Raw genomic sequence first — 52,399 nt, 5'->3', positions numbered from 1 at the left:
CTACATCTTGAACAGTCTAAAAGAATAAAAGGGATTTATTTTACAATCTATGAATTAAATTAAATTCTAAAGAAACTTTATTCACCTCATCAACAAAAACTTGCTTATAACAAGGATATGGATATCTTGTAGCTAAAGTTTCCTCATAAAACTCAAAAGCTTCATGCATATATCGAACAGAGTTCTTCAATAATGGCATTAGTTGTGGTAGACAAAAGTGGTCACTTCGTGCATATGGGGGTCCACATAAGTTTCAAAAGGTCTAGTATGAAAAAAAAAGCACAATTATTGATAAATAATACAATATTGATATATCTAGTCCATACCCAACAGCTAAAGCAATATTAGGAGCACAAGCAGGAGTATTTAAAACATAATGGTAAGTCTTCCTCCTCATATCAGGCGTCATAGTAATTTCTACAAGATCACCACAAGAGACAGCTGTCATTGCTGCGTCAACAGTAAACTCAAGACTCCAAGTACAAGGCTCTGCATAAGAATACACGCAAGAAACCAGAGTCTTGATGAGTTTTCATGTGCATAGGTGTACATATGAGCTGCCCTCCAAAAAAAACAATCATAAAAATACTGCCAGTTATATTGTGTGATTTCTTTCACAAACCTCTTCCATGGTGCCTTCAGTTTCAGGCACAACAAAATGCAAGCCACCTTGAGGTTGCTCTAAAGAAAATTCTATTCCAACTCTTAAACCTCTACCTTCACCAATGAGATGGCTTGCTTCATGGGCACATTGATAAATAATTCTCCTGCATTACAATCAGATCTATATTTTGAGCAGCCGCTAAGTGACACTTGGAAAATACCTCCAAAGACCTCCTGGTAATAGAAAGGATATTTATCAACAATCCTACTAGTAGAAATTGATAATTATGGGTAAAAACATAGAACAACTTACGTCTTTGAATCATTTTTGCAGATATCCAAAAAGGGATCAAAATATTGAAAAGTAGCCTCACAATCGCCTAATGTGACTCTATAAATTCTACATTGCTTAGCATTTAGTTTAATGCTTCTCAAATTGTCTTTCAAAGGTACTATTGTCAATTCCACGAAGCCCTATTATAAAAATGAGTACACAAATTTTTGTAGTTTGATAAAATAAAGTGAAAATTATTTGTATTTAATATTTACAATTATGCTCTTCCTCTCGAAGCTAATACCAGTCAAACTTAATATTTGATGAGCTGTAAAATAAATATTTTTAATGAATTTATATATCTAAACACCTGCAAATGAAAACTTGATAGACTACTTATAATTTAAACGGTCTGGAATTATCCACTGAACGTTCATTCTTCATTTTTGACTAAATTAAAACTTAAATATACAAATTTAATATTAAAAAATAAATTTATTAAACATTATTATTGCAAAGTTTGCTTTAAAGGTTACAAACGTCTGAATGTTGAACGTCAAAAGCCTTGTTGATGATATCAAAGCCTTCCAGTGATGCCAATTCTGTCATGTCATAACAATGAAAATCGTAATGTATACATGCTGCCAACACAAGAACAATATAACGAAAATTTGTAAATGAGGCAAATTTAAAATTAACAATCACAGTAAGAGACATTAAATAACATATTATTGCTAATAAAATCGATATATAATTTAACTAAAACTACTAGATGTAAGTAGCATTTTGCCTTGAGGCAAGTTGCATGAACTGATATCACTAAAAAATCTGCAATTAAATTAATATAATGCACAACCAAGTGCTTGTATGTCCTAAAAGCTTATGATCAATATATAAATGTGTACATCAATTTAAACAATACTAGAATAATCACAATAATTAGAGCAGGTTTACAGAAATAACCGTTTATAAATATTTCACTGGCTTTCACATGAGCACCCAAGTGTCTCTTCTCATATAGGTACTTTATATTTTTGAGCTTTATGGTTATTTAAAGTTTTTGATGCATGAAGAGATTTGCTACATGTTTCACATTGATAAGGAAATTCTCTAGAATTGATAAACTTGTGTGCATTTAAAGCATCAGATTGTGCTAATGATTTATTGCATATTCCACATTTCTGAAGAAAATTTCCAGAATGATTAGTCATATGTTTTTTTTAAACTATATACGGAACGAAATAGTTTGTTACATATTCCACAGTTATAAGGAAGATCTTCAGAATGAATAAGCATGTGTTTCTCTAATCGAATCAATCGTGTGAATGTTTTATCACATATTTTGCAGATATGTTGCTGTTTTCCAGTATGAGTGAACATATGTCGTTTCAAACCTTTTGGTGAGCGAAAGTTTCTGTTACATATATTGCATTTGCAAGCAAGTTCTCCAGAATGAATTGGCTGTTCTCTGTTATGAGCAATATGTTGTATGAGTGTACATATGTCGTTTCAAACCTTTTGATGAATGGAAGTCTCTGTTGCATATTTTGCACTTCAAAAGAAGTTCTCCGGCATGAATTGGCAGTTCTCTGTTATGAGCAATAATATGTCGATCTAAATGGTGTCTTAAAGCAAATGCATTATCACATATTGTGCATACGAAAGGGTTTATAGGAGCCTGCATTAATTCCTGTTTGATTTCTTCCTCTACAGTTATTTTAGAATTCATAAATCTTTCCAGACATGTTTCTCCATTCTCTGAACAAGATTCAGACTTAATATCCTCTTCATTTTGAGGATCTTCTGCTGAATATTCTAGTGGTTCAATTTTAATCGAGGTAGTTTTTTCTTCTGACATTATTAGATATATTAGATACCTGATTATAACAGAGAAAACAGTTGTGTACTAATTAATCATGTATTTTAATCAATGATATTAAATTTAACTAATTTAAGGTGATACTTGCAGCATAAGGTTAGGAATTTTTCCCGTCGTAACATTTTAGAAAGAAATGTTTTGATATGGTTTTGATAATCATCTTCAATCTTATCATCTCAACAGGAATATTTTTATAAATTACTTTTATTTTTATAAATTACTCCATTTATGTATAATGTCTATTTTAATGTAATGTAAATAATAGAAAGTTTATTTTGTACGTCAAAATAATCGTCAATGTTGGCCACATTGCCGCCATGTTAGAATTGTTCACACGCAAAGAATCCTCAAACTGTGATGGCCAAATTGGTATCTTTAAACAAACTTATACCTGCAATTATTTAAATTATTACATATTGTGTACGTCTCAAGAACGCCTAATACTTTATTCCAACCTTTAGTGAATTTCTAAAAATCATAGAACTTCTTGTCCTTTTCAGGAACGCCCTTTTTGTAAGACTTTTTGTCTTGTTCTAGTTTGCTCGTCAGTACAGTCCTTTTCTTTTTTTATGTTGTTATTAATTGTTATCGATTGTATTAATAATTCTATTATTTATACATATGAAATTAACAATAAAACGTTTATAACAATAAAACTAATGGAATACACGTGTAATGGAAATAATGCATTAGGTTTGGGCAACATGGCAAGCGAATTTAAATTAATTGTTCAACACAACTGATATATGTTCATCGGAAAAAAATTCGATATATTATTAATTATTTTATGACTATTGTATTGATTGTACTTCAAAGTTAAACTCAAACACAACAAATATTTAATAAAACAGTACAAACATATATATGCAAACCAGTATGTAAACATTTTTTTATCCAAAACAATCATTTTCTACTATTTTGCCCATTTTATTTTCTGCACCTGCCATGGGACCTGCTTCGCCTACTTCTGGAGCCTGATCTACGATGCCTTCCCCGTGATAGTCTTTTGCGCGCAAAACGGACGTTTTTAGATTTTGCTTTGCATTTACGTTTTCGACGACCTCTAAAATGGCATTCGATTGTAGAATAATACGAACATGTACAACATTGTTTAATAATTTACCCTTTGGCAAGAATGGCATTGCATTTAGGGCATCTTTCAGACTCGCGCCTTTTTGAAGGCTCCGCTTTTTTGGCCTTATTGATATAGGGCTGTTTATCGCTACAAGCCATACAATTCCAAGTCTAACAAATCAAAAACATTAATTCTGTTGTTATAAATTAATTGCCAGATTTTGGTGTCAATTTACAAATCCAAAACATCTACTTTGATATTATAAATAAAGAGCTCAACCTCAAAATATTTCAAATTATGTGCACTTTTAAGCAAGGAAACATATTTTTTATATTTATATTGTTTGCTTACAATTATAAATAGAGTTTTAATTAAATTTCCAATGCTTTTGAATTTTACAAAAATCTTTAAAATTTTTATTAAAAATACATCTCAATCAAAAAAGAGTTTAAAATAGTTTATTGGTTTAATTATTAAATATTAAAAAAAAATGTTTTTAAAAATTCAATTTTTTACTTAATAAAATTAAAAATTTCATATTTAAATATTTTAATATAAAATAACAGTTTATTTTTTATCAAATGAAAGTCCATAATCAATGATTACAAATAAAAATCACTTTTACTTAATAGAATAAAACAAATAAAATAAACTTTAGTAAAATCAAAAATCACTGTTTATATAAATTTTATAAAAATCTTAAATATTTTATTATTCTTATTCATAAATCGTCAGTAGAGTCCTATTTTCGTCATCAATCGTATTTTTTTATGCTTGAAATGATTTTTTTTAAATTTCTTTGCATCTATTTTGTTTGCTCGTCAGTAGAGTTCTATTTTTTATCATAAATTGTAAGAGTTTTTTTATCCTTGAAGTTATTTTTTTGAATCTTGGTTTCTATTTTGTTTGCTTGTCAGTAGAGTCCTTTCTTTATTTTCTAGTCTGATAATCAATTTGCTCGTCAGTAGAGTCCTTTTTAATATCTTAGGTCAATATTAAATTTGCTCGTCAGTAGAGTCCTTTTTTATATTTTGGGTCAATATTAAATTTACTCGTCAGTAGAGTCCTTTTTTTACCTTTTAGTCTGATATTTAATTTGCTCGTCAGTAGAGTCCTTTTTTATATTTCAGGCCAATACTGAATTTGATTTTTCTGTTAAAGTTGGGATTTTGTTTATTTGTGAATAAAGTCATTTTTAATTTTTTTTTTTGCAAAATTTGAGTTTGCTCATCAGTTCTTCTTCATTTTATACCCAAGCTTGCAGTTTTGTTTACTCGTCAGTAGAGTCCTATTTATTACTTTAGGTCAATTTTCAGTTTGCTCATCGAATCCTCTTTTGGTCTATTGTGTTTATATTTAATTTGCTCGATAGTAAAATCATCTATTTGTCTTTCAGGTCTATATTTAATTTGGTTGTTAGTAGTTAGTAGTTAGTCTTTTTTTAAAGTTAATTTTGTTCATCGGTAGAGTTTTCTTTTTCATATAGGTAGAAAATTTCTACCTAGAAATCTACTCTACCTAGAATTCTACCTCTACTAGAAATCTACTTTGCTCTATATAATAAAGTCTCATTTGCATTTCCTATGCTACTATTTTGTTTGTCAGTAGAGCCATTTCTTTATCGTCTAATCTGATATTTAATTTGCTCGTCAGTCTGGTAATCAATTTACTCGTCAGTAGTGTCCTTTTTTGATACTTTAGTCTGATATTTAATTTGCTTGTCAGTAGAGTCCTTTTTTATATTTCAGGTCACTACTAAAGGTCTTTAGTAAATTTTTTTCATGTTCTCAGCTGCTAATTCGTGTGCTCGTCAGTACAGTCCTTTTTCATATCTTGGGTCAATAATAAATTTGCTCGTCAGTAGAGTCGTATTTCACATTTCAAGATGAATTTCTGTTGGTTTCATTACAAGTTTCATCTTTTTTAAATTAATGAGATATTTAATTTGCTCTTCAGTATAGTTCTTTTTAATTTAAGTTATTGTAATGGGCCGAAAATTAAGAATATTTTTTTTTTGCATTTCTTCACGTTTCAGAGGTTTCTGAACATTTTGACATACCTCAGAAAAAATGGATGTGTGAGTTTATGTGGATACAATTTTTTCTGTCGACGTTTTCGGGCGCACCGATCAACCGATTCGAATGATTCATTTACCTTTCGATTCCTATTGATAGGGAGATGTGTTGATTAGTTTTTGGCAAAGGCAAGTCCAGCCGTTACAGAGATACGAAACAATTTTGAGAAAAAAACATTTTTTTAATTTATTTTTGTAATTTTCAAGAAATATTTTTAACTAAATTTTATTTTCGAATATTTCATTATGGTACGGAGTATATTTATATTTATATTTTAACTTATATTTATAATTTATATTTATATTTATATTTACATTTATATTTACATTTACATTTAACTTTGCCTTAAGGAACAATGCGATACACCACTAGTTCTGTTTTGTTTGATCGTTAGTAGAGTCCTTTTCTATTATCGGAGTATTTTTAATCCGGTTTCCCCTACAAAATATTGTTTTTATGAAAAGGGATTTTGTGAATGGATTATAAAATGAAATTGCGGACAATTTTCTATAAAAATGGGTTCAGTTTAGTTTTTAGTAGTTGACTCTGGTTTTGTCCTCGCGTGTTTTGGGCCTGATAAGATTTTATAGGGCACGAATAGTAATATATATATATATATATATATATATATATATATATATATATATATATATATATATACTAGCAAACCCGACAAACTCCGTTTCGCCACCAGATGGTTTCGTGAGAAAGATGAAGAAATTTTTTGTTTGTTTTATATTAAGGAAAAATTTGATCATTAAGGAAAACCGATAAAAGAAGAAGATAATCTATTTGAAATTATTTAAAACAATAATATATAATAATAAATAATGGTAAATTATAATTTATATATTTATAATAGCATTAAAAATATGTATAATATTTGAAAACAATAATGTAATTAAAGTCATACTTCAAATACGATATAATCGGTTTGTCATTGTAATTAGCATTTAGGACTTGAACCTTCATTAGAGAAATGAAGTAATTGCTGATTAATAAATTCCATAATATTTGTTCACACAGGGGATTATGTTAAACGACGCCTAAACAAATATTGCTTTCACAATATCACTCATCATCATATAATATTTGTGCTTCAAGAACTTCATGTTATTGAAATTAACATACATTCAGTGACTGATTGTATTTTTTTTACTTTTTCGCTGGCGATACAGTTTCATTCTTTGAACAGCTGTAATATCTGTCTTGTCTAAAAAATATTTTCCAATTCAATAACTCTAAAGATTTATAAAAACTACGAATAATATAAAAATAATTTCAAATGAATAAACTTACGTTTAGTACACGGCCCAAATTGTTTAATTTGTTTTATTATTTTCAAGGAACAGGGTAAAGTATTCTTCTGATTCAGGCATTTTTCATTAAATCAAGATTTGTACTACGATGTAACTATGAAATGTTTATTTATCTATGCCGATTTCGTTGTTGATATCGGTACGCATACAACGTTGATGTCGTTACGCATGCAACGACAGATCTCTATTCACATACACGACGACTAATCACAATCGACCCGTATAAAAGTGATATCATCGAGAGCGAATGACGAATCACTGGCACTCGACTCTTACCTTAACGACTCTTATCAGCCGTAACGCACTTCCGTTGCATTTGTACGGATTTACATCCTAGTCGCGCCTAATAAAGTTTGACTTCAAAAATATGTATCGATGACAAAATTTTCGTTTTCGCCGACGTTTTTGCAAAAACAGTGACGCTTATTTCAAAAATTTAAATCATTCGATGCAATTTTGATGAGGACTTGAGTTGAAAAGTTTTGAGCAACGATCAGCAAAGACGTTTTTTTTTTTTTATAATTAGCAGAAAACTGCAAAATATACGACAATAGATTTCATAGTTCAAGCTAGCTTATTAAAATATTATAGGCCTATAATAAGCATTAAAATTGTAAAAATTCACTAAAGTTTGCTTGGGCTAATAAGTTCTAATTGTCTAATTTTAGTTATTTATACCTTAAGGGAACATTTTCAATTAGAATAGCTAATTCTCTTTTTTTTTTTATTAAGTCGATTATTTGCTATTATTGCAACATTCAAGCAACTTGCCTTAAGGCCTCCCTATCAATTCTAAACCAAGTTCTAAAGCTATTGATAAGGAGATGTGCTGATTAGTTTTTGGCAAAGGCAGGTCTGGCTGTTACGGAGATACGGAGCAAAGAGTGCAGAAAATAGAAATCGAGGTTTTGAGAAAACGGAGCATCCGATTTGAATGATCCAAAAAACAATTGCTTTTGAGGAGAAAAAAATATTTTTTAACTTCCCGAAGGAGAAGTTTATGTTTTCATCAAAAAATCCGATTCTCTAATTTTATGTTTTCTCGACGTTTCAAGCCATTCTGAATAGAATGAGACCAAATTTGGAAAAAGTATGTGTGTGTGTGTGTGTGTGTGTGTGTGTGTGTGTGTATGTGTGTGTGAACAGATTTTTTGCCGTAAATCGACGTTTTCTCGAAAACGGCTGGGCCGATTTCAAAAATTTAAAAGCCATTCGATGCATCTCGACGAGGACTATCGTTTGTCCTATCGAGTTTTGTGGGACGATCGGCCGAGACGTTTCTTTATAAATAGCAGAAAAGTGAAAAAATTTTCGTGCACGTTTTAGCCCGCAATTCTGAACCGATTAAGAAAATTCAAAAACCGTTCGAAAGATATTGATTGGGAATCGTGCTGATTAGTTTTTGGTAGAGATCGGCCGGGCCGTTTACTTGTAATAAAGTTTTTAAAAAAAAAATTTCGACGATTTTCATGATTATTTTTTTGACGGTAGATACCATAGTCTTCTAGATCATACTAAAATATTACGGCCCTACGACAACTGGTTCAGCTTTAAAAATTCGTCAAAGTTTGCAAACATTGGTATTGTTTTTTTGGCATTTGTCAAAATTAGACTTTTGATCGACGTTTTCTCAAAAACGCTTGAACCGATTTTGAAAATTTAAAAGCCATTTGATGTATTTCGGTGAGGACTATTGTTTGTCAGTTTTGTGCGACGATCTGCCAAGCCGTTCCTTTGCAATTTGAAAAAAAGTGTTAAACTTTTCGTCCACATTTAAGCTCATCCTACCGAACCGATTTTAAAAAATCAAAAACCTTTCGAATGATATTAGTTGGACTAATGGTACTGATTAGTTTTAGGTGAAAATCTACCGAGCCGTTTTCTTGTAATTAACTGTTGAAAAAAAAATTAAGCCGATTTTTATGAAACTTTTTGTGGCGATATACATCATAGTCTTATAGAACTTACTGTAATACTACGGCCTTACGACAAGTAGTTTAATTTTAAAAATTCGTCAAACTTTGCTAAAATTATTATCGTTTTTTTTTAAAGTATGATTGATGAAGTATATTATTTACACATTTTTTTTTTTAATAAGTCGATTATTTACACATATCGGGAAGTTCATGTAACTTGCCTCAAGGCTAAATACCAAACCAACTAGTTTAATTTTTTTGTATATCGAAAATAATTCAGTTTTATTTTTAATTATTGCTAAAGTACTAAAGCTCATTTATATACTTTAAATAAATAATTTTAACTCTGCAATTCAGTTTATATAGTTCTTAGAAATATTAAAAAATGTTACAGTATTTATATTAATCTATTTGAAAAGATTTAATATTCCTCGAACATTTCGTTACGGTAAGGGAAGTTCCAGCAATTTGCCTTAAGGCACGATGCCATACACCACTAGTTACTATTTAAAAAATCGACTTCTAACAGTAGAGTCCCTTTTCAATCAATTGAAATGATTTACTTCTAGGTTGTTCGTCAGTAATGTCACTTTTAGTTGCAAAATGTTGATTTGAATGTAAGTTTATATTAATTAAATAAATCTTTTTTCGCCATATTTAGTGTTAGCTAAATTTATTATGGTGATATATTTTATAATGCTTATTCTCCAACGTGTTTTATGTTCATTGGAAATTCAAGATTCTATACAAATCCTTTTTTTCACAGTATGTTAAACGTTTATTTCCTTATATAAATATGTTTATAAAGGTTTCTATAATATTTCAAACATGTTTCTGTAGTTCATTCATGTTTATAACTTGTAGAGCAATTTCTCTATCCTGCAGAGCTCGTAAAAAATTGAAATAAATAATTTTGCTTAAGTAGTTGAGTAATTGTTGGACTAGTGTATAACTATTATTTTTTAACAATTACGCTATCCTTCTGCAACTGGACAAAAGTATTTGTGTATTCAAATTTCGCGCGGGTCTTATCTTTGTAATACCGAGTGAAGTATGCTATGACTATGCGATTAGGCTTATTTTGTTTATGTACGTCCTGTTCCATTTTGTACTTCAAGGAGACCACATCCAGCAAATAAATCTTATTATATTTTAAATTGTGTTTTGGTTAATGTTATTATTTATTTTATTTATTACCATAAAATTGGTCCATCTCACGGATAGTTAAAATCAGTGCATATTTAGTAGTACCATAACCAAAAAATACACATACAAGTTTTGTTTATGCTGTACACGTGGGTCAACAAACTGGAAATATACATTCTTGGATTCAAGTTAGGTGAATATTAAAAACACTGCTTAATTCATGATCGGGAACAGCATTTTCGTGTAATTGGAGTTGGATTTGGCAAGTTATTCCTTTACTATACAAGCTATACCACGCCGCCAAGCCATTTGACACATAACCTCTATCTGGAGTTACTACTACGCTGTATATCTCGGGATACATTGCTGAGGACAAATTAATTCAGGAACGATAAGTTTTACTGGAATTTTGGACCATACACAGGAATTTTTTTTGGACAATACACAGGAATTCTCTGGACAGCACACGAGGTAGAGCGAGGTATTCAAGTAACAACCTGTTGCTGAGTCTAAACTTTATATATTATATACTCATTTTTATATGTTCTTTCATATTTTGTACATTACTATTGTTCAAATTATTACCTTAAAATTTTGTTATCGTAAAGATATATTGTATAAATTGCTTTGAAGTGTACAATTCCACTTTTAAAGTCATTATATTAACCATTACTTAAAATTTTGTTATCGTAAAGATATATTGTATAAATTGCTTTGAAGTGTACAATTCCACTTTTAAAGTCATTATATTACCCATTACTTAAAATTTTGTTATCGTGAAGATATATTGTATAAATTGCTTTGAAGTGTACAATTCCACTTTTAAAGTCATTATATTACCCATTACTTAAAATTTTGTTATCGTAAGGATATATCGTATACATTTTATCAAAGTGTACAGTTCCACTTTGTAAAGTCATTATATTACCCATTATTTAAAATGACTGATATCAATAGAGTTTTATTACAATTTGCCATTGTTAAAAAGCATATTGAACGCATTCAAAAATTTATGACTGGTGCAAGTAATGTAACTAATGTTTCTGAATTTAGTGTAAGGAAAACAAAGTTAAATGAATGCATGGAGAAACTTGACCTATTATATGGTGTATTGGAAAGGCATAGTCCAGGAGAATTCACAATAGAATATGACAAATTTTATGATCTCAGCTTATCACTATTAGCTTCGTTGGAACAACATATAAGTAAGTTTGTTGTAAAAGTTGAACAGGGGCTAAAGAGTGAAGCAACGTTAGATGTAAAATTGCCAGTAATCTCTCTACCTAGATTTAACGGTGACACTAGTCAATGGCTTTCCTTTAAAGATATTTATGAATCACCAATACATAATAATGATAAATTAAGCCCGGTTCAGAAACTACATTATTTGAAAGGAGCGTTAACTCCACCAGCTTCTAATTTCATTTCTTCATTAAGTTTGACTAACGATAACCATAAGGTCGCTTATGATTTACCTTTTGAAACTTATAATAATAAATTTTTGATTATTAATAATCACTCAGGTGCTATAGATTCTATTCCTCATATAAATAAAAGTACACACGATTCATTGAAACAATTTTTAAATATTAATAGATTTCATTACCAATCACTCATTGCTATGTTCGAGGAAGCAAAGCATTGGGATTTAATTCTTTTATTGTTGTTAAACAAAAGGTTAGATTATAATATTAAAGTAGCATGGCATTTAGCTAAATCTACAAAAACATTACCTACAATATCTGAAATTTTTAAATTTATTGAACAACGAACAAATGTGTTAGAAAATGTTTGTGACAAAGTGCCTATGAAGACGGTTAACTTTAATAGCAATAATAAGTTTATTTTAAATAAGATACCAGCTTCAAAACGGAAAACCTTAAATTCATTTTTTATGGATGACAAAAATTTAATTAAAACTTTAGGCTTGATTTTAGATCTTATGAATGATAATTTTAAAATTTCTTCTCTGTCCAACTTATCAGAAACCAATATTACGAAAAGAGTAATGTTGGCCACAATTGCACAAATATTTGATCCATTAGGGTTAATAGCTCCTATTACAATTGTGGGGAAAATGTTAGTGCAGGAATTGTTACCAAGTTTAAAAAATATTTCTATACTGCGATGCATTTTGAAACATTTACCTATTTCTGAGATAGAATGCCACAGGTTTGCAAACGCATCTCTATCTGCATATGGCGTATGTATATATATTAAAATTTTTTACTCTAATAAAACTACTTCTATCAATTTATTATGCGCTAAATCTAGGGTAGCACCAGTTAAGAATATTACATTACCGCGTCTTGAACTGTTCGCTGCGCCTTTATTATCTAAATTATATAAATATGTATATACTAATGTCGATATCAAATTTAATAATTCGTTTTTATGGAGCGATTATACTATCGCGTTGGCTTGGATCAAAATTGACCCAAGTCAATTAAAAATGTTTGTAAGTAACCATGTAGCCGAAGTTATTGAAAACTCTCCAAAATGTATTTGGAGACATGTATCTAGCGAAGACAACCCGGCTGATATTGTCTCACGAGGTATATCAGCAAGTGAGTTGCAAAATTGTTTGTGGTGGAACGGACCAAGTTGGTTATCGCTGAATTCTAATTGTTGTTCAAATAAATTAATAGAAAATACTGAAAACATACCAGATATTAAAGTTTTTGCTATTTCTAACAAAAATGATTCTAGTTTATTTTACACGCGTTTTTCCAAATTTTCCACGCTAGTTAGAGTAGCTGCTTGTATTTTAAGATGGTTGCCAAAGTCCAAGTCTAATAGAGAATATTTAAAATATTTAACTATGAATGAAATTCATAATTCTTTAAAAAACATTATTTTACGCGTACAACAACAAGAGAGTTTCGGAAGTATTATGGATGACTTCGGAACTGATCAGAACTTATATTCTAAATTAAAACCTTTAAGTTCAGCCATTACACAATTAGTTTTTATTTGGCAATTTACACCTACCTATGCTCTACACTTTGGCGGTTTATGGGAGGGGTCGATAAAAATAATGAAATCATATTTGCATAGAGTGATTGGGTTGTTAAACTTACGAGGAATATGTTACATTACTTGCACAGGTCGAGGCAGTATTGAATTCACGTCCTTTATTAAGTATGTCGGATGACAGCACAGATGCGTCATATTTATCCCCCAGTCATTTTTTAATAGGTGATATAATGACTCCTGTACCAGAACTATACAATCCAAATTGGAGTGCAAATAAATTAAAATTTTATAAACAGATTACGATCATGCGTGATCAATTTTGGAAAACATGGTTAAATCAATATTTAGAATAAAAATATTTAACTAAAATTGTACCTCTTCCGATAGAATAAATATATGAAATTCTATCTTATAAATTGAATTTAAATAAAGTATTTTTTAGAATGTTAGAATAGATTTTACTCAATTATGATATATACTTTAAAATGAATTATTATTGATTACTATTATTATTTTTATACAGTCCACTCTTCGAAAATATGTGTATCAAATTGAGATTACGATCAAATTATTCATTTATGTTATGTATTTTAGGTTAAGTTACAATTTTGATAAATGTTAATGTAATATTCCTAATTAATGTTAATAATGTAAAATTTTGGATGCTTTGCATCGCCCGGGAATATGGACAAAAGTATTTGTGTATTCAAATTTCGCGCGGGTCTTATCTTTGTAATACCGAGTGAAGTATGCTATGACTATGCGATTAGGCTTATTTTGTTTATGTACGTCCTGTTCCATTTTGTACTTCAAGGAGACCACATCCAGCAAATAAATCTTATTATATTTTAAATTGTGTTTTGGTTAATGTTATTATTTATTTTATTTATTACCAGCAACGTATAATTAATTCTTTTCTATTCATTACCAGTTTGTGCCTTTCCATCGGCCATGATATCTGTAACAAGAAACAACATGTCTGTTTGTTATTTGTTTTATCCAAAGTGAATAGGAAAAAAAGAGACATGACAAACAAATGTTTTAAAAATGTCGCTCCATTTTTACGAATATCTTAATTTATTTTAATTTATTCCTACTGTAATCGGAATTTCATTACGCCATAATATTAGAGAAATAATTATCAACGTATGTTACTCGGTAATTGAGTACTTTAGTTGAGGACAAAAATGACAAAAAGAGACTCTACTGACGAACAATTTGAAAGTCATTTGGAGTAATAAATTAATAAAATATTACATTCAAATCATTATTATTACAAAAAAAGGGACTCTACTGGCAAGCACTTTTGCTCACAAGGTAAAAAATCAAATTTCAAGAAACAACTGCAAAATAATAATACGGAAATACATAACAATAAATTGCATTTATATGGACAAAATAAATCATAAATATTCCACTTGATGTCCTGATGAGCTCTTTAAAAATGCAACTATATAATCCAATTTAACATAAATTGTTTGTTGGAAAATTGAAACTTGCAAAAAATATATAAAAAAAATTATATTCAATAATTAAATTTTTAACTCTATCCTGAAAAAAAAAATCACATAAATATATATCTATAATTTAAATAAAACAAATCATTTAATTTTTTCATATAAACTCCTTCGAATTCAATTTTATTCATTCAAATTCAATTCATTTTTGTTTGTTTTTTTTTGGAAACTTTTTAATACAATTTTTTGTTTATAAATAAATTCGTTCGTGTTATAATCATACAATAATAAATTTAATATCGTAATTATTTATTTGTTTATTATTTAGTTTTTTTCAATAGAATAATATTAATAGAATAATAAAAATTAATATCTATGTACAGTCGTTTTTTGATTTAGGATAAATTATATAATACAAATTTACAAATATACAAATTATATGTGGATAAATTTATTTTTGTGACGTCATTGAACACTTAAAAAATTAATTAGTTTATATAGTATTAAATATTTATATTTAAATAATTATAAATATAAAGTATTAAACACTAATTTAATATTTATATTCAAATAATTACAAATATATATTTTTTAATAATAAAATATGTATACAAGCAAAAATATAATTGTTTTAAACATTTTACAAAATTTTTGTAATTTATTTTTTATACTTTTGCTTTTTGACCTGACCTTTAATAAGGGCTAATATTTTTTTGCAAATTATTTTCCAAAATTTGCAGAAAAAAATTAGTCCCTTGTTTCAACAAAATCGTTTTTTGCAAATTTGTGCAAAAAAGTACAAATCCAAATTTAAGCCCAAATAATTTTGATCTTTTCAAATTTTCTATAATATTTTTTTCGAAAATTTAATATTTAAAATATTAAATTTTTATTTTGCCAATTATTTATTTATAACTAATATTATAAATTTTAGACGTGACATCTTTTGTTTGCAAAAATTTGCAACTTTCATAATTTTTAGAAAATTTGCAAATTTTTATTAAAACAATTTTTATATTTTCAAAATTCTGCGTAAAACCAAAATGCATTTAAATTATTTTTGACGTAATAGTTTATTTATATAAATTACATTGCAAAATTAAAAATAATAAATTTAGCAAAAAAAATTTCCACGTCAAATAAATGCATTTTAGTCCATTTTTCCTTAAATTTCTTGGTTCAATGACGTCATTTTAAAAAAATTCTAAAATCTAAAAAGCGTACATTTTTGGAAACCTTTAAAATACTACAAGATCCCAAAGTGACCCCTAAAAAAAATTATATTTGTATTTCTTGAGGTCTTTAAGACCCTTGGTAATACTTTGAAGGGTACTTTATTTATAAAGTAATTGAAAAGAACCTTGAAAAGTGTAAAAATAATTTCTTGGGGTCTTTAAGATACTTAGGTAAAACCCTAAAGGGTCATTTTGTTTTATATTTTTCAAATCAATCAAAAGACCCCAAGAAAATGAAACATTTTCACATATTGGAGTCTCTATGACTTTTACAAGTAAATTTATAAAGAATTTCTTTCTGTTTTATTTTTCAAATAATGTAAAAATTAAAAAAAAACATCCATTGGGGTCTTTATGACCCTTAAAAATAATATTTTTAAAGTTTCATTTGTCTTTTATGTCTTAAATCATTTGAAAATCACAAAAAAAAAATGATTGGAGTCTTTGTGACCTTTACATTCAGTATTTGACTTTTATTTTTCAAATAATTTCAAAACCAAAAAATCCCCTTCTTTGGGGTCTTTATAACCCTTATAAGTAATATTCCAAAGGTTCCTCTTGTCTTTTATTTTTAAAATAAATATATAAATTTTGGAAATGCATCAATAAAAAAATAATAAATATTTCTATATATATATACGGTCTTATTTTGTGGTGACCCCAAAATTTCAATGTCAAAACCAAACAACAGATGGCACGTGTGTGCATCGTTTTGACCTCAAAATTCCAAGTGCACCAATTTGATATTAAACTAATATTAAAATAGTAACAATTATATTTTAATATTAAATTAATACTAAAATAGTTTATAAAAGTAATTACCGAAAAGATTAACATTTGGAATAATTTTACAATCTTAAAAATTAGTATAATTACATTGTTTATACAAATTACTAGTCTAGAGAGAAATTTTTGCAGGATAAAGGACATATAAGCCAAAATATTTTAGGGGATAAAGTTTTGACCAAATTCAATCAAGTTTTTACCAAATTTTTGGGTTTGAAGTATCAAAACCTAAGTTATATAACATTTTAAGCCTTATTGTAAGTCTAAACCTGGATCAATTTGATTTGAAACTAAAAAGGCCTAGAAATATAAGGTTGGTTGACTTTTGTAGAATCTAGATCTCGGATTAGTGTAAAATTTTAGGCTTGAATTTATCTTTCTAAATCCTGAAACCTATTACAAGATGTCTAAGTCATAAAATCTATGAAACTGGACAAACCTGATCAACTGATTCAAAACTGAACAAAAACCAGGAACAATTAGGCTTGTTGACTCCAAAATTTTGGGGCACGAAAAGATTTGGCCAGAAATTTTGGCTCTAAATCCTGAAAGCCTAAAACGAAACCTACAGACATAAAAATATTAAGGCTTCCTCGACAACCTATTTTACCAGTTTAAAACAAATTTAGGCTCAATCATCGTACCCATCAAATCCATCCATACTTCCCTTGGCAAAAATTTCCCTTTCCCTAATTTTTTATCCTTAATTCAGACCAGATAAGCCTGGACATGCCTAGAATTATCACCGCCCCTGCCCCTCTGACTGGCCTGTCTTAAACTATGATTAAAATTCTGATTCATAAAATTGGGCGACTGCCTATCCAAGAAATTATTAGGACTATTCGCCCTATTGGGCGTAAATTGACCCACCAAACTAGGGTCGATTTGCCCAAAATTAGGCGGAGGAACTTGTCCAAAATTCGGAGGCAGTTGACCAAAATTAGGAGGATGCTGACCGAAATTTGGATCGAAGTTATTTTGGCGTAGATTTCTTCGTTCTAAGGTGGAATAATCCGAGTCTATGCTGGAGTAGATGTGTTCAGTGGCATTTGAGGAATTTGGACGTTGCGTGTAAGGTTTTTCCTTTTCCTGGAACTTCCTCATGTTCTTTTTGGCAAATTTTGGAGAAGGCGTACAAGTCGTCGCAGACGAGTAATTGTTTTCCTCGTAGTTTTCAAAATCGTACATATCAGCCTTGGCGTTTACGTTGACACAATTCTGTTGCCTAATGGCACCTGTTGTCGTGTTATTCTCTAAAGTATGAGTAGTTGCTGTCAGATTTTGCAGCTGCTGCAAATTCTTACCAACTTTCGGTAAATTGTACAACAAGCGTTCTGTAAAGTTTTTATCATCAGTGGATTTCACATCTTTAGCAGTCTTCAAAAAGGGTTTGAAGTCTTCATCCAGGTCATGCATGTGTAGTTTCTGGTCCTTTAATACTACCAGACGTTTCTGGATTTTTAAATTTCTAATTCGGTTTAATCCACTCAGTTTGCAAAAAGTTGCGCGTTAAAATCAAAACTAGGCGTTTGGAGTTCTCAGAATTCTCTTGGACACTTGTACCTTGTCCATCACGATGCAACAAACAAATCTTAAACTTATCCTTCAAATTCACCAAAACATACTTCTGCAAATACTCCAAATCCTTTTCACTGTACAAAATCATTACATCGTACAACAAGTTATCGAATTCTGGTTGGTCGAATAAGGTGACACCAAATTTGGAGTGCAGACAGATTTTCAAACTTTTTCTAATAACAAAGCATAGTAGGTTTACATTGTTTTTTATATACTGAATGTTTAGAATATACTTAGGATGCTGAAGATTACTAGAAGGAATAGAATGAGTACAGTGGCTAGTAAGTAGATGTAGTCTTGTAAAATTTCACTGTTTTTGACGTAGAATTCTGAGCAAACGTTTTTGTCGGATTCGATGTTCAAACGTTGGATGACGCCATCTGAAACGCAGTGTAAATTGGATAAGTCTTGGATTTTTAGCAGGTTGTTTTGGACAAAACTAGCGATTTTTTGCAAGTTTTCGCAACGGCATGCATACTGGTTTAAACCTAGCCAAATTTTTTGCATGGTTTTCATGTTCAAGTCAACGAAGTTGACTAATTTGTTGCCATCCAGTCTTAAAACCTCCAGACTGGTCAAGCCCTTGAAAGTCGTGTTATCAATATGGGTTAACTGATTATTTTGTAAATATAGTTCTTTTAACGCGTCCAAGTTAACAAATTCAAAACCCTTAAACACTTGTAGTTTATTATTAGACAAGTCCAAAGTTTGCAAGTTGAGTAAACCAGCAAAAGTTTCATTACTAATCACCTCGACGTTGCTCGAGTTCAAATACAACTTTTGCAAGTTTTTGCGTCCAATAAAAACATGGTTGTCAAGTTTCTGGAAAATATTACCATCCAAATAAATTTCAGTTGCGTAAATGGGTATATTTTTTGGTATCTCTGTACTACTGGTGCCATTATTGGCAGAACTTCCACAATCTACAATATTGGTGGACCAGTTGAGATTGTTTAGACATTTGCAGTTTGATGGGCATATCATTTCACAATCGCAAGCAAAAAAGTCACAACAATGGCACAAGACGAAACAGTGGGACTTGTACTCGCACAAGAAGTTTGAGGATTTCATTGTTTTTAGTTGTAAAGTTTTGCTGGTTCTTACATTGTTTTCAACGTTGCACACAATGTTCTCCGAGTCCATGATTTTGGGATACCTGTGCGTTATCAAATCGTTGTTGGAAATATTATTTATATTCAGCAAAAAGTCCATGCTGCAATCACAACGGAAAGGGTTACCACTTAGGTAAATTTCTGTGTTGGTTTTGCCACCAGAGTTTTCCAAAACCTTAGGCAACTTCAAACTATTCAAATCCATTTGTTTGATTTCATTCGCGTACAAATCAATCCTGGTTAGGTACTTTTTATCGTAAAAACTGTTAGCGTGGATTTTCCTAATAAAATTATTATTTATAAACAATAATTCTACGCTATCAGGTATGTTCAGGTTAGAAATTTCCGTCAATATGTTATGACTAGCATCTAAAGTTTTTAGTTTCAACTTGTCCTGGATTTTGTAGTAGTTACCCAGAACTTCTATATAGTTGTTGTGGATATCCAACCACTTTAGGTTAAATGGTACAAAAGCGTAATCAAACCAAATCAAATTGTTCTCCGACAAATTCAACCACAGTAGGTTCAACAGACTTGAAAAAATACCATCAACGTCCATTAGAAAATTTTTATCCAGGCGTATAGCTTCTAAATTCTGGTTACCATCAAAAGTATCCCTATCAATTTGCTGGATTTTGTTTTTAGCCAAATTCAAAACCTGCAAGTTTGGTAAATTTTGGAACATTGGTTTGGACAAGTTGCCTATACGATTGTCTATTAACCTCAAACCTGTAAGTTGGTTTAAATTTTTGAAACTGTCGTTCTCAACATTTTCAATCAAGTTTTCGCCCAAGTCTAAACTTTTAAGCATCTGCAAATCCTGGATTGCTTTAGGAATCCTGGTGATTTGGTTAGAACTCAAATCGAGTTGTTTTAAATCCGAGCAATTTTTAAAAGCGTTGATGTCTATGGAGTTGATCAAGTTGTTATTTAAAGTCAGTTTGCTTAAAACAAATAAACCGTTGAACAAGTTGTTATCGATTTGGTGCAACCTGTTTTCAGCCAAGTTTAAGGTATGCAAGTTGTACAAAGGTAGGAAAGCGTTTTCGTCAACGTATCCGATGGAGTTGTTTTTTAAATCCAAAATTTGTAGAAAGAACAAATCTTTGAAGGTTTTGGAGTCTATACGTGTCAACGCGTTGTTGGATAAATTCAAAACAATAAGTCTGATCAAACCTGTAAAAATATTTTCATCAATATGATGGCTGGACAGTTGATTAGAACTCAAATCAAGCACCAAAAGTTGTTCCAAACGATAAAACAAACCTTTGGGTAACTCGAATAACAAATTGTTTTGCAAATGAATCTCCCTGATTTCTCTTGAATTGAATAACAACAAATTTGGTAAACTTTCAAGTTTGTTGAACGACAAATTTAGGATCCTTAGACTAGTCAAACCTATCAAACTTTCACTGGACACGTCTGTAATATTATTATGCTGCAAGTGCAGTTGTTGCAAACGCCTTAATTTCGAAATTTGACAAAAATCACCAATATTTGCCAACCTGTTGTAACTCAGATCCAAAGTCACCAATTCTTCGCCTCCAGAACAACGTTCTGCACCTGCAGAAAACCCTAACTCGTTTGCAGATTTGATACGATTATCAGTCAAATTTAAAGTCTGCAAAGATTTTAAAGGACACAAAGTATTCTGTTGCAACAAATTTATATTATTACCTGCCAGGTTTAGGCTTTGGAGTTCGTTCAAACCCTGGAACGACTCTTGGGATATGTTCAAGTTTTTATTAGCGCCCCAGAGTTGGTTATTAGATTTCACTGATAGTTTTTTAAGTTGGCTCAAACCGTTAAATGCAAATTTAGGTAAGAATAAAAACTTACAATTTTCTATATTCAACTCGTTTAAAGCCTGGAATATCAGGAACAAACCGTCCCCGATGTTGCTCTCGAAGAGCAACATCTCGTTACAAGATATGTTGAATTTGGTCAAAACTTCTAATTTTTGGCTGGTGACACCTAAATTTGAAAAGTTTTCGGAACTACGTTCCAACGTCCTGATTTTACACGACATTTGGGTTTTGGATAACACTTTGGTAGTCTCATCCTTTTCGTATTGACACAAAGAATGGACACCATGTACCACAAAAAATAATAGGATAAAAAATTTGGGCGTAGCCATTTTGTCTAAAATTTAACAAAACTTAAAGTAAAATATATACTTAATTAATCATACTATCTAGTATCCTGGTTAATCCTGGAGTCACTGTATCCAAAAAACAAGTCACCACACAACTTTTGTTCACCACATCACCACAAATTAAAAAAAAACTTTGGGAAAATAAAATAAAAACAAATCCAAAACTTTTTTGTTGATCATTTGTTGTTATTTGATTTTAACATTTTTTTTTGTTCATGTTTTATTTTAAGCACTAGTCACATAACTACAGCTTTTGGTTACCACTTTTGTCTAATTTTTGGACAAAACTTTTGGACACTTTATACATCTCGTCGAAAAAGAAAACTTTTTTTTGTTGACGAAAACCTGTTTTTTGTTGAACAAAAGAAAACATTTCACGCAGGTCGGAAAAAAACTGTTCCCAGGATCAGACAAAAAACTTTTTCAGGGTCCTGGAATATTTTTTGTGACCACAAGATTAATTGAACGTTGACACAACTTGAGAGAAAATGAAAAAATTGAAGCAAAAAGCACTTTTTTGTTGTTATTTTTGTATCACGAGCACTAGATGCAACTTTTGTACAACTAGCAATTTGTAGACACAAAAATAGTTCTTTAAGGTAAATTTTGTTGCAAAAAACAAATTTCTGGATACACACACTAATTTTTTTCACTTTCAATTAACTAGTACTAAAAAATAGTACTGTATACTAAATTTAGTCCTCTTGACACAAATTTTCGTACAAAATTCTAGACAAAAACACTAATTTTTATAGTTAGTCCAAGTTTTTTTTTGCATAACACACTAACGATACTGGATCTAATTGTTTTTCAACCACGAAGTACTAAAAAATTTAGTACTAATACTAAATTTAGTTATCAGGAACCCAAATTTAGTATCAAAACAGCATACACACACTGATTTTTAGTTTGCACCAAATTTGTGGCACAAACAATTAGTGAAGCAAGTTTAAGTCAATTTTTAACTACCAAGTACTAAAAAATTTAGTACTAATACTAAATTTAGTTAGCGAAAACTAAACTTTAGTATCACACACTAATTTTTGAATTTATATAAATTTTTTTGCACAAACTGTATAAGTTTGTACAAATTTTGGTAAAGCAGGTTTTAATGGCTTTTCAAGTACTAAAAAAACTAGTACTTTATACTAAATTTAGTTAGCAGGAACCAAAATTTAGTACCAAAACAGGATACACACTAATTTTTGAGTTTGTACAAATTTTGTTAGACACAACTATTTTAGTACAAATTTTGTATTTTTACTTGAGTAAGTTTTAGTTTTGTTTGTTTTGTTTGCTTGATATCAGGCTGTCTAAAACGTGTGTCGAATTTGGAACTTCGGACTGGAAATGATAATTTTTTGAATTAGCGCATGTATACAAAATTCTTGTAATTCTTATTTGAAATTTAGGTATTTTTTTACATCGGCTTGACATCAAACTGTCCAAGGCATGAATAAAGTTTAAAACTTGACTGGACATTTTCATAATTTTTAAATTATAATATTATGTATGTATATAAAACTCTCGTAATTTTTATTACATTAAATAAATAAATTAGTCTTAGTATTTGTTACTGCTGCTTGATACCAAGCTGTCGAGGCAGGAGTGAAATGTAAAAAAAAATCTGTGCATTTAAAACATTGTTATACCATACATTGTTATATTTGCAAAAACAATGTTGACTAATAAATTTTTGGAACTTGTACAATAATTAAATGTTAAATAATTTTCTTGCAAAAAAAAATACACAGCCTTGTTTTTGTACAAAATGGCGGCTGGACAAAAATTTACGGTTTTTGTCAAATTTTACGGACATTATGCAAAAAAAACGTATAAAACAATTCTTTACTTACACAATTTAAATATTTGAACAAATATACATAAGTAACTCATACAAAAATAAATGCGTTTTTTAAAAACGTGAAATACATAACCCTGTTCTCTTGACGTGCGTATAGTTAGCAGCACAAGTACCTAGAAGCAAAATAATCTCAAGGTCATTTGTTTAAAATTTAATTTTACTGTCTGAATTGTTAAAATATTGCTATAAAGTCAATTAAATCTTAATGTTTTAGGCTTTTCTAGTTTTTTTGACATAAATATCTTAAACATAATTATCTGACAGCATTATTTTCCATTGTTACCAACATCCCACAGTCGGTGCTGGCGATTCTGCTGTTGATAATGCAAATAAAATTACATATATTACACAAGTGCTCAATTATCAACTCAATAAATAAAATTGATGAGAATAATAAAAAATGTGAAGCAAAAATATAGTGTTTCGTGTTGATTTCAAGGAATTTACAACAAATTCTTTCGCTGTGTTTGAGAGGTTATTATGTCTGCTGCTAGAACTTTTTGATAGAAATAATCCATCAAATTTTACATTTTTGATACCAATGTTTCCTTATTAGCTCAATAAATATAAATGTGAAATAAGTAATACATAATGTAGATGCAATAAAATAAGTTTATAAAGATAAACGTAAATATATATGAAACACATGTTGTTTTAAACAACACACATTCACAATTGAGAACGAATGAATCATTTTGATTGAGATTGCATCCAGGGCATCACACAGGAGATTCTATTTTAGAGCAGCTTAAAATTGGCATGGTATCTCAGATGGCATTGGACTACATGCATCTCGTGTGTTTAGGTGTCACCAAAAGATTGTTAAGTCTGTGGGTGAAAGGTTCGAGAGATGTCCAATTAGATAACAAAGCGACTGAAAGGGTAAGTGAATTTTTGGTAAGTTATAAAAAATGTGTAACTACTGAGTTTTCTAGGTTACCAAGATCTCCTAAAGATGTTAACCATTGGAAGGCCAACGAGTTCAGGTTGGTTCTGCTATATTTTGGACCCATAGTTTTACAACCTGTACTGGAAAGGAATAAGTACATCAATTTCATACAACTTAGTTTGGAGATTAGAATTTTGTGCGACCCAGAGATGTGCATCGAGAAAAACGATACAGTAAACAGATTTCTCACTAATTTTGTGAATGAATATTCAAGGCTATATAGATCTGGCCCGATGACTTACAACACCCACAATTTGATACATCTTCCGGCTGATGTGATGAATTTCAAATGTAGCTTAGATCGGTTCAGCTGATTTCCTTTTGAAAGCTATTTCAAGAAGGTACAAGGTAAGCTGCAGAACTCGCCGAAACCTATCCACCAGCTGGTCAACAGAATGGCTGAAGAGGAGATGCTTGAAGCAATGTTTGCTAATGAACAGAGATATCCAAATATGCAGCATGGAAGAGATGGACAGATAAAAATAAAATATAAAGATTTTATTATTTGTAATAGCGCTCCAGACAATCTTTGTATGGGCACTGATATTTCTCTATTATTTTTTCAGCATATTCATGATTTAAATCAAATTGTATTATAAGCCATTGTTTGTGAGTGCATGTGATTATACGATTTTTCATATGTATTTATATCATTTAAATGACAACAATAGTAATGATGTTGTAATATCCGCACAGCAAATTAAAAAAAAGTGCCTTAATTTGCCATATGTTACTGGAAAATATTTTGTGTCAATACCAAAAATTCATTTGTGCGAATATTACAATTATTAAATAATTGAATTGTTTAATTTTAAATATAATATTGTATAGAATAATTGTATAAAAATAAATATAAAATAATATAATGTAATAAACAGTTTCATTGTTCACTATGTTTACAGTTTCATTGTTAACTTTGTATATATAACTTTAAACACTTTTTGCTTTACATTTATATTTATTGAGTTAATAAGGAAACATTAGTATCGTTAATGTAAAATTTGATGGATTATTTCTATCAAAAAGTTCTAGCAGCAGATTTAATAACCTCTCAAACACGGCGAAAGAATTTGTTGTAAATTTCTTGAAATCAACACGAAACACTATATTTTTCTTTGACATTTATATTTATTGAGTTAATAAGGAAACATTAGTATCATTAATGTAAAATTTGATGGATTATTTCTATCAAAAAGTTCTAGCAGCAGACATAATAACCTCTCAAACACAGCGAAAGAATTTGTTGTAAATTCCTTGAAATCAACACGAAACACTATATTTTTGCTTCACATTTTTTATTATTCTCATCAATTTTATTTATTGAGTTGATAATTGAGCACTTGTGTAATATATGTAATTTTATTTGCATTATCAACAGCAGAATCGCCAGCACCGACTGTGGGATGTTGGTAACAATGGAAAATAATGCTGTCAGATAATTATGTTTAAGATATTTATGTCAAAAAAACTAGAAAAGCCTAAAACATTAAGATTTAATTGACTTTATAGCAATATTTTAACAATTCAGACAGTAAAATTAAGTTTTAAACATAGGCCATATAGCCAAAGGACAAATGACCTTGAAATTATTTTGCTGCTAGGTACTTGTGCAGCTAACTATACGCACGTGTTCTCTTGCATGTGCGGCATGCACAAAGACAAAAACTTATCGTAAATATCAAAATTATTCGGACGTTACACACAAAGTTGTATTTCATTATTAATAAACAATACTTGTTAGTCTCCATTATATATTCATTAAACAATATTAGAAATAAATTCTTTTTCTACTTACCGATTAACGACACCGCCATACACGAGACCGATAGCAAAACTTTTCGCGTCCAAAAACACTATAAATATTCACCACCCGTGGCATCGACATTAATATTTATATTTATATTCTCCAACAGTTAATAAACACTTTGATATATATTTTAAATATTGTTGCAATGTATTTACTAAATTATTTAAAATATTATAACACAACGTAAGGAGCACATCCATCATCTGGCAACCATTTTGCAAAAGAACGAAACGAACATGCACGAACACGAGAACGACGAGCGACGAACAGATAAATCATTTCGATAAATAAATTGAGTAAAAGAATTATAAATAAATTTAATGATAATAGATACATATTTTGTTTATATAATATTGATATTTATTGATAATAGATAGTTTTTATGCGTTTTAAAGTGTAAATTAAGTCTTTAAGTTTGTAGTTTTGAATTTGCCGCCATTACGCAAGTATTGTGTACACTCAACGTCAAAAAATATTACGATTTTGTGCTTAGTTTATGGTTTAATTATCGTAATTTAAAAATTATTTCTACTTATTTGGTCTTTGATTGATTAAATAAACTAGTTGTAAGTGTTGTTTTGCCTTAAGGCAAGTTGCACAAAAATTCCGATACGTATAAATTGTTGAGCGCCGATTAGCTCCGCCACTTTAACCAGTTTTATATTGAGCAGTTTTTTTTTTTTTTTTTTTTAAATAACAATGAAACATGTGAAATAAATTTAGTGTACTGAACACAATCTAAGCTAAAAGATCTACTCGAATATTAAAATTGCATATTTTATAAGTCAATTTATTAACTTCCCGAAAGAGAAGTTTATGTTTTCATAAAAAAATCCGATTCTCTAATTTTATGTTTTCTCGAATATAAAAGCAGAAAATATAACTTTACTTTACTTACTCCATAGCGCTCAAATCCATATCAACTTTTTCTCCTGTACACAAAGGAATCTTTCTTTATATTGAATTACAGACTAAATTATTAATTACAGACTAAAAATGCAATAAAATGAAACGCCACTTTCATTTGATACAAATATTTTGTTTGTTTTTAAAAATATATATTGTAATATTGATTTTATGGGATATTATAAAAACAAAATTAATAATATTTAAATTATTTGTATTCTATGTTTGAATTGATAAAATGTTTCTGTCATCAATTGCCTTACACAAACTATATATCAAGAATATATTCTTGATTCAGCCGATCAATTCCACATTTAAGGAAAGTTCATGCAACTTGCCTTAAGGCAATATGACTAATTAATTTTTTATGTCTATGTTATTTACGCTTATGCAATACTTGATTTAGTTAAATATTTTATTATCAAAGTGTTAATATTTTGCTTCTATTAAATATCTTGTAAAATAATAGATAGATTTCTTATTGATTCAGCTGATTATTTTCAAGGAAAGTTAATGCAACTTTTCTTAAGGCAATATGACAACTAGTTATTTTTTATGTCAGAACATTTACACTTATACAACACTTGAATTAGTTATAAATTATGTTCAAATTGTTTCTATTTTGTATCATAACTAATGTAATTTTCTCCAAAGTATACATAATAATTATCAAATAACCTTAGCTTTCACCTAAAATATGTCCCTTCTTCATATGTTAATTCTTAATAAGTGAACCGTAAGAATAACAGAAAGGCAAAGCCAAAATAAGTTTAGGATTATGACTTAATATAAATTAACTTCAATATCCGACGTTTGCAATACAATGTGTACAAAAGAATTGTTTCTTTAGAAAAAGATGCAATGATACTCAAAATACTGTACACATCCACATTAAAGGCTGATCCAATTTAATGCTGCATTATTTCAACTAAATAATTATGTACTTTGATGAAAACGTTTTGAATCCATTTGTTGTATTTGTAACAGTATACTTTATAAATTGATTTAAATGTGAGAATCAATTTCACATAATCATCCCTAGATGCAATAAACAGCTTTGCATTTTTCAAAACCCTTATATAGGTAGTAGCATTATATATTAATATGTCATATTAAACTTAAATAGAAAATATACAAAAATACATTATATTTTTATTATTATAATTACCATAATAAAGAGAAGACTGCTCCTTGTACAATAAATATTCCTTCGTGTTCATGCCCATTTGTGTTTGAGATTTGTTCCATCAAAAGTTTCTTCTGAAAAATTAAACATAGTTTTAGTTATGTAAATCTCGTTTAAAAGAAATCAGCTTTATTGATAATCTACAATATTTTTTCTAAATGTGCTGGTATATGTATATATATATATATATATATATATATATATATATATATATATATATATATATATATTAGGGTGGTCCTTAAAATAGTCATTTTCGAATTTCCTTGCTCCCAAGGGCTCAAACGGTTCCAAATAGATATAAAACAATTCTCTGAAAGTTTTAGCTCTTAATATTGTCATTTAGATAGAGCGCAATTCAATCAAAGTTTTGTATGGAAATAGCATGGAAAAATTTTCAAAAATTTTAAAAATGGTTTTTAGATGTAATTTAGCGAACTAATGAATAAATAAAACTCATTCATTTGTCGCTAAGTTATACCTAAAACATTTTTTTTTATTTTCAAAATTTTCTCCATGCTCTTTCCATACAAACTTTGATTGAATTGCGCTCTATCTAAACGTTAATATTAAGAGCCAAAACTTTCAGAGAATTGTTTTTTATCGATTTGGAACCATTTGAGCCCCTGGGAGCAAAGAAATTCGAAAATGACCATTTTAAGGACCACCCTAATATATATATATATATATATATATATATATATATATATATATATAGTATAGATTTTTTTGTTCGATGTTGAAATTAGAGCATCTTCAACTGCTTAACACATTGTAGCAACTGTTTAACACATTGTAATGTCCTACAACAACAATGTGTACTTAAAAATTACTATTAAATTAATATATCGATTGCCTTAAAGCTTACATGCCACTCACACCTAGTTACAACTATTGTTCCCTCTCCCAGGCTCCTGATTCCTGCATGGGATGCATGCAACAATCATCAAATGTGAAACTCCAAAAACAGTATCACTTATCATCATCGAATGAGGAAATTGAAGCCAACAATGCTCAAGATGGAATTAGAAATCGCCGCAACGGCAAAAATGTTAACAATGAGACACCAAATGCTTGTGTGTCCTGTCTATGTGACCCCATGTGGTGCGATGAGTGCATGGCTCGATGGTTTGCTCATTGATAGGACCTCCAGCAAAGCAGTACGTGGCTACTGCAGAAATGCACTTGCCCGGTTTGCAGGGCTGTATTTTGCATTAAAGATGTCAGTTATGTTGTTAACAGCGAATAAAATTGTTATTTATGATATTACTTGTTTTATAAAAAATAATGAAATGGAAATATTCTCATTTTATAAAATTTATAAATAAAATATATTAATACGAAACCAATGGCATTTTACTTCCCAGCAAGGTTGCATTATCTCACAGTGGGGAATAAAAAGATTGTTATTTGTATAAAAATGTTGCAGATGTTATAAAAATGTTGTAAAATGCATGAAAGTATTTTCTATTGTCTCAAAATGTTCTAGGTTGTGTGGAAGTGTTGCAGATTGTGTTAAAATGTTGTAGAAGATATGAAAATGTTTTAGGTTGCTTGAAAGCATTGCTGTTTGTCTGAAGATGCTCTAATTGTCTGAAACTGTTGTAAATTGTATGAAAATGTCGACAGTTGTATGGATATGTTGTAATTTGTTTGAGAATGATGTAAATATTCTAAATATGTTTTAAATTTTATGAAAATATCGACAATTATCTGAAATTGTTGCAAATTGTATGAAAATGTCAACACTTGCCTGAAAATGTTGTAAATTATATTAACATGTTTTGAATTTCATGAAAATGTTGTCAGTTGTCTGAAGATGTTGTCAGTTGTCTATTAATATTTTTCTGTATATGCATATATATACGAATTACCAAAAAAGCCTATTGTTGATATATTTTTCTTAATGTTTACACCCACACAACACACATGCACACAGATTATATATGTATGTATATATATATATATATATATATATATATATATATATATTTTGATAGTTTTTTCGACGTTGAAACATATTTCAAAGTAACTAGCAGCCCATTCGTCGAAATAAAAAAGGTATAAAGTGTAAATACTTTTATTTATACGTTTCGACACAAGATGCGTGTCATCATTCAGCAACTACAACAATTTGAAAATTTTATTACTAATATAAACAACAATACAATACAATACAATTAATCTATATTGTTGTTTATATTAGTAATAAAATTTTCAAATTGTTGTAGTTGCTGAATGATGACACGCATCTTGTGTCGAAACGTATAAATAAAAGTATTTACACTTTATACCTTTTTATTTCGACGAATGGGCTGCTAGTTACTTTGAAATATATATATATATGAATAATTCAAATTATATAAATTACCTCATCACAAATATCTCAAAAAACGTCTTGTGAATTTGAACCAGGGCTTGACGTTGAGCTAACACTGCTTAGAGTTCCTGGTTATCCTGTTCGAGAACACTTGATAGATGTGTCTTTGTATGCTGTCCGCTGCCATCATGACTATGGTGCTTTTTAATAGATTGTCCTGAAGAGTCCTTTTTGCTGTGCTTGTGTTTATGCTTATGTTTGTGTTTCTTTTTATCCTTGTTCTTCTTTTTCATCTACAGTGGTAATAAAAATATTAGCATATCGAGAAGATTGATTTGAAGAGATTTTTACGGTTTTAAATGAGTATAACTTTCAACCTTGTGCAAGAATTTTGGAGCTGACTGGTGGTCAAATAGACTTTAATATGATGAACTTGATGACGAACATTGTATTTAATGTTTGAATGCTTTTTTTCAGCTCTTTTTTTTCAGAAGCGAAATTCGTGCAGCTACTATGATTATTATAAAATTACTATCCTTTTAATATTAACTATGAATAAGCTTGACAAGAGCCGGAAATAATATCTATTATTATTGATTACGGCTTACTTATGAATAAATAAATAAATAAATAAATAAATGGTTCAAAATGTCATAGATAGTCTAATAATATTATAAATAGTCTCCAAATGGCATAATTTGTTCAAATATGTTGCATATTGTTGTAGTATGTCTAAAAATATTGCAGATTGCCTGAAAATGTTGTAATTTGTTTGAAAATGTTATGGATACTGTTCAAATGTTGTAAATACTAACAAAATGTTATAAAATACGCAAACAAATTGCCTAAAATGTTGCAAATTTACTGAAAATGTAAATTGTTTAAAATGTTGTAGAATATATTCAAATGTTGTAAAATGCATAAAAAGTTTGCAAATTGTCTGAAAATTATGTTAGTTGTTTGAAAATGTCAAGATCCTATGAATTTTATGAACTCTTTGGAATTTCTCTTAATAGATGTGAAATTTAATCACAAAACAACATTTAAATGGTTTTCGATCAATAGGCAGCGCTACATTTTGCCTCATAGAATTCAATATTTTTATCACTTTCTAATTCACTCTATTAAACAAAAAATATATATGAAAGAACATGATCAATTAAATGCATAAAGATTATTATCAGAATCTATTATACCTTAAATTTTAACCTCGTGCATATCAGAATAATCAAGAATCTGTCTTCCAAGTTGGTCATCCATGTCCAAACATTCCCTCTTAACAGGCTTTTTATCGATTTCATCTCATTCGCTTTTAATGTTATGCAGACCACGAACATCTTGTTCGATTTCATCTCATTCGCTTTTAATGTTTCATACCACGAACATCTGACCACGAACATCTTGTGATTCTGGAGGAGGTCTCTTCAGATGCCCACTGGACATTGATATGTCCATGTCATGAGATGACATCAAGGGCGAGGATTGTAACTGGGTTTGGTTATTGTTGAAGTAGCCATGGAGGTGGTGAAATGGTGCTTTGACTAAAAAATAGAGAAAAATTAGTATTATTATGTAATTTTTGGGAAGGCTAGCGGTTTCTGGAGCAAATGATTGTTTTTAGGAAAGTAGGGTTCAGTGCTTTCAATATCTATAGGTTTTCAAAAAATATAAATAATAAAAAAATCAAAATATTCTAAAAGCTTTTAAAACTTTTAAATACTATATATGAAGTTCCAGCAATTTGCTTTAAGAGATAATGCTTATTTATTTTACCTCTCTCTCCAAAATGTGGACCTAACTAGGCCTAGAATTTGATACTCGTTGAGGTTTAACCAAGTTAGACATTTCATTGCTTTGAAGACATTGAGTCTTCTAGATCCATACAATGCAAAATATAAATCTACCAGATCACAACGTAATCTTGTATCATGAGACAACATGCCACTAAAAATATAAATAAACATTAACCGTTGCAGAGTTATGCATTATATACAAATCTAATCTTACTTGATATTATTCCAAATTCTTTCTACCAAATCCTTCGTATCCCACCTATGCCTGTTACAAAAGGCGGTTTATCAATTAGCATTCTAACGAGAGCATGTCTGACCCCTGGGTCTCTATCTGTCTCTACTACATCTGAAAGTTTGTTTCAAGTCATCTCGCCTGCCCCAAACAGGGTGATAGTATTGACCTAACTTGTCATGAATAAATTAAAAGTATAAATGAAGAAAAGTAATACGATATACGAAAAATGGTCACAATTTTACCAAAGCTCTAATTTGTACTTAAAAGCTCATAATTTTCAAATAACTTGAGATATTTTTTTGTTTAATCTTTTCCAGGACAGTTAGTCAATACTATCACCCCATTACGGCTTGATGATACATTTATGACAATCACAAATATTGTTTTGAAAACAATTTTGAATGTCATTCACCTGCCATTGCAACAGGTATAGTTTTTGAGGAAATAGTGTTGAAAATCAGTAAAATTATTCTGCCGAATGATGAGCAGCTGAAAAAGACCCAAACATTTTTCTGAAATAGCCAACATGGCTGGAGGCCCTGCCCAAGTGAAAACCATTGCATTGGCCACCTAAAACCATGTAATACATTTAATTCCATCTCGCACTAATATATTTGTTCTCACCTTTGTCAGCAGCTTTGCATCGAACTTTATAAAATGCTTGTTCATTCTCAATAGTGACAGTCAAAGCCATTCGCGAGGCAGGAGTTGGGTAGCGTACCAATGCATCAATCGCTTCCATCTGAGCAATAACATCGCGCTCATGTCTCAACTGACACTGCTGCCATTGGTAATCTGGCTGGTCGATTTGAGTTGATCTAAGTAAGAAGAGTCATCTCAGGATCCAGGCGAATCCAGAGAACTGGAGAATCACTGTAAAAGAAAAAATATATCAATATGGATATAAAAGCCAAAAATATAACTTTACTTTACTTACTCCATAGCGCTCAAATCCATATCAACTTCTTCTCCTCCTGTACACAAAGGAATCTTTTTCTTTTTATTTCTACGACTCTTGGAATGACAAGTAATGTCAGCTTTAACAACTGTATTTTCAATTTGTAAAGTATGTTTAAAAGTTCCATCAAGTTCTTGCAAAGTAACTAGCAATGGACCACAATTTTCTAATACCTCTTTGACTCTGCATCCTGTCCATTTCCAACTCTACAGTATTTCTAAAAGGAATTAAATTGAGAAAATTCATTTACTTTTTAATTAATGCAGAAACAGATGGCATGATTTCTGATTATTACCTTTTCCTATTAAAAACTGATGTCAGCGAAAATCTGGCATGTCCACCAGTCCTCACCCACTGATCAACAAAAACAGCCATATCTTTGCCGGTAACAGTAAATATAGCTTTTGTGAAGACATTTGTAGAAATTAGCATATGATGCCATAATCCACTGCCTTAAATATAAGAATATAAACAAAAATCATAATATGTAATAAGTTAATTAAATGTATTTTACCAATTTTCTGTGTAGAAGCATTCGTAGCCAAAGCTAATTGTTCGTTAAACACTTGCAGCAGTAATTCTTGACCAATCCGATGTTCCAACATTCTAATGACTAAATGAGCCTTTTTTCTCATTGCCTAAAAAATGCATTAATAAATGCATCCAACATTAATAAAATGTGTGTGATCATATACCTGTATATACTTTGGTGACATAGTATGCAGACTTCTGGTAGGGAAATGGTGTACATTCTGTCCATTATTTTGAGCCACTGTAGCATGGTGATTGCCTCCTCGTCCTTGGGGCCCTCCAGCACCTGTTACAGGAGATGTGCCAGAGGCAGCGGCAACAGGAAGAGGTGCAGGCGCTTGGCTGGGATCCAAAACTATACCACCATACTGTTCTTCATAAGCCACAACCTAAAAGCCAGAACAATGTAAAATTTTTTTTTGTTACAATTTATTTTTGTTAATCAAGACTTTAATGTCTTATTTACAAAAAAAAAAAAATACAAAAAAAAACAAAAAATGCAATACATTGAATATAAAATGAAAAAGTTGAAATAAAAATTAAATTAAAACAGTAATACAAAAATAATAACATAAATGAAAGATGACGTGATGATGTATGCCGCGTACTACGTCAGGACGCGTGCAGACATTGGGCTAGGTGTTTGGTAGATCGGAAGGCCATTTCTTGCTCAATCTTCTTATCGGTCTGTGAATCGCTTGAATTGTAGGATTTGTATGCTGGATTAATTTATTGTTGAAAGATGAACTTCTAATCTTGATCATTTCGTTGACTGTTGAGATTTCAAATCCTTATGTAGGCAAAATTCGAAATATACCAAGGCGCATTAATAAGGATACGCAGAATTTTATTCTGGCACCTTTGAATGATGTTTATGTTAGATTTGCATGAGCAACCCCATAGTTCGATTCCATAAGTCCAAATGGGCACTATGATTGTTTTATACAAAAAGTACCTTGTTATCGAGAGAGATTTCAGATTTCCTCCCAAAAAGCCAGTAAAAATCTTTTACTTTCAGTTGGATTTGTTTCTTTTTATATTCAATGTGCGTTCTCCATGTCAATTTCGAATCAATGTGCATGCCTAAATATTTAACAGAATTGCATAGTGGAATTATTGAATTGTTCATGATGATAGGTGGACTGTTGTGATGTTTTAGAGAAATAATTATGTGCTGTGATTTTTCGATATTGATTTTGATATTCCAATCTAAAAACCATTTTTCGAGACTAGATAAATAATTTTGTAACTGACAAGTTGCTGTTCTAATATCGGAATTGCATGAAAAAATTGCTATGTCATCGGCGTGTAGTGCATATGGTTAGAAGATCATCTGTGGGCATATCGTTTGTGAAAAGAAGATAAAGTACAGGGCTTCACACTGCCCTGTGGTACCCCGCATTCTATATTTCTGATGCTCGAAGTCACATCTTTAATTATGATTCTAATTTTCTATTAAGCAAATATGAGCTTAAGATATTGAAGTAGTTTGGAAAAGTTGTTTGATTTTATATAGGAGTCCTGAGTGCCAAACCTTATCAAAAGCCTGACTGACATCTAAGAATACGGCTACACTGTGTTCCTTTCTATTCATGGCTTCAAGAATACGAGACACCGTTCTGTTGCATTGTTGAATGTAGAGTGATTTTTTCTGAAGCCAAAGTGATGGTGAGGAATCCAACTATCATTCGGATGATCTTCTGACAATCTCTGCAACAAAAGTCTTTCTAAAATTTTCGATAATATCGATAAAAGATGATAGGACGTATGAATAGCTAGCTATTCTTTTGTTATTCTATGTCTAATATTTAGGATATTACGTACGACATGACCCTGTTTTAATAGTTCTAATTTAATTGCATCTGTGCTTGTTGAAAAGTGTACATTTCTAAGAACAACCCTATAAGCCTTCTCTTCTTTCAATTGATATGTACGATATACGGCATTAGTTTCTTTTAGATGTCTGGATAAAGTTCGAAAATGGTCGACAGAATTACATAGAATTTTAAATGTATTGTTAGCTAAACTTCTCAGGAAATATTGATCGTGCGGAATTATTTCATTTAATTGATTAGACATAACATTAATATCGTCAACTCCGTAAATAAATATTGGAGGGGGCTTACTGACTGGAGCCGGTTTAACTGAGATGTCATCATTAGCTGTTTCTATTGTTGAAAGGGCCGAAAATCTGTTTTGAATTTTGACATCTATTCCTAAGGGTTCAAATGAAGTTTTTCTTTTTTTGAAATTCACTACTTGCCATGAATTAGGAGGTTTCTTGACATCAGAATGTGGTTGAGTGAGGCTTGTAGATGCACTATTACTAGATGATATTACTTCCTGTCTTGAGTCAGAAACTGATGAAGTTGAACGCAGCGAGACCTTTTCCGATGTAAACATATTGGTCCGACCTTCTTCGCGAGGTATCTTGCTGTATTTGCTGGATCCAATAACGGTCTTTCGTAGTTTTGGGATTTCTGATGGTTTACTGTCCGATTCCATATTCGCTTCTATATCTTGATTGAAATGTAAGACATTTTTTGATTCCACAAACGCACATTAGAGTCTCGATTATGTATGGTTTTTTGTAAGCAATTATTTAATTATCTGTACACTTTTGTAAGCTTTTCATGCAATATTAATAAACCGTAAAATTCAATCTGACATGCACTTGTTTTTTTTTCATTACACCAACAATGTAAAATAATACATCAAAGTAATATGACAACATAATCTGTTACTTACATCCAACAATTCCTGTCTAACCCACTCTCTGTAATCATTATTTCCAAAACATTCTTCTTCGAGTACAACCCACATAGATATTCAGCAATTCCTTTATTGAGCCAGGTGTCAGACCAGCTCTGCATAGTAATGAAGCAGCCAAAGAATTGTTCAGCTATTGCTTGAGACATTGCTTTCCTGGTTATATAAGTTTGATCAATTATAGCTATGGAATGAAGTGTAGGCCGCTACATCTTGAACAGTCTAAAAGAATAAAAGGGGATTTATTTTACAATCTATGAATTAAATTAAATTCTAAAGAAACTTTATTCACCTCATCAACAAAAACTTGCTTATAACAAGGATATGGATATCTTGTAGCTAAAGTTTCCTCATAAAACTCAAAAGCTTCATGCATATATCGAACAGAGTTCTTCAATAATGGCATTAGTTGTGGTAGACAAAAGTGGGTCACTTCGTGCATATGGGGGTCCACATAAGTTTCAAAAGGTCTAGTATGAAAAAAAAAGCACAAAGTTATTGATAAATAATACAATATTGATATATCTAGTCCATACCCAACAGCTAAAGCAATATTAGGAGCACAAGCAGGAGTATTTAAAACATAATGGTAAGTCTTCCTCCTCATATCAGGCGTCATAGTAATTTCTACAAGATCACCACAAGAGACAGCTGTCATTGCTGCGTCAACAGTAAACTCAAGACTCCAAGTACAAGGCTCTGCATAAGAATACACGCAAGGAAACCAGAGTCTTGATGAGTTTTCATGTGCATAGGTGTACATATGAGCTGCCCTCCAAAAAAACAATCATAAAAATACTGCCAGTTATATTGTGATTTTCTTTCACAAACCTCTTCCATGGTGCCTTCAGTTTCAGGCACAACAAAATGCAAGCCACCTTGAGGTTGCTCTAAAGAAAATTCTATTCCAACTCTTAAACCTCTACCTTCACCAATGAGATGGCTTGCTTCATGGGACACATTGATAAATAATTCTCCTGCATTACAATCAGGATCTATATTTTGAGCAGCCGCTAAGTGACACTTGGAAAATACCTCCAAAGACCTCCTGGTAATAGAAAGGATATTTATCAACAATCCTACTAGTAGAAATTGATAATTATGGGTAAAAACATAGAACAACTTACGTCTTTGAATCATTTTTGCAGATATCCAAAAAGGGATCAAAATATTGAAAAGTAGCCTCACAATCGCCTAATGTGACTCTATAAATTCTACATTGCTTAGCATTTAGTTTAATGCTTCTCAAATTGTCTTTCAAAGGTACTATTGTCAATTCCACGAAGCCCTATTATAAAAATGAGTACACAAATTTTTGTAGTTTGATAAAATAAAGTGAAAATTATTTGTATTTAATATTTACAATTATGCTCTTCCTCTCGAAGCTAATACCAGTCAAACTTAATATTTGATGAGCTGTAAAATAAATATTTTTAATGAATTTATATATCTAAACACCTGCAAATGAAAACTTGATAGACTACTTATAATTTAAACGGTCTGGAATTATCCACTGAACGTTCATTCTTCATTTTTGACTAAATTAAAACTTAAATATACAAATTTAATATTAAAAAATAAATTTATTAAACATTATTATTGCAAAGTTTGCTTCTAGGTTACAAACGTCTTGTTGAATGTTGATATCAAAAGCCTTCCAGTGATGCCAATTCTGTCATGTCATAACAATGAAAATCGTAATGTATACATGCTGCCAACACAAGAACAATATAACGAAAATTTGTAAATGAGGCAAATTTAAAATTAACAATCACAGTAAGAGACATTAAATAACATATTATTGCTAATAAAATCGATATATAATTTAACTAAAACTACTAGATGTAAGTAGCATTTTGCCTTGAGGCAAGTTGCATGAACTGATATCACTAAAAAATCTGTAATTAAATTAATTATAATGCACAACCAAGTGCTTGTATGTCCTAAAAGCTTATGATCAATATATAAATGTGTACATCAATTTAAACAATACTAGAATAATCACAATAATTAGAGCAGGTTTACAGAAATAACCGTTTATAAATATTTCACTGGCTTTCACATGAGCACCCAAGTGTCTCTTCTCATATAGGTACTTTATATTTTTGAGCTTTATGGTTATTTAAAGTTTTTGATGCATGAAGAGATTTGCTACATGTTTCACATTGATAAGGAAATTCTCTAGAATTGATAAACTTGTGTGCATTTAAAGCATCAGATTGTGCTAATGATTTATTGCATATTCCACATTTCTGAAGAAAATTTCCAGAATGATTAGTCATATGTTTTTTTAAACTATATACGGAACGAAATAGTTTGTTACATATTCCACAGTTATAAGGAAGATCTTCAGAATGAATAAGCATGTGTTTCTCTAATCGAATCAATCGTGTGAATGTTTTATCACATATTTTGCAGATATGTTGCTGTTTTCCAGTATGAGTGAACATATGTCGTTTCAAACCTTTTGGTGAGCGAAAGTTTCTGTTACATATATTGCATTTGCAAGCAAGTTCTCCAGAATGAATTGGCTGTTCTCTGTTATGAGCAATATGTTGTATGAGTGTACATATGTCGTTTCAAACCTTTTGATGAATGGAAGTCTCTGTTGCATATTTTGCACTTCAAAAGAAGTTCTCCGGCATGAATTGGCAGTTCTCTGTTATGAGCAATAATATGTCGATCTAAATGGTGTCTTAAAGCAAATGCATTATCACATATTGTGCATACGAAAGGGTTTATAGGAGCCTGCATTAATTCCTGTTTGATTTCTTCCTCTACAGTTATTTTAGAATTCATAAATCTTTCCAGACATGTTTCTCCATTCTCTGAACAAGATTCAGACTTAATATCCTCTTCATTTTGAGGATCTTCTGCTGAATATTCTAGTGGTTCAATTTTAATCGAGGTAGTTTTTTCTTCTGACATTATTAGATATATTAGATACCTGATTATAACAGAGAAAACAGTTGTGTACTAATTAATCATGTATTTTAATCAATGATATTAAATTTAACTAATTTAAGGTGATACTTGCAGCATAAGGTTAGGAATTTTTCCCGTCGTAACATTTTAGAAAGAAATGTTTTGATAATCATCTTCAATCTTATCATCTCAACAGGAATATTTTTATAAATTACTTTTATTTTTATAAATTACTCCATTTATGTATAATGTCTATTTTAATGTAATGTAAATAATAGAAAGTTTATTTTGTACGTCAAAATAATCGTCAATGTTGGCCACATTGCCGCCATGTTAGAATTGTTCACACGCAAAGAATCCTCAAACTGTGATGGCCAAATTGGTATCTTTAAACAAACTTATACCTGCAATTATTTAAATTATTACATATTGTGTACGTCTCAAGAACGCCTAATACTTTATTCCAACCTTTAGTGAATTTCTAAAAATCATAGAACTTCTTGTCCTTTTCAGGAACGCCCTTTTTGTAAGACTTTTTGTCTTGTTCTAGTTTGCTCGTCAGTACAGTCCTTTTCTTTTTTTATGTTGTTATTAATTGTTATCGATTGTATTAATAATTCTATTATTTATACATATGAAATTAACAATAAAACGTTTATAACAATAAAACTAATGGAATACACGTGTAATGGAAATAATGCATTAGGTTTGGGCAACATGGCAAGCGAATTTAAATTAATTGTTCAACACAACTGATATATGTTCATCGGAAAAAAATTCGATATATTATTAATTATTTTATGACTATTGTATTGATTGTACTTCAAAGTTAAACTCAAACACAACAAATATTTAATAAAACAGTACAAACATATATATGCAAACCAGTATGTAAACATTTTTTTATCCAAAACAATCATTTTCTACTATTTTGCCCATTTTATTTTCTGCACCTGCCATGGGACCTGCTTCGCCTACTTCTGGAGCCTGATCTACGATGCCTTCCCCGTGATAGTCTTTTGCGCGCAAAACGGACGTTTTTAGATTTTGCTTTGCATTTACGTTTTCGACGACCTCTAAAATGGCATTCGATTGTAGAATAATACGAACATGTACAACATTGTTTAATAATTTACCCTTTGGCAAGAATGGCATTGCATTTAGGGCATCTTTCAGACTCGCGCCTTTTTGAAGGCTCCGCTTTTTTGGCCTCATTGATATAGGGCTGTTTATCGCTACAAGCCATACAATTCCAAGTCTAACAAATCAAAAACATTAATTCTGTTGTTATAAATTAATTGCCAGATTTTGGTGTCAATTTACAAATCCAAAACATCTACTTTGATATTATAAATAAAGAGCTCAACCTCAAAATATTTCAAATTATGTGCACTTTTAAGCAAGGAAACATATTTTTTATATTTATATTGTTTGCTTACAATTATAAATAGAGTTTTAATTAAATTTCCAATGCTTTTGAATTTTACAAAAATCTTTAAAATTTTTATTAAAAATACATCTCAATCAAAAAAGAGTTTAAAATAGTTTATTGGTTTAATTATTAAATATTAAAAAAAAATGTTTTTAAAAATTCAATTTTTTACTTAATAAAATTAAAAATTTCATATTTAAATATTTTAATATAAAATAACAGTTTATTTTTTATCAAATGAAAGTCCATAATCAATGATTACAAATAAAAATCACTTTTACTTAATAGAATAAAACAAATAAAATAAACTTTAGTAAAATCAAAAATCACTGTTTATATAAATTTTATAAAAATCTTAAATATTTTATTATTCTTATTCATAAATCGTCAGTAGAGTCCTATTTTCGTCATTTTTATGCTTGAAATGATTTTTTTTAAATTTCTTTGCATCTATTTTGTTTGCTCGTCAGTAGAGTTCTATTTTTTATCATAAATTGTAAGAGTTTTTTATCCTTGAAGTTATTTTTTTGAATCTTGGTTTCTATTTTGTTTGCTTGTCAGTAGAGTCCTTTCTTTATTTTCTAGTCTGATAATCAATTTGCTCGTCAGTAGAGTCCTTTTTAATATCTTAGGTCAATATTAAATTTGCTCGTCAGTAGAGTCCTTTTTATATTTTGGGTCAATATTAAATTTACTCGTCAGTAGAGTCCTTTTTTTACCTTTTAGTCTGATATTTAATTTGCTCGTCAGTAGAGTCCTTTTTTATATTTCAGGCCAATACTGAATTTGATTTTTCTGTTAAAGCTGGGATTTTGTTTATTTGTGAATAAAGTCATTTTTAATTTTTTTTTTTACAAAATTTGAGTTTGCTCATCAGTTCTTCTTCATTTTATACCCAAGCTTGCAGTTTTGTTTACTCGTCAGTAGAGTCCTATTTATTACTTTAGGTCAATTTTCAGTTTGCTCATCGAATCCTCTTTTGGTCTATTGTGTTTATATTTAATTTGCTCGATAGTAAAATCATCTATTTGTCTTTCAGGTCTATATTTAATTTGGTTGTTAGTAGTTAGTAGTTAGTCTTTTTTTAAAGTTAATTTTGTTCATCGGTAGAGTTTTCTTTTTCATATAGGTAGAAAATTTCTACCTAGAAATCTACTCTACCTAGAATTCTACCTCTACTAGAAATCTACTTTGCTCTATATAATAAAGTCTCATTTGCATTTCCTATGCTACTATTTTGTTTGTCAGTAGAGCCATTTCTTTATCGTCTAATCTGATATTTAATTTGCTCGTCAGTCTGGTAATCAATTTACTCGTCAGTAGAGTCCTTTTTTGATACTTTAGTCTGATATTTAATTTGCTTGTCAGTAGAGTCCTTTTTTATATTTCAGGTCACTACTAAAGGTCTTTAGTAAATTTTTTTCATGTTCTCAGCTGCTAATTCGTGTGCTCGTCAGTACAGTCCTTTTTCATATCTTGGGTCAATAATAAATTTGCTCGTCAGTAGAGTCGTATTTCACATTTCAAGATGAATTTCTGTTGGTTTCATTACAAGTTTCATCTTTTTTAAATTAATGAGATATTTAATTTGCTCTTCAGTATAGTTCTTTTTAATTTAAGTTATTGTAATGGGCCGAAAATTAAGAATATTTTTTTTTTGCATTTCTTCACGTTTCAGAGGTTTCTGAACATTTTGACATACCTCAGAAAAAATGGATGTGTGAGTTTATGTGGATACAATTTTTTCTGTCGACGTTTTCGGGCGCACCGATCAACCGATTCGAATGATTCATTTACCTTTCGATTCCTATTGATAGGGAGATGTGTTGATTAGTTTTTGGCAAAGGCAAGTCCAGCCGTTACAGAGATACGGAGCAAAGAGTGCAGAAGATCCAATCGGATTTGAATGATCTAAAAAACATTCAATTTGTAATGATTGGGAGAAGTGGTTATTAGTTTTTGGTAAAGCCAGGTCTAGTTGTTTTGGAGATATTGTGCAAAAATGTGTAAAAATTGCAGTTTTTGAGAGAACTAAGCGTCCGATTGGAATGATTCAAAAAACTTTCTGCTTGTTTTGACGAAACAATTTTGAGAAAAAAACATTTTTTTAATTTATTTTTGTAATTTTCAAGAAATATTTTTAACTAAATTTTATTTTCGAATATTTCATTATGGTACGGAGTATATTTATATTATATTTTTATTTATATTTTAACTTATATTTATAATTTATATTTATATTTATATTTACATTTATATTTACATTTACATTTAACTTTGCCTTAAGGAACAATGCGATACACCACTAGTTCTGTTTTGTTTGATCGTTAGTAGAGTCCTTTTCTATTATCGGAGTATTTTTAATCCGGTTTCCCCTACAAAATATTGTTTTTATGAAAAGGGATTTTGTGAATGGATTATAAAATGAAATTGCGGACAATTTTCTATAAAAATGGGTTCAGTTTAGTTTTTAGTAGTTGACTCTGGTTTTGTCCTCGCGTGTTTTGGGCCTGATAAGATTTTATAGGGCACGAATAGTAATATATATATATATATATATATATATATATATATATATATATACTAGCAAACCCGACAAACTCCGTTTCGCCACCAGATGGTTTCGTGAGAAAGATGAAGAAATTTTTTGTTTGTTTTATATTAAGGAAAAATTTGATCATTAAGGAAAACCGATAAAAGAAGAAGATAATCTATTTGAAATTATTTAAAACAATAATATATAATAATAAATAATGGTAAATTATAATTTATATATTTATAATAGCATTAAAAATATGTATAATATTTGAAAACAATAATGTAATTAAAGTCATACTTCAAATACGATATAATCGGTTTGTCATTGTAATTAGCATTTAGGACTTGAACCTTCATTAGAGAAATGAAGTAATTGCTGATTAATAAATTCCATAATATTTGTTCACACAGGGGATTATGTTAAACGACGCCTAAACAAATATTGCTTTCACAATATCACTCATCATCATATAATATTTGTGCTTCAAGAACTTCATGTTATTGAAATTAACATACATTCAGTGACTGATTGTATTTTTTTTACTTTTTCGCTGGCGATACAGTTTCATTCTTTGAACAGCTGTAATATCTGTCTTGTCTAAAAAATATTTTCCAATTCAATAACTCTAAAGATTTATAAAAACTACGAATAATATAAAAATAATTTCAAATGAATAAACTTACGTTTAGTACACGGCCCAAATTGTTTAATTTGTTTTATTATTTTCAAGGAACAGGGTAAAGTATTCTTCTGATTCAGGCATTTTTCATTAAATCAAGATTTGTACTACGATGTAACTATGAAATGTTTATTTATCTATGCCGATTTCGTTGTTGATATCGGTACGCATACAACGTTGATGTCGTTACGCATGCAACGACAGATCTCTATTCACATACACGACGACTAATCACAATCGACCCGTATAAAAGTGATATCATCGAGAGCGAATGACGAATCACTGGCACTCGACTCTTACCTTAACGACTCTTATCAGCCGTAACGCACTTCCGTTGCATTTGTACGGATTTACATCCTAGTCGCGCCTAATAAAGTTTGACTTCAAAAATATGTATCGATGACAAAATTTGAGTTTTCGCCGACGTTTTTGCAAAAACAGTGACGCTTATTTCAAAAATTTAAATCATTCGATGCAATTTTGATGAGGACTTGAGTTGAAAAGTTTTGAGCAACGATCAGCAAAGACGATTTTTTTTTTTTTATAATTAGCAGAAAACTGCAAAATATACGACAATAGATTTCATAGTTCAAGCTAGCTTATTAAAATATTATAGGCCTATAATAAGCATTAAAATTGTAAAAATTCACTAAAGTTTGCTTGGGCTAATAAGTTCTAATTGTCTAATTTTAGTTATTTATACCTTAAGGGAACATTTTCAATTAGAATAGCTAATTCTCTTTTTTTTTATTAAGTCGATTATTTGCTATTATTGCAACATTCAAGCAACTTGCCTTAAGGCCTCCCTATCAATTCTAAACCAAGTTCTAAAGCTATTGATAAGGAGATGTGCTGATTAGTTTTTGGCAAAGGCAGGTCTGGCTGTTACGGAGATACGGAGCAAAGAGTGCAGAAAATAGAAATCGAGGTTTTGAGAAAACGGAGCATCCGATTTGAATGATCCAAAAAACAATTGCTTTTGAGGAGAAAAAAATATTTTTTAACTTCCCGAAGGAGAAGTTTATGTTTTCATCAAAAAATCCGATTCTCTAATTTTATGTTTTCTCGACGTTTCAAGCCATTCTGAATAGAATGAGACCAAATTTGGAAAAAGTATGTGTGTGTGTGTGTGTGTGTGTGTGTGTGTGTGTGTATGTGTGTGTGAACAGATTTTTTGCCGTAAATAGACGTTTTCTCGAAAACGGCTGGGCCGATTTCAAAAATTTAAAAGCCATTCGATGCATCTCGACGAGGACTATCGTTTGTCCTATCGAGTTTTGTGGGACGATCGGCCGAGACGTTTCTTTATAAATAGCAGAAAAGTGAAAAAATTTTCGTGCACGTTTTAGCCCGCAATTCTGAACCGATTAAGAAAATTCAAAAACCGTTCGAAAGATATTGATTGGGAATCGTGCTGATTAGTTTTTGGTAGAGATCGGCCGGGCCGTTTTCTTGTAATAAAGTTTTTAAAAAAAAAATTTCGACGATTTTCATGATTATTTTTTTGACGGTAGATACCATAGTCTTCTAGATCATACTAAAATATTACGGCCCTACGACAACTGGTTCAGCTTTAAAAATTCGTCAAAGTTTGCAAACATTGGTATTGTTTTTTTGGCATTTGTCAAAATTAGACTTTTGATCGACGTTTTCTCAAAAACGCTTGAACCGATTTTGAAAATTTAAAAGCCATTTGATGTATTTCGGTGAGGACTATTGTTTGTCAGTTTTGTGCGACGATCTGCCAAGCCGTTCCTTTGCAATTTGAAAAAAAGTGTTAAACTTTTCGTCCACATTTAAGCTCATCCTACCGAACCGATTTTAAAAAATCAAAAACTGTTCGAAAGATATTAGTTGGGAATGGTACTGATTAATTTTAGGTGAAAATCTACCGAGCCGTTTTCTTGTAATTAACTGTTGAAAAAAGTGTTAAACTTTTTGTCCACATTTAAGCTCATCCTACCGAACCGATTTTAAAAAATCAAAAACTGTTCGAAAGATATTAGTTGAGAATGGTACTGATTAATTTTAGGCGAAAATCTACCGAGCCGTTTTCTTGTAATTAACTGTTGAAAAAAAATGTTAAATTTTCGTGCACATTTTAGCTCATCCTACCGAACCGATTTTAAAAAATCAAAAACCTTTCGAATGATATTAGTTGGGAATGGTACTGATTAGTTTTAGGTGAAAATCTACCGAGCCGTTTTCTTGTAATTAACTGTTGAAAAAAAAATTAAGCCGATTTTTATGAAACTTTTTGTGGCGATATACATCATAGTCTTATAGAACTTACTGTAATACTACGGCCTTACGACAAGTAGTTTAATTTTAAAAATTCGTCAAACTTTGCTAAAATTATTATCGTTTTTTTTTAAAAGTATGATTGATGAAGTATATTATTTACACATTTTTTTTTTAATAAGTCGATTATTTACACATATCGGGAAGTTCATGTAACTTGCCTCAAGGCTAAATACCAAACCAACTAGTTTAATTTTTTTGTATATCGAAAATAATTCAGTTTTATTTTTAATTATTGCTAAAGTACTAAAGCTCATTTATATACTTTAAATAAATAATTTTAACTCTGCAATTCAGTTTATATAGTTCTTAGAAATATTAAAAAATGTTACAGTATTTATATTAATCTATTTGAAAAGATTTAATATTCCTCGAACATTTCGTTACGGTAAGGGAAGTTCCAGCAATTTGCCTTAAGGCACGATGCCATACACCACTAGTTACTATTTAAAAAATCGACTTCTAACAGTAGAGTCCCTTTTCAATCAATTGAAATGATTTACTTCTTCACTTTTAGTTGCAAAATGTTGATTTGAATGTAAGTTTATATTAATTAAATAAATCTTTTTTCGCCATATTTAGTGTTAGCTAAATTTATTATGGTGATATATTTTATAATGCTTATTCTCCAACGTGTTTTATGTTCATTGGAAATTCAAGATTCTATACAAATCCTTTTTTTCACAGTATGTTAAACGTTTATTTCCTTATATAAATATGTTTATAAAGGTTTCTATAATATTTCAAACATGTTTCTGTAGTTCATTCATGTTTATAACTTGTAGAGCAATTTCTCTATCCTGCAGAGCTCGTAAAAAATTGAAATAAATAATTTTGCTTAAGTAGTTGAGTAATTGTTGGACTAGTGTATAACTATTATTTTTTAACAATTACGCTATCCTTCTGCAACGTATAATTAATTCTTTTCTATTCATTACCAGTTTGTGCCTTTCCATCGGCCATGATATCTGTAACAAGAAACAACATGTCTGTTTGTTATTTGTTTTATCCAAAGTGAATAGGAAAAAAAGAGACATGACAAACAAATGTTTTAAAAATGTCGCTCCATTTTTACGAATATCTTAATTTATTTTAATTTATTCCTACTGTTATCGGAATTTCATTACGCCATAATATTAGAGAAATAACTATCAACGTATGTTACTCGGTAATTGAGTACTTTAGTTGAGGACAAAAATGACAAAAGAGACTCTACTGACGAACAATTTGAAAGTCATTTGGAGTAATAAATTAATAAAATATTACATTCAAATCATTATTATTACAAAAAAGGGACTCTACTGGCAAGCACTTTTGCTCACAAGGTAAAAAATCAAATTTCAAGAAACAACTCCAAAATAATAATACGGAAATACATAACAATAAATTGCATTTATATGGACAAAATAAATCATAAATATTCCACTTGATGTCCTGATGAGCTCTTTAAAAATGCAACTATATAATCCAATTTAACATAAATTGTTTGTTGGAAAATTGAAACTTGCAAAAAATATATAAAAAAAATTATATTCAATAATTAAATTTTTAACTCTATCCTGAAAAAAAAAATCACATAAATATATATCTATAATTTAAATAAAACAAATCATTTAATTTTTTCATATAAACTCCTTCGAATTCAATTTTATTCATTCAAATTCAATTCATTTTTGTTTGTTTTTTTTTGGAAACTTTTTAATACAATTTTTTGTTTATAAATAAATTCGTTCGTGTTATAATTATACAATAATAAATTTAATATCGTAATTATTTATTTGTTTATTATTTAGTTTTTTTCAATAGAATAATATTAATAGAATAATAAAAATTAATATCTATGTACAGTCGTTTTTTGATTTAGGATAAATTATATAATACAAATTTACAAATATACAAATTATATGTGGATAAATTTATTTTTGTGACGTCATTGAACACTTAAAAAATTAATTAGTTTATATAGTATTAAATATTTATATTTAAATAATTATAAATATAAAGTATTAAACACTAATTTAATATTTATATTCAAATAATTACAAATATAGATTTTTTAATAATAAAATATGTATACAAGCAAAAATATAATTGTTTTAAACATTTTACAAAATTTTTGTAATTTATTTTTTATACTTTTGCTTTTTGACCTGACCTTTAATAAGGGCTAATATTTTTTTGCAAATTATTTTCCAAAATTTGCAGAAAAAAATTAGTCCCTTGTTTCAACAAAATCGTTTTTTGCAAATTTGTGCAAAAAAGTACAAATCCAAATTTAAGCCCAAATAATTTTGATCTTTTCAAATTTTCTATAATATTTTTTTCGAAAATTTAATATTTAAAATAATTTTATTTTGCCAATTATTTATTTATAACTAATATTATAAATTTTAGACGTGACATCTTTTGTTTGCAAAAATTTGCAACTTTCATAATTTTTAGAAAATTTGCAAATTTTATTAAAACAATTTTTATATTTTCAAAATTCTGCGTAAAACCAAAATGCATTTAAATTATTTTTGACGTAATAGTTTATTTATATAAATTACATTGCAAAATTAAAAATAATAAATTTAGCAAAAAAAATTTCCACGTCAAATAAATGCATTTTAGTCCATTTTTCCTTAGTTTTTCCTTAAACAGTCAAAATAAATATAAGACTTTTTTCTAGGAATAACTTTTAAAATTACAAAACTCAATAAGCTGTAAATTACTTACAAAAATTAAGTACAAATCCCATCTTATTATTCATCAATTTGCTCATCTTATTATTCATTGATTTTGAATAGAAGCTATTTCAAAGTGTTTGTATTATTTTCTAATTTGAAAATTTTCACTGAATATAAAATTTTCACTGAATTTAAAATTATGAAATGGCTTCAGTATATATAGTATTAACCTGCAGCCATCGCGCAGCGTAACTTGATAATATATATATATATATATATATATATATATATATATATATATATATATATATATATATATCAGAGCCTATTATCTCAGAACAAAATCCGCGTTCAGAAAAACTACTTAGAGGTCCAATTGTAGTCGCAAATTTGGCTCTAGTGAGCCGATGAAAAAGTATTATCAAATATTTTATATCAATTAGTAAAAAACGTCAGTGTTATTTTTGGTAATGGTGATTCTTGTTTATTTGTGTTTGTACATTTGTTAATAAAGATTTCATTAAGAATTCTTCTCAAATGCATAGCCCTTTGACAAAATGAATAGAACAACTTAAAACTCAAATACAAGACATAAATACTACGTAGTGCATTGACAGATTAGTTTAACCCTCCGTCGGTCGGCGTGGTCTGGCCAGACTTTTTTCGACTTCAATTAAAAAAAAAATATTACTTCTAGTAATCCTATCGACTTGAAATTTCTTGACTTTTCCTAAAATTTCATTAGCTGTCTAACAATGAAAAAATCAGGACGAAAAAATGTACAGAAGGATAATAAATAAGGACATTAACTTTTTTATACTTCGAACGGTCGGAAAGGTCTGTCTAGACCACCCATACATTTTGTATGAAATATACGCTTTTTGATACATGTAAACCAGTATTTTGTCTTTTTTCATGGTATTTTCTATTCAAACTGCGTTGTATATATTCTTTGCTATGTGTTGTAACACGAATGTTTAGTATTTTCATGATGAGAGTTCCTTGAAAACCTACCAAACTTATTGGTAATCGCAAACACTGAAAATCGGTAAGTAATGCACACATTATCAAAAATTTCTACCAGTACTGCGTTCGAAATTTTTTTTTGGCAAACCTGTAGTGAAATTATATTTTCACTTTGAGTTTTACAGCTCATTTCAAAGGCGACGCACCTCAATTAGTTTTCGTTTGAATTTCACATTCATTTCAAAGGCGCCGAAAAAGAATAAATATTGTTTTTCATTGATATAAAACAGAAAAATTAACAAAAAAGCAACGATTTTTTTATATTTCTTGATTTTTTTATATAATCGTTAATATATAAGACACCAAAAACTAATTTTCCAAATTTTTTCATATAAATGCATGTAAAATGAATGGTGGTCCAGCCAGACCTTTCCGACCGTTCGAAGGTGTAAAAATATCCGACCGACGGAGGGTTAACTATATTAAATTTTAAGGAAAGAGGCCAGTTGTAGGAAATTATGTTAGAAATCAAGTATAAGCCTCTACAAGAAAGACATAATATTTAGAAATCTGTTAAAATCCAGCTGTTTAAAATTGGATTACCACTTCACACGGATCTGAATATATTTATAACCAGATGACCCGACAGACGTTGTTCTGTACCCATGTCTACAATTTTTAATATAATTGGACAGAATTATTCATAGTTCTAACTGTGTATTTAAACTTCGCGCGCGTCGTTCGTACTGTCAGAACGACTCGTTATTGTTATGTTGGCGACATGTCATGCAAGACGCAATGTTCACGTTTTGACATGACTTCCTCGTATTCGCTCTCTTGTACATATACCGCTGAACTGTAAACATCGTATAAAATATATTTACTCATAATCCATCCAGTGTTTCTTAATACCATAATTTGGTCATTCTCACGGATAGTTACCAGTGCAAGCTTTATTTTGAGAATTATTATACACTGTGGTGAGAAAAGTTTTTTTATATACAAGAACTATTACCGGCGTGTATTGTTTTGTTTACGTGCGGCATTGAAGTGTTTGTGTTGTAACAAGAAGAATATCCTTAATCAAGCTAGCAGTTCGGACGCTGAAATCATCGTCGTCACTCAAAGATTTGGGAGTTCCAAATTTTGAGGTTAGGATTCAGCTCGCAAAACATAAGTGTTTATTAACCTTGTTCCTGTATTAATTGACTTAGTAATAAGTGTTAAGATTTCTTTATTTTCTTTGTACATTGTGTAGCACGTGTTGTAATAATATTAATTTAGTATAGTATAACTGGCTGGTATAATGGCGGATGCGGATTCATTGGAAGGCACCTATAAAATGATTAAGGCTTCATTCGATGCCATCAACAAATATGTAACTGGATTCCAGGAGGGCGACAATGTAAAGGCTCTCTCTGTTCGGAAGCAGAGGCTTGTTGAACGTATCCACAGCTGTGATGAGGTGTACGTGCAGCTTGAAAGGACACAGGCATATGTGGGATGCGAAGGATTTGGTAGAAAGAATTTGGAATAATATCAAGTAAGATTATATTGTATATAATACATAACTCTGCAATGGTTAATGTTTATTTATATTTTTAGTGGCATGTTGTCTCATGATACAAGACTATGTTGTGATCTGGTAGATTTATATTTTGCATTGTATGGATCTAGAAGACCTCAATGTCTTCAAAGCAATGAAATGTCTAACTTGGTTAAACCTCAACGAGTATCAAATTCTAGGCCTAGAAGTCCACATTTTGGAGGAGAGGTAAAATAAAATAAGCATTATCTTTTAAAGCAAATTGCTGGAACTTCATATATTGTAATTTAAAAGTTTTAAAAGCTTTATGAAAACTATACTTTCTAACTTTAGAATAATTTGATTTTTTTATTATTTATATTTTCTGAAACCTATAGATATTGAAAGCGCTGAACCCTACCTTTTCCTAAAAACTAATGATTTGCTCCAGAAAACTGC

General features: G+C 29.8%; 2 protein-coding genes and 1 pseudogene across 2 annotated transcripts; all 3 read right to left on the bottom strand.

Annotated features, from left to right (window-relative positions):
* Positions 1–18,541: 18,541 nt before the first annotated feature.
* LOC113365407 (toll-like receptor 7) lies at positions 18,542–29,281 on the bottom strand. The gene is made up of 3 exons (XM_026606976.1): positions 29,238–29,281; positions 23,738–23,790; positions 18,542–21,573 (listed from the first exon to the last, which is right to left on the bottom strand). The coding sequence occupies exons 1-3, from the start codon at positions 29,279–29,281 to the stop codon at positions 18,542–18,544; spliced, it is 3,129 nt and encodes a 1,042-aa protein (XP_026462761.1).
* Positions 29,282–30,737: 1,456 nt separating this feature from the next.
* On the bottom strand, positions 30,738–38,436 carry LOC113365406 (annotated as a pseudogene).
* A 1,009-nt stretch (positions 38,437–39,445) lies between these two features.
* LOC113365405 (gastrula zinc finger protein XlCGF46.1-like) lies at positions 39,446–39,832 on the bottom strand. Its single transcript, XM_026606975.1, has one exon. It carries the CDS (start codon positions 39,830–39,832, stop codon positions 39,446–39,448), a length of 387 nt encoding a protein of 128 aa, XP_026462760.1.
* Positions 39,833–52,399: the final 12,567 nt, after the last annotated feature.

This window comes from Ctenocephalides felis, unplaced genomic scaffold (genome assembly GCF_003426905.1).
Source record: "Ctenocephalides felis isolate EL2017-DRISC unplaced genomic scaffold, ASM342690v1 CF-g0.4_SCAFFOLD_00984, whole genome shotgun sequence".
Classification (NCBI taxonomy): Eukaryota; Metazoa; Arthropoda; class Insecta; order Siphonaptera; family Pulicidae; genus Ctenocephalides; species Ctenocephalides felis.
This window is presented reverse-complemented; position numbering and strand designations above follow the sequence as displayed.

Excerpts from the sequence above, each read along its gene's own strand:
- LOC113365405 (XM_026606975.1), bottom strand. The coding sequence starts at position 39,832 with ATGTCAGAAGAAAAAACTACCTCGATTAAAATTGAACCACTAGAATAT.
- LOC113365407 (XM_026606976.1), bottom strand. The coding sequence starts at position 29,281 with ATGATAAGTGATACTGTTTTTGGAGTTTCACATTTGATGATTGT. Across the intron at positions 23,791-29,237 it reads GTTTCACATTTGATGATTGT|TGTAATTTTATTTGCATTAT; the intron begins TGCATGCATCCC and ends TTGTGTAATATA. Across the intron at positions 21,574-23,737 it reads GCCAGCACCGACTGTGGGAT|ACAAAATGGCTACGCCCAAA; the intron begins GTTGGTAACAAT and ends GTTAAATTTTAG.